The following is a 72,089-nucleotide window of genomic DNA, read 5'->3' on the forward strand; positions in this document are numbered from 1 at the left end:
ATTTTTTTTGTTTTTGTTTTTGTTTGTTTGTTTGTTTTTGTTTTGTTTTGGAAGAACCTTGGAGATGCCCAAAGCAATTAGGACTGAGAATTTTTCATGGAGAAAGGGGGGGTTGAGTACCAAACCCAGTGATGGGAAAAGCCGAATCTAGTTTTTTTTTGCTTAGGATGTGATTCAAGCTAGTTATTTAGATCAGAGACTTCAGCAGGCCGTTTGGAAAGGAGAAATGTTGGATTGATAGAGACTTTTGAATTTGAAATCCCTTTATTTCTTAAAACATGCTTCCAGCTACGAAGGGAAGATTTTCTCTGCTCCGTATTTTCGGTGTTGACATCTGAACAGGATTCCATTTCAATATCCTCATAATTATCTCCAGGCTCTTCAATAGAATTTTCATAGTCTTAAAAACTTATCTTCAAATTGGGACAATTAGGATGTAGCATTGTAGAGTTTGAAAAAGATTCTTTGATAACCTTATAGGGAGATATCTTGGATTTATCCAAATCTTGAATCTGATCCTGAATAATAAATTTCGAATTCGAATTAAAAGCCAGCACTGAATCTGGAACAGCTATGTCCTTTTGAACATTTGAATCTTCCTGAGAAACAACAGAAAGAAGATTTTCCAGCGCTACAACAGCTGTAATGCTTCCTGGTGTAGCTGCCGGATGAGCTGGATTTCCAATCCCATCCACCATGGGAAGCTCCTTTGCTGGCCTTCCAATATGTTGAGACTCCTCAGGTTCCTCAGATACTGATAAAACATCCTCATCATCCACGTCTCGTGCCATTGAATGAGGGATACCAGCATCTTTTTTCCGTCCACCCCGTAGAGCCATAGAGCGTAGCCAAGGTCCATACTGAAAATCATCCTCATCAACGGCAAAACATCCTGTTTTCAACTGAGGACACTCACGATCTTGATGCCCAAGAAGACCACAGCGGTAGCGAAAAATAGGAAGTCTTTCGTATTTAAAAATAGCCCAATCTGCATCAAGGTTCTCAATCTGGATCATTTTTCCACGCATGAGAGGCTTAGTGATATCAATCCTTACTCTGATCCGCAGGAAGGGTCCCCAAGCAAGACCACTTTTGGGAGCATCCACCATAATAAGTTCACCCATCTCGTTAGCAATAGGAGCTCCTACATCCTTATTCATACTTTTAATTGGAATATTAAAAATACGAATCTAGAAGAGGGAATGGGTAAAGGTAACCTTAGCTGGACTAATATCACCATAAAAGCGTTTCATCAAAATAAGTCTTTTATCGAAAGACCATGGACTCTTATCAATGATCTCCTGCAAATGTTCTTCTGAACCAAAGATTGCCAAAAATAAATTCTGTCCTACCTCTTTTATGGTTACTCCCGGAGAGCTTCGCCAAAGACTTGTACAAGTGGATTTGAATGCCTCTTTATTGAAATACTAGTCGCATACCTGCGCGTTGCGCGCGGTAATTTTTTTAGGATGGTCTCATTAAATATTTTATTAATACTATAATTTTAGTTATTAACCATTTGATTTTCATTAGTTTTTAAGTTAACAAAAACCTTAAATAAACCTTTTTTTTTATTTTATTTTTTTTATTTTTTTACCTTTACACACACACACACACACACATAGTGAATCTTTACACATACCTTTAAAAAAACTCTATATATTTCACTTTTTTGGATGCGTAAAATTATAGACTACTACTCCATAATGATAGTGGCTAATTAATTTTTTTTTTTTTTTAGTGATCTCATTTGTAACGCTTCTTACCATTATCATATATTTACTAACTGATGATTTGCATAACAAAGACGATAAATGAGAGGTAGGATTGTTCATTAGATTTTCGAAAGTAATAGTGCATGAAAATTATATATATATATATATATATATATTATAAATAAGGTTAAATGAAATGTCAAAAAATGGATTTTTAAATTTTCTAACTTTATTTCTTATTCAATTTCTACTACTATCAGAGAACATCTCTTTTTTAGTTATAATTAATATGGTTTCCATAGTTAGAATTTGATTAGTTTTAAATTTAAATTTAGTACTATGATTGTATTTAATTATTGATTGTTGATTTAATTTTTTAAGTGAATTAAACGGTTTATGTTACTACACTGTAAAGTTTTTAATGTTCTCCACACGGTAATCTCTATTTTATTTTTTACTTCTCCTAACAACCTCTTTGTTTTCCAATCAACGATTACTAATTGACGTTTGGTTTTTTTTTTTTCTTTATCTACTCTTTATTACTTTGTATTGGTTTTGTTTTTTCTATACCATCTCTCTCTCTCTCTCTCTCTCTCTCTCTCCACTGGCAACCTATCGTTTTCCAAAATTTGATGATGATTCTATGACATTAAATATGCATTATTAATTTTTTTTTTTATTTAGTGTTTCTAACTTGATTTGTTTTGTATTTCATTCTTCCTTTGATGCATTGGGTGTGAGAATGAGTGTTTCCCTATCATTACTCCACTTAATGTGGACAATTTTATTTATTTAATTTAGGCAAAATATTATATTTAAAATTTTTAAAAATAAAAAAGGAGTGGAAATATAAATAATTTAATGATATATATGGGGGATGTGGTTGAATTTAAATGTTAAATAAAATGATATGAGAAAAAAAATAAAAATAAAATATATAACAATAAACACTAACTTATCCAAATAATTCTATGTAATATAATAATAGTACATTCTTATATACTATTTTTTAATTATTTATAATGAAATATGATAATATTTAACAATCAAAGACATAAAAAATAAATAAAAAAACTTAAAACACAAAGCTAAATCCCATAAACCAAAATAGAGCTCTAAAGAATACAAAACTTTATCAGGCTAAAATAGAGATGCAAGAAAAATAAAAATAAAAATCTACCAAAAAATTGAGGGAGAAAGAGTGGGAAATAACCACTTTTCTGTGAGATAAAATTATGTAAAGAATAGAAGAGTGAATGATAAATTTATATTAAGAGGATGATAATATAAAAAAAACAAAATAAAGGAAGATAAAGGGAAAGAGGAAGAGTGATATCAAGGTAGAATTTTTGGGGAGATGAAAAGGTAAAGAGAATGAGAAAGGTTGAAGAAAGTGTAAATGTTAAAAAAAAAAATGAGTACAATTTGATAAGCACAATTTTCTTTTATTTGAATTTAAGTAAAATATTACATTTTTTATTTTTTAAAACAAAAAGAGAGAGAAAATATAAATAATTTAATGATAAGGAGGATGTGGTTGAATTTCAATATTAAGTAAAATGGAAGAGAAGAAAAAAATAATAAAAATTAAAAGATATAACAATATACACTAAATTATCCAAATTATGCTATGTAATGGAATACTATTTTATTTTTATCTACTATCTTTAATTTTTTATAATGTAATCGGATAAAATTTAACAATCAAAGAGCAAAATAATAATAATAATAATAACTTAAAACACAAAACTAAATCGTATCAACATAAATTAGAGTTCTTAAAAATATAAAATTTTATCAACCTAAAGCGGAGATGCAATAAAAAATAAAAATCCACCAAAATGTTGAGAGCAAAGATCCACCAAAACATTGAGAGAGAGAGAGAGAGAGAGAGAGAGAGAGAGAGAGAGAACCTTTTTGTGAGAGAAAACTATGCAAAGAATGAAAAAGAATGACAAATTTATAGTAAGAAGGAAGGGATAAGAAGAGACAAATAAAGGAAGATGAAGAGAAGGATGAATAACAATATTAAAGTAGAGGGTAGTGGGGAGATGAAAAGGTGACGGAAGAAGAAAGGTTGAAGAAAATGTAAATATTTAAAAAAATAAGTGAATGTAAAAAAAAAATTATAGGAAAATTGGAAATAAAAAAGAAATATATATAGATGTTAAAATCGACAAAGATCAATATGTAAAGTTAATAATCTATTTATATATATATATATATATATATATATTTGTAAAAAAAAATAGGAATAAATATTAATTATATATAGATGTTAAAACCGACAAAGATGAATATGTAAAGTCAATAATTTATATATATATATATATATATATTTGTAAAAAAAATGGAATAAATATTAATTATGTGGCGAATGACGTGGTGATGAGGTAGCGCAACAGGAGCTCAGCAGCTATAAATGGCACGCTTCAGCTTTTAGTAATATATTAATTGATTTGGTAGTTTGCAACGTGAAAATGATGCTAAATTGAGCCTATTGTTTAGAGATAGTGACTTCATTGGATTCCACAGCCATAATACCTTTTTCCTCATCAGACAACTTGAAATGTTTCCAAAGTTCCTTCATGGCAGCATCCATATTAACAACAACAGAAAATAGAAAAGAAAGATGCAAAGTATTTAAAAGACAAAGAGAAAGAAGATTTAAGAGGAAAGAAATAGAAAAAGGGAAATAAAAACATGACCTCTACCACAATCTGAAAAGAACCAGATTTGAGAGGTTGAATCTCACAAGGAAAACTGTTAAGTGTGTAGCTTATACTGTCTAAGACTACAGAGAGTCTGAGAGAGAGAAGTTTGAAAAAAGAAGTGTATTAATCAGTAAAAAGAATTTTTATTAAAAAAGAAGAAGATAGGAAGACTTAAATTTTATTAATGCAAGTATTATCACTTCTAAGTTTAATTAATTTGAATGTACATGTTATTAATATAAGTTAATTTGATTTATTTAGTTAGATTTGTTAAATTTTATTACATAAGTAATGATTAAATTGGTCATTAGTTGAATGTATTTCATGCAAATTTATAATGAATATACTTTTTATATATGTATATTTATAATTATTTATAATTTTATTAGATGTTTGTATATTTTACGATTCGCAATTCGATACGATACATGATACAGAAAAGTAAAAAATCGATTCACGATTTAACAACTAATGGAAATAATATAAACACCCACTAAAATAATATAAAACATCGACCCATTAGTCTTCGAAGAGGGAGCGAGAGGTTGAGTTGAGAGAGAATAATAAATAACTAAAAGTAGCAACTTGCTACAACGTGAATGCTCTAAACACAACATGAATGCTAAAATCACAATGTGAATGTGAATGCTCTAAACACAATGAATTTGTTGATTTGAAATACTTTTTGGTATTTCTTGTGCTAAAAATAACTTTTTGACTATTTTAACACAACCAATGAGAATGTTCTAAACATTAGCTCCTAAAAGGACATTACGGGGGTAGATGTTGCAATTATTACACCAAATTCGATCTTCTACAATCTAATAGTGATGGTACCTTTCGATTTCCAACTATTAAGGTTGGATTATTTATTTCAAGTGAAATTTCTAATTTTAAGGGGAAAAATGTATAAAATAAGGGTTAGCATTGTATCATGTACCAGACATATTAAGAGGTGGACATGTCCAATTTTAAATGTATTTTCATATCTCAACATGTTTAATGCACTAAGAGCATTGACATTGGGCATGGTAAAAGTCCTCAACTGTAAATTTATAACGTCAAAACCATGAAAGTATGCATTACCCTGAATTGTAATTGTAAAAAAGTTTACAATTGTGCTCTAGGACCATCTTATAAATAAAATGGTAAAAGATGATATTTAAAAAATATATTTTATTGGGTTTTGAATTTTATTTGAGTACCGAGTTTCATTTGGTATTGGATTATATTATTTTATTGTGTAGATATATTATTTTAATGTGTTATATAGTAAAATAAAAATTGAGCTGTTAAATGAGTGTTTGGATTCGCATTTCAGCATCACATTTGCTTTTTTTTTTTTAGCGCATGAGCAGTAACATCACGTGGATTCATTGTATAAGAGACAAAATACACTGTTCACGCATTGTTCATGAATCTCACAACATTATTTACACATTTAAAAATTATTTTACTACAATATTTTTAATTTTCAATAAAAATAAATTATATCCAAATAGCTACTAACTTTCCACTTAAAATACCCCCAATTTCTATCACCCACCCGTTTGGCACACCTCACTCAACCTAACATCACTCAAATTTTTCAACATTATGTATGCCCATACCTGTAAATTGGTCCGAGCAAATCTGTTAGAAGTTTTCATCCCATCTTCAACCACTGCTCCTCCTCCTCCTCCTCCTCCTTCCCTCACAAACACGGCAAGCTATGTCACACTGCCAAGATAATCTACCAAAAAGATAAGTGTAAAACCCAACTCCACCTCCTACCACCACGGCCTTGGCCAAAGATGCCACTCCGTCTCCTACCAACACCGATAACCACTGCAACCCAAAAAAAGCCACAAACCCAACGATCCCAACCCTTAAAAACCCAACTCACAGCACCCAACCACCGCAAAACAATACAACCCTCGTCCCACCGATCTCACCATCAGAACCCACAAACCCATGATGTTGAAACATCCACAACCGCACACGATGGTTCACCTGGGTCAAGAGAGAGAGATTAGAGACCCAAAAATCCAACCACCATCTCTCCCTCCTCTGCATAAGCCCAAACAAAACCCACTGATACATAAACAAATAAACCCATAAAAAGTACAGAAAAACCCACAAACAAAAATCCACAAAAGCATCAGTGTGAAGAGATGAAAAAAAGTAGAGAAAGAAAGAAAGAAGAAGCAATAGATGTGAAGAAAAAAAAAAGACAGAAAAAAAAAAGAAAGAAGCACTGAACCTGCAACAGGTAGAGAGAAAGGAGGAGCAAATGTGAAAAAGTAAGAAGGAGAAATGAAAAAGCTTTGGTGTTTGATGTGACAATGCAAAGTATTAGGTCCAACAATTTCACTTAATTATCAAATTGCCACTGAGTTAATAAATTCAAAACTTGAAAATATTTTTTTGGCTGTTTTCGAAATTGGTAGCTCATATCTCACAAAATTTAGGATGTGTTTGGATTGAATTTATTGTTGCTGAAACTGAAAACTGAAAACACTGTAGTAAAATAATTTTTAAATGTGTAAATAGTACCGTGGGACCTATTTTTAATATTTTTTAATGAATAAAGTGGCTGTGGGTCCCATAAACAGTACTACTACAGTACCACTACAGTGTAGCTATAGTGTCGTTTGTCCCTCGGTTCAGCAAAACGCGTGAAATGTAAAAGAAAAAAGAAGAAGAGTGAAACGCAGCAACGAAAACGCAGTAGAGAAAATGCCCTATCCAAACGAGCACTTAGTTTTGTTAACTAAGTTAACTGACCCAAAAACTTGCCAAACAAATATTATACATGTGGGGCCTACGGTTTTTGGATTATGAGCTAGCAAAACTCAGTTTTGTTAACTGAGTTTGGCAAAATCCAAACAACACCTAATACTCTAATAAGACATATCCTTCAAACACAATATAGAATATTGACATTTCTCATTGTGTCGTCATGTAGGCCAATCCTACTCTCAACAAGTACTCTACGGTACGTCGGTACCTGGAGATGGAATCTAAAAATAGTATTGTCACATCTTTCCACGGTAGATGGAATCTAAAAAATAAAAATGTAATTAAAATATTTCAAACGCGTAATTACCCAACAGTCATTTCACTTAACTAGAGAAGAAAATGAATGGACAAAAATGCACCTAGACTAGTAGAAAGCTCCTGGTATCAGCATCCTTGATCAAACCGAAGAAACTTCTTTGAAGAAATGTGCCTGGCCCCAGTTTTCACTCATAAGGCTTTTCATTGGAGGTTTTTATTTTTGGAGGCTTTTCATTGGAGGCTTTACGCATATTTCTATAGCCCCAAGTCTCCAACCACCTTTTGACATAGGCTACGTTTGGATAAGGCGTTTGCCTCTGTTTGTTTGTTTGTTTGTTTTTTTTTTTTTTTTTTTTTTTTTTTTTTTTTTTTTTTTTTTTTTTTTTTTTATGCGTTTTTGAGCTTTTTGAGTGCTATGATTACTGTTTATGTACTGTTTAATAAACAGTAACCGCACATTGTGTACTGTTTACGGATCCACAAATTTTATTTTTCAACAACTTTTTCATTAAAAATGGGTCCCACGATACTATTTACACATTTAAAAATTATTTTGTTACAGTATTTTTCAGTTTTCAGCTATATCCAAACGGACCCATAGTCTTGGCCCAAAGAAACTTCCTTGAAGAAATGTGCCTGGCCTCAGTTTTCACTCACGAGGCTTTAAGCATATTTAATTCTATAGCCCCAAGTCTCCAACCACCTTTCGGCAAAGTCTTTGGCCCCTTTTTTTTTTTTTTTTTTTTTTTTTTTTTTTTGGGGCAAAGTCTTGGTCTTTTAATCAGCCAAAAATTAAAAAAAAAAAAAAAAAAAATTAGAGCAAGTCTTGGTCAATAATTTTTTTAACCCAATATTCACGTTATAATCTGCATAAAAGCTAAAGGGTATTTGTATTTTGCAGTATAAACAAGCTACTTCCTTGCTTCAAGCTCTAACTTAAGAAAAAGCAAGAAGAATGGCTAGTTTAAAGGTTGGAGAAAACAAAGAAATCAATACAGACCTAATCCAAAAGGCTTGCTCTCTTGCAGTGAAAGCTCACAGCAAATCTTCACAAAAGTCATATATTCTTGAGAAGACTGGTGGTTCATCATATGTGATCTTTAGCTTTCCTGGATATTGGTCTGAAAATGACTGGTATGATGGAGAACCTTTTGGAGAAACCAAGATCAATCTTGATTTGTTTCCTTCTCTTAGAAGTATAGGCATTGATGAACATGCCAAGGTCAACAAAGCCTTTCAGCAGAGATTTGTTGACAAAATCTCGAGGAACCAAGATTTCATAAAGGAGGTACATTTTGCTCTTTCTCTCTCTTTATAATTTATTTAAATAATTTGCTTACATTGTTTACACCATATATGTATTTGTAATGTATAAAGTTGGGCGGAAATATAACATATGAAATGTTTAGAAATTAAAAAAATAATAGTTATTATCTACTTTGTCTGGAAAAATGGTTGCATGTTAGCAGTAACAGAACTAGGATTTTAGTCTCGGACAAAGATTAAGATAAAAGGCTGAAGCCAGATTAATTTAAAAAATATTAATTAATATATGTAAAAATGATTGACATAAAAAAAACATAATTTGAATATAAGTGAGAATTTATTTTTTCGTGCTTGGTGTCAATTTAATTTTGTGTCTAATGTTAGAGTTGAAATATAATATAATCATTATTATGTTTAAGGTATTTCGCAATTTAAGACTAGACTCATCACATGTGCAAAGCGTGTGCAATAATACTTTTTTTATTTATTTGTTTTTTTGGTACAGTGTTATAATGTTTAAAAGTGATATATAATAACTGTTTGTATTTTTTTTTTTTAAGAAAGAGGTAAAGTAATGTGGAATAATGTTTAAAAATGAGATAGAGATAGTGTCCTAAGATTTAGGCTGAGTGGAGAAGATAAAGGAAAAAGTCTAAAACTTAGGAACAGTAGATTACTCTTTTAACTAATTTGTATTTTTTTTTTTTATGTCACCAATTTGTATTTTTTAATTTAAAATTATTTAGCTAAAAGATAAGGGTATTTTAGAGCTTTTAAAAATTTGTATAAAGGTATTTTAATACGCAAAATGTTGAAAGCCGAACATAAAATCTTATTATTAATAGTATAGAAGTATATATGACGGAAAATTATTGTGTACTCCTAGAGTACTATAAATGCGTACTCTCTTCTCTCACATAAATAATGAGTCCCACTAATTAAATTTATGGTGAGACCCACCATTCTTGTGAGAGGAGGGACTACGTATTTATGATACTCCGGGAATACTTAATAATTTTCCATAAATAACTAAAAGTAAAGTATATTTTAAATAAATGGTAAAGATAAATAAAAATAATTAATATGTAGTCCTTAATAGATGAAGTTAAAAGAGTAATTTTTAGATATTCAAACAAGATATTTTAATGACTTAAAAAGTAAAATAAAAAATAAATTAATAAGAAGTATTAAAATTATAAGAATATACTCAAAAATTTTAAATTGTTCTATACAAGCCTTGATTTTTATTAAATAAATTATATAAAATTATTTTAAATTAACTCAAAAGCACTAAATGTTTATTCTTTCTATATTACTTATTATTTCAAACAAACAGAAGGAGGGTTTATTGCCCAAAAAAAATAAAAAGTATTTTTTATTACTGGCACATTGGTTAAGGAATATTGTTGTGATATTTTACCATTTTGTAATATTGGAAGGCTTCATAAAGAGTTTGTTTTTTTTTTTTTTTTTTTTTTTTTTTTTTTTTTTTTTTTTTTTTCAAGGAGTATGTGTATGTGTTTATGTTTTTTTAAAAGTGATGATTGTACGGTAAAAGGAGAGGGGAAAAAAAAGAGAGAAAGAGTGAAGGAAGGCAGACTCGCGGGAAGAAAAAAAAAAAAAAAGTAGAGAGAGTTTGGTTTTGTTGATGGGCTTATGATTTTCAACTTATTTACAAAAAGAACATTTAGCAACATTACTTTTTTTTTTTTTTTTTTGAGAATTATATATATTTTTAACACACATACAGGGATAAAGGAGATGGTTTTAAAGAAACTTACATGAATGAGTTTGGTTTTAGCAACATTACTTGAAAAACTAAAAAACTAGTATGAATGAGTTTTCAAAATACATGTTTTAAATACCCTAATTTGAGAATTGTAGCTCAAATAGCCAAAATAAAACATCACTACCAAAAATTTTTTTTTTTTGGCTCTTAGTTTTTAGTGTTTAAACATTTAAAACTGTTGTTTGAACATTACTACCAAACAAGCCCTTAATCTCTCATCACTCGTTTGTATTTGATTTGATTGAGTAATTGCATCACTTGTTTGTATTTGATTTGATTGAGTAATTGCTTGGATTTCCATCAAGATTACTCAGTGTTTTTTGTATTTTTCATGCAAGTGCTTAACTTCTACTTATATTTATTGACCTAGATTTGCATGTTCTTTATTGTTATTGTATTATCGAAGTACCTGTTTTTTTTGTTTGTTCTAACTGACAAAACACATATCATTATAGAGAAAGAACAAAAATCATGAACAAAAGCCATTTTAATGGCATTGAAAGTTTATTCATTACAACAGCTATAAAAGTTTAATAATAAATAAAACCCAATTGAACAAAAATTCAGTTCCAACGGAGTTAGAGGCCAGGTCTTTATATAATATCCTCATTTATTGTCGCTGAATCAAAGTCTTCTTAATTGAGACAATACCAAACCCATTCGAGAATACCAATGTGACCCAATTTTTTTAAGGAAAAAAAACTTGTGTAGCCTTCTATTTTTATTGATTTGCCAATCACATCTTGCCATTACAGTAAAACCCTTCTTTGATTGTCTTTTTAATAGCTCTAAGCCTCTAAATATGTTAGGATTCAGCTTGATTTGGCTAGGAACACGGATAGTTTCAAAAGGCTTTTTTTTTTTTTTTTAGTCTAGTGTGATAATTTTCTTTTTCTTTTTTTAAATTTTAGATAAGTTTATTTTGAAAACATGGATTAGTTGGAGAGTGTCTTATTTTGTAGGCATTTTAAATAGACTTGGAGATATATTTTTATCCGGTTATTCTTAAGTTTTTTCCCTGTTAAACCTAAAATTTCGGAGTATTTTTGAACCATAAAGAAGTCCAATCCAAAAATGGAAATCATCTTTAGAGGTAGTATAGATTAAAAAAAAAAAAATTGATGTGATTGAATATGATTATATCATTCAGGTGGAAAAGGCTAAGAATGAGCGGAAGCAAATCGTGTTCACAGGACACTCCACGGGTGGTTCAATTGCCATCCTTGCAACAATTTGGTTCTTGGAAAAATACTGGAGATCAGATGCCTCAGCAACCTCACCTCTCTGTCTGACTTTTGGATGTCCTCTAACCGGTAACCATATATTTTCCCATGCTCTTAGGCGTGAGAAATGGGCTCCATACTTCATTCATTTTGTCATGAGATATGACATTGTCCCACGGATCTTGCTTGCTCCTATCTCATCAATTAAACAAGAATTTCAGCCAATTCTCCAGTTTCTTAATCCAAAATCCTCCCGTGCATCCACTAACACCCCCCCGGAGGCTTTGAATTTCTATATGAATGTAATGAAGAATGCATCATCTGTGGCAAGCCATGCTGCTTGCAAACTCATGGGGAACACAAACCTGCTATTGGAAACCATGGCAAACTTCACAGCATTAAGCCCTTACAAGCCCTTTGGAACATTTGTCTTCTGCACTGGGAATAGAAAACTGGTTATCTTGAGTAATCCAGATGCTGTTTTGCAACTGCTGTTTTACTCCTCTCAGTTGGACAATGAAGCAGAATGTCCAGATGTTGCCCAAAGAAGTCTTCAACAACATTTCAGCTATGGGAATGAATTGAAAGACTGCTTCACTAAGCTAGATGCGGACCATGCGGTTTTGTTGGAGTCATTGGAAAAACTTCCATTATCTGCAGACTCTACAACTACAAGTAGTGATATTACAACAATTAATGCAGCCTTGAAGGACCTCGGCTTGGTAAGTTCTATTTCCTTTGCTTGTTTCAACAAATTCCGAAATCTTGAAATCAATCTCTTTTTAAAAAGTAATTAAACATGACTTGCAATAGACTATACAAAGAGAATTAAAAAAAAGAAAAGAAAAAGAATTTCAATGTTAGAAAATATGTTGAATTTAGAGCACAACTCACCAAAGAATCTTCTTGGTCTTTTCTTTGTGCTTATTTCCTGTGTGAGGTGTTCTAGAGCACAAGAGCTAGGTTGTGTCTTTGTGCTGCTGGAGAGTTAGAGAAGCGGAAGATTGGAAATAAGAACAGCATCGATCTCAAGAAGGCAGATACAGCAATGAAATACCTACAAGAATACCAATTGAGTTGTAAGCATCAAGGCCTAGGTTGCTATGATGCCTTCAAGATTCATAAATCCGACAAGGATTTCGAGGCTAATGTGAATAGACTTGAGTTAGCAGGTATATGGGATGAAATTATTGAAATGTTAAAAAATTATGACCTCCCGGATGCATTTGAGGGTGAGAAGGAGTGGATAGATCTTGGAACAAAGTACCGCCACCTTGTTGAGCCCTTAGATATTGCCAACTACTATAGACACTTGAAGAACAATGACACCGAAGGTTATACGAAAAAGGGCAGGCCAAAACGTTACAGGTTCACACAAAGATGGCTTGAGCATGCTCAGAGGTTGCCTGCTGGATCTTGTGGAGAATCATGCTTTTGGGCCGACGTAGAGGAGCTGCGCATTAAAACCAGCAGCAAAGAAGGGTATGCACCATTCAAAGATGAGGTTTTGCAACTAGAAGAACAAGCAATGAAATGGATCAATGACGGAGTGTTGGATAAAGATGTGTTGATGGAGAATTCCACATTTATGGTGTGGTGGAAAAAACAACCTGATCCGTTAGCATCTTGCATTAACGATATAGAAGGATTCACGATCACGAGTGCCTAGCATGTTGATTTCTTAATTGGCTACTATCAACAGCTTTCTGTTATCTTCTGTAGTTTTATGTTAAAGTTTGCAATTGCTCAGCTGGGTGTATGTATGAGTTTTTTTTTTTTTTTTTAATCTAAGAGTTTGTGTGGTTGTTTGAAACATATTTCTTGTTTCAATAAAATTTAATCGTTCCCTAAAGAGAAATGCTGTTTTGTGTATGCTCATCCTAATAATGAGTATCACTTCATGCACATTAAATTGGGAAAAAACTTATTCAACAGAACCACCATCCAATTCCAACCTCAAAATGGCATCACTATTTGATTGATTGGTAATACTTTAGTGTTCTTGTGATTCTTCCTACATATTGAAAAGTGCCACGTGTTTCTTATATTCACTGAAAATTTCGTGGACCATGCTACTATATTTTATCCAAGAAATTGAGAATGCTAACAAACTTCAGGCACCCCTCTCTAACAAAGTTATATGCCATATTAAAATGTGAATAAAACTCGTATTTGAGCATAAATTAATTCAGTCCGATAAATACATAATAAGATTACAACATAAAAATATACGAACATGAAGTCATTATTTCCAGAAGATAAAAATTGTTATTTGGTCGTATATAACATGCATGAAACCAAAATCCACCCTACTTAATCCCAATTTCGATTGTCGCACCTCCACACTTAGCAAAAGGAGGACAACTATCCTCTAATAATTCACAATTTATACTACCATATTTTCCTTTCCACTTCTTGACTCTCCGAGCACTTTGTGCATGGAAAAGTGTCAATTAAGCAACAAAACTTTTAGCTTAGACTAATTAATATTCAATGAGATGGAAAGGAAGTGATTGCATGAAAACTCGTATTCAATGAGATGGAAACTTGCATTAAATTAATTCCAACGTCACAAACTTTGACTTGATAGTTAATGTAATTGCTATGCTATCCCAAACACTCTTGAGCACTAGCATCAGTTTTTATGCCAAATGCCAATTCAACACAACAAAACCTAGTTTTTCTATTTTAACATTGCATTTAACATTACACCCTACATCACATCTTCTATTCTTCCATACACCACATTAAAAAAATATAAACAACTACTAAAAAATCAATTTAATTTCTCCAAAAACTCCTCTCTCTCTCTCTCTAAACCAGAAGTCATCCACCATCTCTCTTCTCTCTACTCTTTGAATCTAGCACCCATCCACCGTTGTGACCACCACCCATAACCACCACCGCCATGGTTCTACAAAAATACAAAAAATAAAAATAAAAACCCAAATGCAAAAACCTAGTCAACAACATCCAAACCCACCTCCAAATTAGATCCCACAAATTCGAACCCATTACCACAATTGGAACCACCAAGACCACTAAAATCAGCCACTGCACCCCAAACAAATCGACCCATAACCACCACACACAAAAAAAAAGAAAAAAAAAGAAACAAAAACACACACACACACAAACACAAACAAACCTGAATTAAAACCCACCAAAATTAGCCACAACAACAACCCAAAAAACAAACAAACCCAAAATTAAAACCTATTTCTCGTCGATCAAGAGAGAGAGATCTGGCAATAGGGCACTATAGAGAAGTAATGTGGGATGGTGGCAAACTTGGGGAGGTTGAGAGTGTGAGTGAGGGAGAAAGAGAGGAGAGGTAGGGTGAGAGTAAGAGAGCAAGAATGAGGGGTTGGGAGAAAGTGAGGGGAAGAGAGGCCGAGAGTGATGAGAGAAATCAAAAAGGAAAATGAGAGAGAGAGAGAGAGAATAAAAAAAAACAATAAAATTTTTACAATTTATGCTCATATAGTTCTAAAATTGAAATTGTACTATTCATCAATGCTAAAATTTTTAACATTTAGAACATTTGATGTGTGGAAGGCTTTTTAGTGTTTGGTGTGCCAATGCTCTAAGACTAATTCAATAATAATATTTATGCTAAAGATAACACATATAAATTCTAAGACTCTATAAGTTTTAGAAAAATAAATAAATCTTATAATCTTGATCCGTTTTTTCTTGGATATATTTTGTTTACCATTCTTCCTTTTTTTTAACCATCCAATTCTTGCATTTGAATTTCATAGAAAAACTGATTGATTTTATCTTCTTCCATGAATGATAAAGCCCCACGTGTTTTTTTTTTTTTTAAATCTTTTTGAATATAAACAATGCCTGCAATTTTATTTCTGTTTTCATTGGTAGGAAAATATTGGTAAGGCCGTTATGGAAAACTTTCTTTTGCCGAACTCTAATGCTGTGAAGGTTTTAAAATTAAAATAAAAAATAAAAAATAAAAAATGAAGAGCGAATGACACAAATCTTTTGAATGCAAATAATATTACATGAGAGAGAGTGCCTGTAATTTTTATCCCTTTTATTCTCCATTTAGGTTCTATTAAGACATTGGCTAAGTGGGTGGGTGTTGCTATTATTACACGGAAATTGATCTTCTACTTCCTCAACAAAAAAAAGAAGAAAAAAAAGAAGAAAAAAAAGAAAGAAATCGATCTTCTACAGCCTAATAGTGTGATAGGTGCCCTGTCCATTTCCTACCGTTAAGCTTGGATAATATTATTTTCAGTGAAATTTTGGGGATTTAGTGATTTACAAATGCAATTCCACTAGACATTTTCTCAACGTGTCATGTAGGCCAATCCTACTTTTTCCAAGTTCACAGTAAGAACAATAGTATTGCTACATTTAAAGCGGAAAAGAGCATTCACATAGAATTCTTATCGATGTTAGCATGAAAATTTATTTTTATTATCATACAATCATTTTTCAAAGACACTCATGTTAGACTATTCTAAAAATATTTCAATAAAACATTCATTCCTTATTCACTTAACCACTTTTTTTAAACATCCACATTACTCAAACACACGCAATTGTGAATTGAGAAATGTATAAAATGTCTTTACACATGAACTTTAGCTGTGTAAATTTACTTAAGTATTGTAGATGCAGATAAGATATGCATAACTGTGAACAAATTGACGTGGGTAATTTTTTGGGTCGTTTGGCCAAAATGTTACATTTATGCCATTTTACATTTACAGATACAAATGGTTTGAGTCAGTAAGTTATTAAACTCAGACGGAACTAGCCAGTTGGACTAAAAACCTGGTGACTTGACACCTAGATTGGTTCGAGTGTTTAAATGGATTGTTTCTGCATATGACCCAATCAAGCCTAGTCAAACTCGGGGGGTTTATGGCAACCAGGGTAACCCAAATGGGTTTATATAACCTAGTTCGGTTTGTGAAATTTATAAAAGTACATGTATAGGTTCACTTTATTGACTTCTTTACCGATTAATATGTTATAATGTGTTAGTTTAAAGAAGAGAAAACCTAAAATTTTTTTATAAAAAAAATGCACTTTTCAGCCTATATACCTACCTCCAAAACTCTCATGCTATCAAAATACTACTTTGTTATTGTGAAATCTTGATTTTAAATTATAATTTCTAGTTTAATTTAGATACATTTTTTTTTTAAAATTTATGTATTTATATATATTCACATAAAAAATATTTATTTTTTAAAATTTTCTATTTTCTCTTGTGGTTTGACCCGTAACTGACTAGTGAATTAGTAACCCAGTGATCTAACTCAAAGATCGAATTAATATCCTTGCCAAGTTTAATAACTATGGGTTTGACATCTTTTAAGTATTCCAAATGCATAGTTACCAAAGTCACTTCACTTACACTAAAAATAAATAAAAGAAAAAAAAAAAAGAAAAAAAGAAGAAGAAGAAGAACATCAAATAGGAAGTTGTGAGAGCAACATCCTTAATCACATCAAGAAACTTCCATGAAGAAATGTGTCCGGCCCCAGTTTTCACTTATGAGGCTTTTCATTGGAGGCTTAAGAATATTTCTATAGCCCCAGTCTCCAATCACCTTCCAGCAAGTCTTGGTCAATGACATTGTTCATTCAACCAAAGACAAAAATAAAATTAAAGGAAGTCTTGGCCGTCAACGATTGTTTAACCCAGTCTTGGCCAAAGACAAAAATAAAAATTAAAGGAAGTCTTCAAGCTCCAACTCAAGAAGTACAAATAAATAAATGGACTGACCACTTGCTTGTCCCTACTATTGATTCTTCTATTTTTTTTTTTTTTTTTTTTTTTTCCTGCTGAATGATTCTTCTATGATTTACTAACATTGTTTACGCCATAATAAATATATTAAGAATGTAAACCATATTATATGTATTTGTAATGTGTAAGGTTTGGTGGAAATATAATATATGAAATGTTTAGAAATTAAAAAATTAGTAGAATACTAGTTTTTGTCTGGAGAAGTGGTTACATGGTAGCAGTAACAGAACTACGATTTTAGTAGAGGACAAAGATTAAAATAAAAGGTTAAAGCCAGATTAATTTCAAAATATTAATTAGTATATTTAAAAAGTAATTAATTAATTAAACATAATTTTTTTTTGAGAATGTAATTAAACATAAATTGATTGACATAAAAAACATAATGTAAATAAGTGAGAATTTATCTTCTCGTGCATGGTGTCTGTAAGGACGCGATTCGTGGCGGACCGTAACAGTGTCTGGTTCGCACGTGAAAAGGCCCCCAACAATATCATTTGTAGAGCGTGGGTTTGGAGGGCTAAGCCTTGATCGATAGGAGGTGGGTTTTTCGCGGTGTCCGTACAAGTTTAAGTTTTCCTACACCTCTGGAGTCTTTCTCCTGGAGGTGGGCTGGGAAGCTCTGGTTTCTGGCCATTTTTCCCAACCCTCCTAATGGTGCACCTTCCTTTTTATTATATAGTCCGTCTTGGCTGATCATGACCCTCCACTTGTAGGTCAGGCAGGAGCTTATTTCGGTATCCATCCCATCAACCGTCCCGTCTAACTTTCTATTAGTTGCATGGATCGACGTTTGCACCGCCCAAACGTCTTTTCTCATTAACCAGCTCTGGGTATTGGCAGGTGCATTTACTAAAGGGGGTGGGACGCGCTTTCCTTGGTCCGAGTTCACACCCTGCTTCCCTATGGGTCCCATTCCGTTCACATCCCCTGGAGGGGGCTATTTAGGGATTGCCTACACCAGAGTGTTGGTCTTCCCGTTGAAGCTATGGAATGTCGAGGACAGGGTAAGTTCTCAGCCGTTCCCCTTGCTACCTCGGCCACTGATCATTCGTCTTCGACAAGGTACCTCCTCGGCGCGGGCCCTGGGCCCAGATAGAGTTTGGGCCGGACTGCAGAACTCTCGGACCCACAGTGTCATTATTATTATTATTTTTGTATATAATGTTAGAGTTTTTTTTTTTTTTTTTGGTGTGTGTGTGTGTTAAAACTAATGTTAAAGTTGAAGTATACTAAAATCATTGTTATGTTTAAGGTACTTCATAATCTAAGATGACCAAAATTTTAAAATGTAAAAGTACTGATGTTTATTCTTTCTATATTACTAGAAATGCATTTGTTAGTGAACTATTTTAAGAAAGTTTTTATGGGAAAAGAAAAAAAAGATAATATTTTGACAACTTTTTCAATTTCTTATAAAAATGGTATAAATTTTTTTTCTAAACTTGTTTATTAATAATTGTCCTAAGGGTACCCGTTAACATGATCATATTACTTATCATTTTTTTTTTCTTTTTGATAAGATTACTTATCATTTCAAACTAACAAAAGTTGGGTTTATTATGATTATTTCATTTAGGTGGAAAAGGCTGTGAATGAGAAGAAGCAATTAGTGTTCACAGGACACTCCACTGGTGGTTCAATTGCCATCCTTGCAACAATTTGGTTCCTAGAAAAAATACTTGAGACCAGATACCTCAAGAGCCTCACCTGGCTGTTTGACTTTTGGATGTCCTTTAACCGGTAACCATATATTTTCCCATGCTCTTAGGCGTGAGAAATGGACTCCCTACTTCATACATTTTGTCATGAGATATGACATTGTCCTCGGATCTTGCTGGCTCCTTTGTCATCCATTAAACAAGAACTAGTATGTAGCCCCGTGCTACCGCACGGGAATGGATATATTATTAATCATGAGTTTATTCATATTTAAAAGGTTCAGTTAAGTCTAAATTCATATTATTAACCAGAAAATTTCATTAACAAAACATAGCAGTATATATATATTTTACACAGAAAGATGAATCTTGGTGACAATGTTTATCCAAAAGATCTATTCACGCTTTTGAATCTTCAATCTCTATTGGTGATTGAAATTTTCGCAGTAAAAAATTTTAAATTAAAAAAAAAAAAAAACAACCCTCAGAGTTGTACTCATTTTGTAGTTTTATGATGGGTCATTTTGTAACATGATGGGCATTTGTGTGAAGAAAAAACCTCTGAAGTTCCATGACTGATAAAAGAAATTCTCTCCAATCTCTTTTTATAGAGAGAGGGGTTTGTGCGTATTTTTATACATCCTTTATAGTTGTATTATCACGAAGCAGGTCCAATGGATTTAGATTGGTACTACCGATTCCCAAAGCATAAGTGTTTAATGTATTATTAATTTCATCTCATTGGCTTCTGCACATGACAGCAAAATTAAAAATAATTAGATTGTACATGTGTATAGTAAAATTGGACTCCAATTTCAGATTCTAATTGAACAATTGGAATGATAATATATGATAGTAACAACAATAGAAAAATTCAAATAAAATTTCGAATTAAATTGTAACAATCTGAATAAAAAATTCCAGTACAAAGACAGGGTGGAGTGATCCACTCCAAGAAGGCGACCAAACTTGCGTAAATATAGAATAATAAATCTCTCTCCGAAAAATTTACACTGTTCATAACATTTACTTTCACTGAACATTTTAAAAACATAATGACTCACATCTGCCATCCAAACATCTACAGCCGGGTCCTCTCCAATTCGTGTGAGATTCCATTGATCACTAAGTTCCTTTGATCACTAAGTTCCTTTGCAGCCTGCAAAAAGTATCATCCATCAGTCTACAGCAGTGCTTTCTTCATTGTTATAGGTGCCAAACCTGAACAAAAAGCCAAATATAAGGATAGTGAATTTTAGGCATAATGTGCATCTAATCACATATTAGCAATTTATAACAAATGTAAAGATGCAAACTTTGTAAGTGAATAGTAAACAAAACTCAATGTCAAAACTAAGAAGAAAGCACTTTAATCCGAAACTCAGTGCAAATGTAAAGATGCAAACTTTGTAAGCAATTTATAACAAAGATGCAAACTTTGGCTTTGCTATCTTTCTGGAAATTATGCAATGTACCCAAACCAAGTTCTTATCACCGATATTAATCTCTTTGGTTTTCACGTTTGACTACAAAATCAAGAAAAAACTTAATTAGCACAGTAACTCACTTGACCCGATACATAGAAGTGGTTTTAATGAGAATGAGCCCACATATATTTAGCCACATGATGCAAAATTCAACTTCAATTTCAGATTTTAGACACATGGCACAAAATTAGAGTTCTAATTTGGAATTCAATTTCACACTCTCTCTGCTTCACCTATTATTTTATATATAGATTACAGCCAGTTCTCCAATTCCTTAATGCAAAAGCATCCACTAACACACCCTGGGAGGCTTCAAATTTTTATTCGAATGCAATGAGGAATGTGTTATCTGTGGCAAGCCATGTAGGAAAATAAGGCTAAATGAACAAGTTTGATTCAACAATACAAACCCTAAAAATTAGCAATGAAAAAAATAAATAGAAAGAGTTAGAAAGATCTCACAAACTATAGAATTACACAAAATGCGTTGTCTTTAAAGGTTGATTCGTGCCATCCGGAATAAAACTCGGTGTGAATGGTTCTCTTGACCGAACAACCTCCCAAAGATTAGACTATAGTGATTTCTTTAAGTTGATCACACACTCAAGCAAGAAGAACTAAGAACAACCTTAATTTGCCTTTCCTTAAAACTAAAAATTGATGCTGAAATTTTTGGTGGAGATGAGCAAAAAAAAAAAAACCCAGAGCAAACAGAAGGAAGAGGCGGTTGTGTAGCAAAAAAAAAAAAAAAAAAAAAAAAAAAAAAAAAAAAAAAAAAAAAAAAAAAAACCTTAAGAAAATAAAGAGGGGAAATGAGGGTTTTATAAACCAACTAGTGTGAGGGCTGAGAGCTACATGCAACGGTCACTATGCAAGCCAACGGGCAGCACATTAAATGCCCTAACGGGTTGCTTGTTTAATAGCCAACAGGTAAAACCAAAATGGGCTAAAAGGAAAAGAAATAGAAAAGGAATGAGGAACAAGAGAGATAGAGACAAGCCTAAACCCGAGACAAGCCTAAACCCAACCCAAGCCCAACTCTAACCCTTAGCCCATTATCTTTAAAGCTAACACTTAAGTGGTGCTATAGTTTATAAACATATATGAAAACTCATCTCTAACCAATGTGGGACACAAGCATAGTTTAAGTATTTGAAACACACATACTCCAACAATCCCTCACATGTTACAAACACTAAACTAGGAAAGACAATAAACTCAAGAAGGCATGCTTCAATATGGTACCCTAAGGTTTTAACCATACTTAGGGTAAAGAAGTAGGAACTACTAGACAATGGTAGAGTTAGACTCTTTTAACCAAGCTATTAGATAACCAAACTTACCATCCACATACCTTTCTTTACCAAGGTTGTTCCATAAGCGGGTTGGCGCCTTATACAACCCATGCACCATTGGGTTTCATGAGAGTTCTAGAGACCTACCCAAGTTTCATAGGAAGCGGCACAACTTGCACTCCCACATAGGTGGCATCCATCAAGAGTGTGTGCAATACACCCCATCCCAATAGGTAGGGACTATGAATCCATTAAGAGCTAGAGCTCAACCTCCAACAATCTGCAACTTAGCACTGTCTCACACCATAGGGATGGACTCATCACTAATCTCCTCAATGAGATAATAAAATACATAATAACTGACAGTGCCTATATGGACCACAAATGACCTTTACCCATTTAACCCCTTGCGTGGAATCACCCATCATAGAGGTTGGACATTGGCCATAGTGTCACAATTTGCTTATCAGTCCTATTCCCTTCAATGTCTCACTCATCAGCCTTCTTGCTAGTGACTTGGTCAAAGGATCGACCAAATTCCTTTCTGACCTCACAAGTCCAAGGACATTACACCATTATCAATGAGCTACCTCACAATATTGTGCCTCCATCGGATATATCGACTTTTCCCATTATAGATTTTGTTCTTAGCACGTGCTATGGCAGCTTGGCAATCACAATGCATGCAAATAGAGGCAATAGAGTTAGTATACAATGGTATATCAATTAACAAACTCCTAACCCACTCAGCTTCGGACCCAGCCTTTTCTAAGGCTACTAACTCTGATTCCATGGTGGATCTCACCATGCAAGTTTGCTTAGATGATTTCCAAGAGACAGCCCTCTAGCTAGTGTAAACATATATCTACTAGTGGGCTTTACCTCATCTGTATTAGAGATTCAATTAGCATTACAATATCCTTCTAATATAGTAAAATAACCACAATATGACAAACCATAATCAAAAGTATCCTTTAAATATCTCAACAATCTAGATATTGCATCCCAATGTTCAATACTAGGATTATGAGTATATCTACTCAATCTACCAATAGTATATGCAATATCAGGGCCAATATAGTTTGTCAAAAACATCAAACTACCAATGATTTGTGCATATTTATCTTGTGAAACACTATTACCACGATTTTTAAACAAGTGCACCTTTGAGTCAAAAGGAGTTGACATAGGTGACATATCAAAGTGTTCAAATTTCTTAAGAATTTTCTCTACATATTGAGATTGTGATAGTGTAATGCAATCATTATCCCTAAGGATCTTGATGCCCAAGATTATATTTGCCTCACCCAAATCTTTCATATCAAAATTAGAGGCAAGAAAGTGTTTAGCATCATGCACAACATCAAGGTTAGTTCCAAATATAAGTAAGTCATCAATATATAAACATATAATAACACCTTCATTATTAATAAACTTGCTATATATATATATTTATCGACACCATTGATCACATACCCATGTGTAAGCATAAAATTATCAAATTTTTCATGCCATTGTTTAGGTGCTTGTTTTAAACCATATAAAGATTTAACCAACTTACAAATTTTATGTTCTTGTCCAAGAACTACATAACCCTCGGGTTGCTCCATATAAATTTCTTCTTCTAAATCACCATTTAGAAAAGTAGTTTTAACATATATTTGATGTACTACAAGTTTGTAAATAGAAGTAATGACAAATAAAATTCTAATAGATGCAATTCTAATAACCGGAGAATAAGTATCAAAATAATTCACATTATGTTTTTGCTTATAGCCCTTGGCTACTAAGTGAGTTTTAAACTTATCAATTATACCATCCGATTTTAATTTCATTTTAAACACCCATTTGGAACTAATAGGTTTAACTTTGGGTGGAAGCTCAACTAATTTCCAAGTATGATTAGACATAATAGATTCTAATTCATTATTAATTACTTCCAACCAAAAAGGTGTATCTACGGATTTAATTATATCATAGTAACTTACAGGTTCATCTTCAACAACATAGGCAAGGAAATCGTTACCATAATCCTTTTTCTTCCTAGCTCACTTGCTTCTTATTTCTTGCACATCATCAACAAAGTCATTAGAAATTTCAATAGAATCATGTTATACTTTTTCCTTATTTTTCAAAAGAAACACATGCTCAAAGAATATGGTATTTTCGGATTTAATAATAGTGTATGATTCTAATATATCATTTTTATGACAAGAAATTTATATCATGAACTATTCCAAGCATAACCAATAAACACACAATCACATGTTCTAGAATTAAGCTTTCTCCTTTTAGGCTTGGGTAGCATGACCTTAGCCAAGTAACCTCACACTTTAAGGTATTTCAAGTTAGGCTTACACCCTTCCTAAAGTTCATAAGGAGTTTTACCGGTTTTCTTATGAGGTACCTTATTTTGAATATGACAAGCCGAAAGAATGGCCTCCCCCCACATGTTGGAAGATAGCCCAGAACTAACAAGCATAGCATTCATCATCTCTTTAAGAGTTCTATTTTTCCTTTCGGCTATTCTATTAGATTCCGGTGAATAAGGTTGAGTTACCTCATGTATTATGTCATTTTGTTCACAAAATTCCTTAAAAGGATTAGACTCATATTCACCACCTCTATCGGTTCTAAGTCTTTTAATCCTTTTATTCTTTTGGTTCTCAATTTCACTTTTATACTTTATAAACATTTCCAAAGTTTCATCTTTGGTTCTTAGTAAATAAAGTTTAGTGAATCTAGAGTGGTCATCAACAAAGATCACATAAAATCTTTTACCACCTTTAGCCATGGTGTGTTTTAAATCACTCAACTCACTATGTACCAATCCAAGAAGCTCAGTTTCTCTTATTATGGATTTACAAGGTTTCTTGGTGATTTTAGTTTCGGCACAAATTTCACATTTGTCCATATTAGCTTCACTTAGTGAGTTAATAGTTCCACATTCTTTCATTTTCTTTATATAGCCAAGATTAACATGTCCAAGTCTACCATGCCGAACATCAATGGAATCAACTAAGTAAGCACAAGAAGATGAACCTTTTTCATTAATAACTTGATCAACATTTAGTACAAAGAGACCTTCATCATCATAGCCCTTACCAATAAAAACTTCATTCTTGGTTAAAATAACTATGCCACCATCAAATAAAACTTTAATACTGGCCTTACCAAGCAAATGTACCAAAATGAGATTGTGTCGAAAGTGAGGTACATGAAGGACATTATTGAGTGAAAGAGTTTTACTGGAAGTTAGCTTCAAGAGTAGATTCCCTTTACCACTCACTGACACGGACCTATTGTCCCCAACATAGACACATTCGGTGCCTTCCGCCATAAGAGTGTAGGAACTAAACTCCTCTTTGAATTCACCAATGTGTTTTGTTCAAGCCGAGTTAACTACCTATTCCTTCACTTTTGTCACCAAGTGTGCCTCACACACCACCGCTGCAATGATCTCTTCGGTTTGCACCACATTTGCCTTAGTTGATGTAGAGCCTTTGTTGTTGTTCTTATTGTTGTTGAGGTTGCCTCTTGCCCTACACGTTGCCGCATAATGACCTACTTTGCCACAAATAAAACAATTATCCTTTTTCTTTTGGATTTGAGGATTTGAGCCATTTTTATTATGAAATTTTCATTTTCCCCTGAAATCATGTTTCTTATTATGTTGTGGAGGTCTAGAGGGTCCTCCCTCTACGACATTAGCCTTGGAAGTAAATTCCTTAGCTCTAGAAACCTTTTCCGACATCCTATTTGTTTCTTCAATTTGAATATCAACGATAGTTTGTTGAAGATTCAAATAGGTTCTATGGTGACTATACCGGTGTTTATACTCTTTCCAAGAGTCCGACAACTTAAACACAAGGCCATGAGCCACACACCTCTTGGGTAAAACATCACCCTCTTTAGTTAGGTCGGATACTAATTTTTGAAAATTTTCAATTTGGTTAGAAACACTTTTTTCCTCAACCAATTGAAAAGGCATAAATTTAGCCATAGCAAACTTTTTAGCACCCTCATCCTCAAACTCATAACAACCATTAAGTTCATCCCATAAATTTTTAACACAAGTAAAATGACAATAATTATCAAACAACTTGTTAGATAAACCACACTTAATAGTATGAACACATAATTTATTTGTTTTTCCCACTTTGTTATATTTTTAGGATCATCTTCGGGTTTAGGCTCATAAAGAACCCGGTCAATTTTGGTAAATTCCAAGATGGGCAAAACCCTTTCTTTCCAACGCTTAAAATTATTTCCATCAAAAGCCTTAAGCTTTGTAATTTCCGAAATGACCTTAAGAGAATCAACAACTTGTTTCTTCATTTTTAAAACACACTAATCAACCTTTAAAATTGTAGGAAAATAAGGATAAGGTTGCGTTTGGTTCGATGTAAATCGAATTGCGAGTGTAAAATGAATGCAGGGGAAAGTGAATTCTCTTAAGGAAAATGAAATCCAGGTGTTTGGTTCTGCAATGGAAAATAGTCCGGAAAACGATTTCTGGTGTTTGGTAACATTCTGAAAATGCTATTTTCCTACAAATTTTTCACATTTTCTCAGTCATTTTCTCAACTCCCAAACAAATTTTATAACAAAAAATTTCAAATTCTTCACTTAACACAACCAAAAATCAAAATAAAAACATTTTTTATTCATAAACTCAATGAGGGGAGGAAGAAAGAGTGAGAGATTGAGGAAAAGAGAGATAGATTGGGAAAGAGAGGATCAAATTGGATGGAGGACGGCGGCGGCCAGATCGGGTGGATTTGGGGGTGAAGTGGAGTGGGCTAGTGATCGATGGTGGCCAGATCGGCGATTGGTGGTGGCGGCTAGATTGGTTGTCAAGATCGGTATCGAGCTTAGGGCTTTGGGCAACGAGATCGATGGTTCAATCTAGAGGCGGCAGCGACAGCGGGGGTGGGTGGTGGGTTGTAGATCGGTGACATGCAGTTGAAGATTCGGCCATGGTTGGTCAGAGGAAAAGAGAGAGAACGAGGGAGGAAGAGAAGAGGGACGGTGGATGCAGCTTGCACAGCGGTCGGCAGATGATGGACGAAGCTTGCACGGCAGATGGCAGATGATGGATGGAGCTTGCACGGTGACCAAAGCTTGCATGGTGGTCCGATTCCTCTGGTGCTCTCTCTTTCTCTCTCTTTGGGTTGTTGAGTTCTGAGTGAGGCTGGAAATCAATTGAAGGTAAAATGAGTATGTAATTGGTTTTACAGAGTTGGGGTGTCTATTTTACGGTCAACTAAAATTGGTTTTCAATTTGACCGAATTTTCATGCGCATCCAAACACTCTTAAGGGTATAAAATATTTTCCGGATTTCCTTTACCATCGAAACAAACGCAGCCTAAATGAACAAGTTTGATTCAACAATACAAACCCTAAAAAATTAGCAACGACAAAAATAAATAGATAGAGTTAGAAATATCTCACAAACTATAGAATCACGCAAAATGCGTTGTCTTTAAAGGTTGATTCATGAATGGTTCTCTTGACCGAACAACCTCCCAAGATTAGACTATAGTGATTTCTTCAAGTTGATCACACACTCAAGCAAAAAGAACTAAGAGCAACCTTAATTTGTCTTTCCTTAAAACTAAAAATTGATGCTGAAATTTTTAGTGGAGATGAGGAAAAAAAAAAAACCAAAGCAAACAGAGGGAAGAGGCGGTTGTGTAGCTGAAAATAAATAAATAAATAAAGAGGGGAAATGAGGGTTTTATAAACCAACTAGTGTAAGGGCTGAGGGCTACATGCAACGGTCACTGTGCAAGCCAATGGGCTGCTTGTTTAATGGCCAACAGGTAGAACCAAAATGGGCTAAAAAGGAAAAGAAATAGAAAAGGAATTAGGAACAAGAGAGACAGAAACAAACCTAAACCCAACCCAAGCCCAACTCTAACCCTCAGCCCATTATCTTTCAAGCTAACACTTAAGTGGTGCTATGGTTTATAAACATATATGAAAACTCATCCCTAACCAATGTGGGATACAAGCATAATTTAAGTGTTTGAAACACACATACTCCAACAAGCCATGCTGCTTGCAACCTCATGGGAAATACAAAACTGCTATTGGAAACTGTAACCAATTTTATTGCTTAAGCCCTTACAAGCCCTTTGGAACTTATGTCTTCTGCACTGGGAATGGAAAACTGGCTATCTTGAGGAACCCAGATGCTGTTTTGCAACTACTGTTTTACTCCTCTCAGTTGTGCAGTGAAATAGAACGTATAGATGTTGCCCAAAGAAGCCTTCAACAACATTTCAGCTATGAGAATGAATCGAAAGAGAGCTTCAATATGCTAGATGTTGTTTTGTTGGAGTCATTGGAACAACTTCCATTATATGTAGACTCCACAAGTGGTGATTCTACAACAATGAACACAACCTTGAAGGACCTTGGCTTGGTCAGTTCTATTTCCTTTGCTTGTTATTGCCAAAATATTTTTTATTGGTGTTTCAACAAATTCCAAAATCTTGAAATCAATAATCTCTTCTTAAAAGATAATAGTTTTCAAAACTTGACTTGCAAAAGACTTTACCAAGAGAATAGGAAAAAGTATGTTAATGCTGGAAAATGTGTTAAATTTAGCGCACTGCTGCCAAAGAATTTTCTTAGTCATTTCTTTATATGCTTATTTTGTGTTTGGGGAGTTCTAGAGCACAAGAGCTAGATTGTGTCTTCGCGTCGCTGGAGAGCTAAGAATCGAAAGGATGGCAACCAGAATCGCATTGATGCCAAGAAGACAGATATTGAAAAGGCAATGAATTACCTACAAGAAGACTACCGATTGCATTGTGGGCATAGTGTTAGTAGCCTAGGCTGTTATGATGCATTCAAGCTTCAAGAAACCTCCAAGGATTTTGATGCTCATGTGAAGGGGTTTGAGTTAGCAGGTATATGGGATGAAATCATCAAAATGTTAAGAAGGTATGAACTCCCAGATGCATTTGAGGGCGAGAAAAAATGGGTAGAACTTGGAACAAGGTACCGCCGCGTTAGTGAGCCCCTAAGCATCGCCAACTACTATCGACACTTGAAGAACAAAGACACAGGGGCTTATATGGATAGGGGCAGGCCAAAACGTTACAGGTTCACTCAAAGATGGCTTGAGCATGCTCAAAGGATGCCTACTGGATCTTGTGGAGAATCATGCTTTTGGGCCAACGTAGAGGAGCTGCGCATTGAAACTAGCGGCCTAGGAGGCTTTGCATCAGTCAAGGAAAAGGTTTTGCGACTAGAAGAACAAGTAAAGAAATGGATCGATGGCAACGAGTTGGGTAAAGATGCGTTGTTCAAGAAATCCACCTTTATGAAGTGGTGGGAAACATTGCCAGATGAGCATAAGTTGAATTCTTGCATTAAAGATAGAGAAGGATTCATGAGCGTCTAGCAGCATTTTGATTCCTTAGTTGGCTACTATCAACAGCTTTCTGTTATCTTCAATGGTTTTATGCTTTTTGCAATTGCTCAGTTGGCTGTTTGTGTGGGTCTTTTTTTTTTTTTTTTAATCAAGAGTTTCTGTGTTTGTACTATATATTGTTTCAATAAAATATAAACATTTACTAAAGAGGGAAAAAAAAAAAAACCCACAAAAAATTAAGTTTTCTGTATGCTTATCCTTGTAATCAGTATCGCCTCATGCACATTAAATTGGGGAAAAACCTTACTCAAAATCAACAGAGAAGAAGGAAAAATAAAAGCTCTACATGCTTAAATATTTAGATTTGTACACACAGCTACACAGAACATGTTCATGTCATTTGATTCACACAAGCATGCATTTTGAACATAAAAGCTTATACCTTTATGTTATTTTTGCCCATACATTACCCAATGGGTATGGATGGCCATACCCATTGGGTAATGGATATCCAACCCTACCCGATCCAAATATTTCGGGTAATACCCGGTTCTTAATGGGTAGAGCTTAATCGGGTAGGGTATGGATATTACCCGAATTTTTCGGGTAGGGTATGGATATTATCCATACCCGACCCGTAAAAAAAAAAAAAAAAATCCCTAAACCTCTCTCAGTGCTCTCACTGTCACTCAATCTCACACTCTCTTTGCCAAAATTTGTGTAAAAAGGTCACTCAGTCCTCACCGTCACTCTCTCTCTCTCTCAGAGCTCTCCAGTCTCCGCCTTTCCTCGCCGTCGTTTCCGCCCCTACCTTCCTCCAAATCGTCAATCGCGTTTACAACCTCCTCCACGGTAGAGTTAGAATGATATGCTAAGTAGAGAGAGGTGTAATTGTAAGATTTTCATGAAATGATTTGTGTTTGTGTATGTGAATATGAAACTATTTCACTGTTTACTCTTGATTTCTGCATATGGGTTCAAAATTTCCCATCTTTTCCTTTGGGTTTCTGGGTTCTTTGATTATTGTTGCTTTTTGGGTTTTGGCTAGCATCTGGGTGCTTTTGAATTTGATTTTCATGGAGCAGATGGGTGTGCACCTGGGTATTTTGAGTTTATGCCTTTTATTAAAAAAAAAAAAAAAAAATCTAGCTTAGGGATACTGGTTTTCTACTTTTATGTTCTTAGACCCTGAGTGGCTGATATGCATATAAAAGACAACATTTTTTTTATATAAAATTTTGTTATTCTTTAGATTATTAATGTGTAGCTTTGCATTTATAAAACTATCTTTTTGTTTGTTAAATATGAAAGGTTGTAAGAAACCTGTTAGAGTATATATTCAACTTTTATGCTTGTTTTTGCAGTTTAATTTAGTAGCAACTGAGTTTTGGAATCACTATCCATGTATTGGCTTTTGCAGTTGTAGTTTAGATTTTAAAGAAATGACGTGGACCCATATATATTGAAGTAAGTACGATCTAAGTCTGTCATTTGGGATATGAGTTTTACTGAAGCTCATTTCCACTAGTCCTCTGATTCATTATTGAATCACAGCCCAACTAAATAACCAACCACTTAAAAGGGATGCATTCTTAAATAAATAAGTTGCGAGTTGAGCAAGATAAAACTTTAGTTAGTCTTCTTAATGCTTGTATTCTTTATCGGAAATGGAGACTTTGGTTATTTGGGAAGATTATTGTTTGTTCATGTTTGAAGATAAACAGTATTATGAGTTACCAAAGACATAACACTAGTAATTTCTCAACAAAAAAAGAAAGAAAGACATAACTCTAGTACTTTTTGCAAGTGAAATTGGATGCATGTAATGCTAACAGATGTTTTAGCATATCTTCACATTAAGCTAGCATCTGTTCTGTTGTGTAATTACAGAGTATTAGTTAAGGTATGGTTCGGATTGGAGCATTGAATTAATATATGTATCTTGTTCGGATGGTGTTAGACTACAAATGATACAGTCCATTTCAAGCACCTTAAGATGCTAATTAATTGTGTTGCTCCATTTCTTTTCTCGTTGTTGTCTTTGGATTGATTTATTTTTCAACCTATTTGCTCCATTCTCTCTCTGTTTATTTTAACAAAATCTTACTGAGATGGTTATGGAAGTGATCATATTTGGCTAGATTCTTATATGTTTTAAAAATGTGAGATGATGAGATTTCTTATATGGTGAAGGAGCTATTTGTCAATTCAAAGTTATAAACTTCTTATGCTTTCTTCTCTTATTTGCAATCTTTATGTTTTGAATACCAAAAAAAAAAAAAAATAAATAAATAAATAAATAAATGGGTTTCGGGTAGGGTATGGATATCCATGGATAATATATTTGGATAAGATTCGGGTATAGATATTAACGGGTATTGATAATCGGGTATCCACGAGTAAACTTTTCGGGTCGGATATGGGTATACCCGATCCATACCCTACCCATGGCCATCCCTACATGCTTGAACACGGTTTGTTTACACATGCTCAGATTCACATTCATGAACACAGCACACACATATCCAGTCATAGAAAATATCCAAAACAACATAACCAAGCAGAACGTTTTAAGACAAACCCAAACCAAGAATCCCTTCTTTTCAAACCCATAACCCCAAACCCCGAATCAAAAACACCCAGCAACACATATATCCAACCCAGAAATACCCATCTTGAAATCAACCAACATACCCAAATTCTCATCTCCTCCAAACCCCAACAAGCCAACCAAGATGCAATCAAGCTTAAAGTCGGGGAGCTTTTAGCCAAAAACAAAGCAAAGAGGAAAAAAACAAGAAAGAAATAGAGATAGAGATAGAGAGAGACCAGGTGGATTGGCAATACTTCATTTGGTGATTGGATTTCGTTAGGATAGACCTGGACCGGGTTAAACCAGTCCAACTCCAACCCATGTCTAGCCCATTCCTTATAACCCAAATCTGTCTCACGCCAGCCCACATTTAAACATAAAAGTTCATCCAGCCCAAAAATCAATCAGCTCTCTTAAACCCAGCAACAACAACTCAACCCAAACTTGAACCTAATAAGCTCTAGCCCACACCAAAATACAAAAGCCTAACATTCACTTTAGCCCAAGCCCAGTCCGGCCTCACTAAAGCCTGGGTCTGACATGCACCCAAGTCCAACTTTAAGAGCCACTCTCACTTATACCCCAAGCGTGGTCAGTGGTCACATAAAAAAAATAAATGGCGAGTTGTAGTACAAAGTTGTGCACAAGTGTGTGGCACCAGCATTTCTCTAAAACAAAACCCACAAATGTTTCAGCCCAATCCGAAACATACAAGGAGCCCAGAACACTTAGAGCAAACTGGTTAGCTCAGCCCACTCACAAAAAAAAGAAAAAACAAATCCAAACTCAACTTTGGCCCAACTGAAATTAAGCCCAATTAGAAATTACCTTTGGACCCTAAAACTTCACAAAATCACACTTCAACCCCAGAAATTCTCCAAATGACGTTTCAACACCTAAACAGCTAAACTTCATAAATTACATTATAACCCTCTAATCATAAAATTACATTCTTAACCCTCAAACGTTCCAAAATTAAACTTTTGCCCAAAACTCTTCCAAATTATATTTTGACCTTGAACTCGTTGAAATCACAAATTGACCTCTAACACTTCCAAAAATGCATTTTCAATCTCATTTTGTGCACAAATAAAATTTATTCCTTTAAAATCATAAATTTGTCAAATGACTTTGTTTTCACACTTTGAATTTACCATTTTTTTTGTTATTTCTTTGTGTCTTTTGCATGAGAAGATACTTTGGGAAGAGGAATTGCAAGATTGCACTTGGTATGTTGTATTATGGCTATGCAATGAGGTAAGCCTTATTCAATTTATTTTATTAACAAATGCCATGCTATCACATGCTTAGCAATGTTTTTTTTAATTTTGTTTTCAAAAATAAATTATTTACATGTCCATGCGCACATGCCTACATGCTCATGTCACCCTAAGGTAGAAAATATATGTTATGCATTCACATGTCATCCTAGGATAAATTATATGTAATTCTAAGATTGTTCGCATGTACATTTATACACATGTCACCTTAGGGTAGGTTGTACACGTCATACATCCACATGTCAACTTGGGATAGATGCATGACATTTCTCATATGCCATCTTAGGATAGATTATGCATGTTCTTTTTACATGTCATTTTAGGATAGATTACGTGTCACATAGGATAAGCTTAATCATTATTTCATTTCACATTAACATGCATATCTTATTCTTTTTAAAACTAAATGCCAAATATTTTAAGTTTTTCTTTAAATGGTAAAATTTAAGATTCAAAACAAGGTTCTATCTTTTAAGATAGGCATTGTGAGATGTTTAACACATTCCCCACACATAACCAAGCTTTCAAATTTGTCTTCTGGTTTAGGACATTCTTTTACTTTCTAGCTTAGTTTAGGAACCCTAGGGTTTTCTTTCTTACTTTTTAGGGGTCCCAACTTACCTTGTATGTCAAACAAAATTATCACATTTTTGTGATTTTTTCATGATACTTTCCATAAAAGAAATTTCAGAAAAATAATAGAAAAAATCTAGTATACTAAAAGCTAACCAAAAATATATATATATAAAAGGGTATATTATATGTCTGTGTCCATTAAAAAAAATCTTTTAAACACATTTTTGTTTTTGCACTGAACCGAAAGCTCCTTTCTTTCATTTGCACTCAAACGTCCGGTACATACCGAAGTAGTAGCAACAGAATTCCTTTAACTAAATATTTTTTTTGCCACACTGAAGTTTATGTATTTGCAATAAAAATTCATCAATTATATGAGAAAAAAAAGATTAATTATAACATAACTTAAAAAAAAAAACCAAGATTATAAAGCAATTTGAACCTTGGACGACTCTATTGGACACAACAAAATGTGTCAACTAAACTACAAGACTCTAAACAAATGAAGTCAAAATTGATTGTCCATCTTTTACTATCTAGTGTTAATTATTCAGTGTAAGTTGGGAAAAAAAAAAGGCAAATGCCCCTTTCAAAAAAAAAAAAATCCAATATTTTGCCCCCTTTTCCAAACTAATTAGGGAAATGCTTATCTTTTGAAACTTGATTATCTCAAAATCGAGTTATAAAAAAAAAAAAAAAAAAAAAATTTCTAGAACCCTATAGTGGCGTTTTAAGGAGTCTATAGTGGCGTTTTAAGGACTTATAGTAGCGTTTTGTAACTCGATCTCCATGAAGTCAAGTTACATGCAATTTTTTTTCTTTTTTACCTATAACTCGAGTTTCAAAACGCCACTGTATGTCCCTAAAACGTCACTATAGGCTCTTTAAAAACGCCACTGCTTAACTCGATTTTGAGAAAATCAAGTTTCAAAAGAGGAGTATTTTCCTAATTAGTTTGGGAAAGGGGAACAAAATGCTAGATTGTTTTTTTTAAAAAGGGCAAAGGCCAATTTTTTCCATGTAAGTTGGTATGACTATAATGCGTACGAGTTCAATTAATTGGCTAACTCCCACATTCCTTGCTGGAACTTAGTGAGATACAGTTGAAAGACAAAAACTCTCTACAATTGGAATACACATAAAATTAAAACATAAACCTAAGAAGTCAATACGGTTGCAATTTAATTTATATTACTTTTATCATGTACCTGAAATTTTGTATGCAAGTTTTTGTAAAAGTTCATCAAAGTTTGGAGTAAAATAATATACTTGTGACAAGAAAACATTGAATGACATAAGAAGTTTGCGGTGTTCCATAAGTAGCACTGCAAACTTCTTATGACATTCAATATTTTTCTTGCCGCATAGATTTTATTTCACTCCAAACTTATAGATGAACTCAATGTTTACAAAAACTTGAATGTAGAAGTTCAGTAATGAAAGTAATATAAATTAAATTGCAACAATCACTACAAGAAAAACGGGCTATTGCGGCGGGCCAGAACCGCTGCTAAAGCCCAAAAAAACGCCGCTAAAGATACATTCAACTTATAGCGGCGGGAGCTATTGCGGCGGGCCGTCCTGTCAGTGTTGCAGTGACGCTATAGGTAAATTGCGGCAGTCGCAAAAAGCACTGCTATAGATATACCTTTTAGCGGCGGGTGAAGGTTTATTGCGGCGGGCATAAAACCGCCGCCATACGTGTTCAGAATTCGTGGCATTGACTTTTAGCGGCGGGGTCATACCTGCCACTATTGGTGTCTACCTTTAGCGGCGGGTAGATGGCGCCGCTATAGGCAATCAATCAAAACATACTAATTGAACTTGTAGCAGCAGGTAGAAACGCCACTATATGTTTCAACCTTTAGCGGCGGGCGATAAGTGCCGCTATAGGGAATCATTTAAAATATAAAATGTACACCTTTAGTGGCGGTTTTTGCCCGCCGCTATAGGTCTTTTTTTCATAATGAGTTTTAAAACCACATTTCTATTACAAATAATCCTATAATAATTTTAGCTCTACTAAGATAATACCACAAATTTAACCAAATAACACCACAATTGTCTCAAAACTAACATTATATTAACATAGAAATATATTATTTAATACATAACATTGTCTATAACCATCATCATCATAAAATTAACAAAAGAAAAGATGTGGTCATTTGTACGCCATCACACATTGCGTGATACAAGGAGTGCCTTCAATCCACAAGGTAGGCGGATTCAATAAAATCATAATTTAAAAAAAGATCCTCATTTTATTCCTTAAACATTGTCATGGACATCCACACAACCAAGAGTAATATTTTGATAAATATCATTAAGCAACCAACACATATTTAAGTGTTTGCCAATGATACATGGCACTCAATGCTTGTTATAAAACCACATTAACAACTATGTTGAACTTATGATACCTCATCAACACCGCACAACAATTCTTGCAGCAAATTAATATTCACATTAAATTGAAGAAACCAGTTATTCTAAACTCACATTTTGCATATAGGCAGTCCATCATTCCCTTCTCCAAGTCCAGCTACACAACAATGAAAGAAATTGCATAAGTTAGAATTATAATGCAAAGTTACCAAGTCAAAATACATAAAGTTATTATTTTTATCCATGCTTCCAGAACATATCCTTCAATGCATTAATGGGAAGAGAACAAGCTCTAGAATTGAATAAGGATTTCCATCTCATTCTTAGATTTTTTTTCCTTCTCAATTGGTAATTACACACATTCAGTAAGTCATGAACAATTAAAATTTCTCTCAAACTATGCATTTTTTTGAACCAAACCCATTTAAAATAAAATGGAATAAAACTACTAATCACTCACTTTATTCTGGATAGAGAAATTGATGAAGTTAGTATCTACCAAAACCCGATATGGCAGTCCCATCGAGGTGTTGTAATTGAAGAAAAGTGCCGATGAAACCTTCGGCCTACTTCGCACAAAATTAAACACGTTACAACACAATATAAACCCTTACAAATTCCAAAGCTCCTATACCCAAAATTTAACACCAAAAATCTATTGATGCGAATTGAAAACAGATCTATGAATACCTTAGATTTCGATTCAAAAATTGAAAAAAAAAAAAAAAAGTGCATAAAATTTTTACCATAGATCTGATCAGTATAGGAAATGATCAAACGGAGGAACTATCACATCCACAATCACCGACACTACCAGATTCGCTTATACACATATATGTATAGGTGCATATAGAGAGAGAAAGATTCGCTTATACACATAGTTTTTTTTTTTTTTTTTTTTTTTAAATAGACAAAATTAATGTATAGTTATTTCTAATACCCTTGTATTCACAAATTACTATGATGTATTTAGAATATTCTCAATACATCACAGTAATTTTCATACCCTTTATGCAACATCACATGAATGTGCAGTCACAAACAATGCAAATATCATAAAAGGATGAAACCAATCACAAACTTCAATGAGATACATTAACCCAAGGAACTTCCCTAAAATCCAACCAACAAGTATATTATCAACATAAGGCTCAATTTATTTTCTAGATGAGTTGGGAGTTGGTGCTAATGGTCCATGAAGAATATATCTCTCCTAAAGTAGCATCAAAATTTCCATTATACATAGGCATTTAAAAAACTTGATTCTCATTAAATCATATATAAATTATAATACACAATATCACATGAACGCAGAGTGTAAAAATCACTTATGGGGAAAAAACTCACAATCCCATAAAATCCGTAGAAGATGCTAATGGTGCAAGAGGAATTACCTCTACTAACGGAGCATCAATATTTTCGGCCTATTTAGGCATTGCATACAGCTTGATTCTCATTAAATCATGTATATACAATAGATAGTGTGTATCTTCTCTGGCATATCTATGATCATAAGAAGACAATTAGATGATGATAGAAGTTAAAAAAAAACCTTTATCATTAGTAGAAAATAGCAAACAAGTAATCATGAGCATGCAACACCTTAAACTTTGAATTTAGACCACTCACAAAATATTAGCAAACTAAAAAAACAAAACATGATTTGTAATGAATGTAGAAATTCCTATTTTGTATATTACATACATTTCTAAGTAGTATCTTTTCTTAGAAAAGTACAAAAATATGTGCACCATCCTAGCACAAAGAAGTAGACAAGGGTAAATACAAAAATGACTAAATTTAACAACTTTTAAAAAAAATCCCACACATTTGAGAAAGAAAAATAGCTCATTGTTGCAATCCAAATGTATAGCATTATTTTGAGAAAAAAAAAAAAGAATTTCAAATCCAGAACTGAAATTCCATGTCCCTCAAAAGTAAGTCATTGTAAAATTACAAACCTATTTATATACTTAATTCAACTATGGTACCAACAGATGGATCTTAAATGCAAAGTGATGATAAAGTGGGCAAGTAAACAACTCTAATTACATATTACAGGAGGTGGATTCCTTCAAAACTACTAATTCACTTGGGTTAATGACTTATTAAATTTACTTTTAACTAATAACAATAATAACTAAAACAATCAATTTATAGACTTAAACAATTTGACAATACACCGTATATCCCTCCTTCATTTTGAAATACAACATATTAAAATAAATCAAATACCTACTTTTATATTATTTTTTTAGACCAACATGCACTATTCCAATATTTTCCAACAAGATAAATCAACCAATTCAATTCAGAATGCCCATCTTTAAACTTAAAAATAAATTAATTAATTAATTGACATGAAGAAACCTCAATCCAACCACAAAATTTACCTTAAGCACGATAAGTATGTCAAGGTTGGATAGGCAATTGTGAGATTACTACCTCTTTACGTAAAATTTCCCCACAAGCAAATAAAGCACAGAGTTTCAGGTTTACAAAATTTGATTGAACTTATATCCAAAGTTTAAAAACCACCGCCTGCAAGCGGCATGGCCACGTAAACCAAAATGATTGAAGAGATAAAGAGAAAGAATAATTAAGAGTCTTAGTGTGTTTAAATTAGGGTAAAAAAAGGAGAGAGTTTAGAGACAAAAAATTTAACATCTGATAATGAGATAAATTTGAATAATAGAAAAACAAGAAATAACTGACAAATCAGCACCTATGCTTGCTTTTAATCAACACCAAGCAAGAAAGCCCTATTTTTAATCAACAAAAATAAACACCAAATCACTGGGAAAATTTCCATGGAAATTTTATTAATGAAGCAAACTTCTATTATCTCCATTGGAGTACAACAGTGTGCTTATATTGACTACTATGACTTAACCCAATATTTAATTGACTTAAGAAAGCCCAATTATTGTATCACAAAAATAACCTCAACTCTAGAAAATTGAATAAAAAAAATACTAAAAACCTAATTAACTAATAAGACCTAAAATAAAATCAAGTGGAACAATAAAAAAAATATACAATTAACTTCTTAAACTATATAATATAAATTAAAATAAAATTGGCAGATGGACATGCTTAATATATAATATATAATCAAGTGGACAAAATACTGTGTACCTACAAAGTTTCCCAAAAGCAAAAAATCATTTTACAAATTTTTTTATTTATCATTTAATATCAGCCAGTAGATTCAACATTAAACCATCAAATTACGCAATTGCATAAATACCCAATTAACTATCCAGAATAATATATATTTAGTAAAAAAAAAAATTTAACTTTTTCCCCAAACTTACGTTTCTTTTCCGTTTAAGAGTTTCTTAAGGAACAACACTTCAAGCCATGTGAAGATAAAAACAAAAACAAAAAGTCCAAACGTATGCGTCAAAATCACATAAAAAAAATAAATAAATAATAAAATTCCCAACAATTTTCCAGTAAAATATTTTTCCAGCCAAAGTCTCCAAAACCGTATTAGAACATGCTTCAAAAACAAGATAATTTGCTATCTTTAGAAGGAAAGTGCCATTTCCACCCAAACTAATGATTCTCATTCAATAATTTACACAGGCATCAAATTCCCATTAAATACGCAAGTTGTGAAATTAACTGTTCTTATGGCCCCTAGCATAAGCAAGACAATAAACTAAAACCAAGTTGATGAAAAGATATTGAGTTTAAATCACTAAAAAATGGATTTGCTACAACAACAATAGAGTTCAATGCATCAAAAGTGCTTATTAGGAATGTGGGGATTTTGCAGATTTCAAATCTATCTGCTGTTATAAGACTATTTTAATTTTTAGGATAGATCAATTGTTCATATTGAGATCAATAGACGCAACACAATAACAAATGAGATGAGTATGACATTTCATTACCAAAAACATACAACAATTTCATGATCATGTCAATTTGTAAATGTAATTTGGATATAGACATGGACATACTAGTTGATGACAAATAACCAAGCCATTGAAGATTCCCATCCATTAGCGTACTCCTTAGGTTTATAATTTAACTAGGCGCTAACCTGTGCGATGCACGGGAAAATTCCAAAAGAGAGAACTCCAACACTTACGCTTACTTATTACACAATCTAGAAACTGTCATATAGGATATAGGTCCTACATATTTCACAAAAAGCATGAATTTGTTCTAACACATCCAAAATCTCCTTCAAGCATGGTTCCTACAATCCAATTGATGCCAGCAACTAAGTTGGCAAACTTCGCAATCAAATCCCCGATCCACAGTTCATGACAGGAGTGTAACACTCAATAGAGCATGGCAGCCATCCACAATGGGCTTCCTTGGCAATGAATTAATTATGGACTATAATAGGAGAACCATGACTATCTCTAAATATAATGCCCAAACCTGCATAATAGATGGCTTTGAAAAAGGACCAGTGCCATGTCTAGTTTTGAGATGAGGAGAAACAGGAGCTGCAATTGTTGGGCTCACTTAATATTTTAGCTTATGTTTTTTAGCACAGTTAGTTTAAAGATATTTTGGGCTGGTAAGCAAATAAAGTTATTTTGGTATACGTGGGATAAGAATAAGTTGTCAACGGGAAAAAAAGAGTATTAGTATTGTATTTATCCTTATTTGTGAGTATTAAATATTTATCCTTATCAATTCCTTTTGAATGGTTCAACAATCTTGTCTTACTCAAGGCTACATTTCGTCTTTCCTTGACTGGCTCTTCATTCACCTCCTTAAAGAGAAGTTCTAATTTCATACAACATTGGAAATTTCAAGTAGAAAAATAGCAAGCATATCTTTGGAAGTCTATATTCAATATCTAAAAAGGCTAGCGTTCATTGATCTTTAAAATAGAATTACAAAACCTTATATGAAAAACATATTAGTCCAACAACAAATGACAATGCACACTTCAATGCAATGTTCATTTCTTGTATGGCCAAAATAAAATAAACAAACAGGCAACAGCTACTCAAAAACAAAGCAGGATTGCAACAACATATTTGGTACACTTTTTTTTTTTTTTTTTTTTTTTTTTTGCACAAAGCCATAATTGAGACATGTTGTTTTTGTTTGGATAAAATTGCCCACCTATAATTTAAATACATACAATATCATAAGCTCTCTGTTTGTTCTTTGTATAGTACTTTAATTATTAAAATAAATACATAATTTTTCATTGGGATAAGTTAAAAATTAAATCTATAAAATTCAGGAATTATCTCCTACAATTGGTGAATATATGCAATACCTACAACGTAACAACTGTTTCAATAACAAAGTGTGAAATATTTAAAAAAAAAAAATACACACACAAGCTCCAACTAACAACTAACTTGTCAAACTCTAAAAACATTTATGACCCTTTTTCTAAAAACATTCATGCATTTATCGTCAACAACCAAACAGCTCCAACTCTCAATAATCATGACCAACCACAGCCTACCAAATTTGGAAAAAAGAAACCATTTTCCCATATACTTTTTTCATGAGAAACAAATAAAAGAAGTTGTAATCTCTCTCCATAATTTGCTCTTCGATTTGTTATACCAATGACATATATTCAAGCAAAGACAATGTCTTGAGGGATCAAATAGGATTTGTGACACCAAGTGGGTAGAGATTATTTATGACATTGTCATTTATAGACATAGTTTTGAAATCTGGACCGTTTAAAGAACCGTAAAAGGGAGAGATTTAAGGTTTTTAAAGTCAAACTGAGGTCAAACCATAATGACATCATAATTAATTTAATAATTATTTAATAAATAAATAAATATACTAAATTAGTAAAAATATAAAAATTGACTAAAATAATTCAAATAAATATAAATATCTATATTTCAATTTTTTTATATATATATATATATATATCATAACTTTCATAAGACAAATAAGTAATATTAAATCAAAAGCAAACATAAATAAATATTGAGTATCTCAATCAATGGATATATATATATATATATATATATAATTAATATACTTAAACTTTTTGTTAGAGTTTAATATTCCACTACTTTTTATGCAAGTCTTTATTTAAATTATCTTACATCATGTCTAGCCCATTTAATTACCTAATATTGTTTTATTATGCCCAACCCCATTAATCACTTATGAAATTTAATAAAAAATACAAAAACTGAAGAGAGGCGGACATTGGTTTTTCCGCCCATTAAAAAACCAATTAAGTAAAAACACAGCCCAAGGCAATTTACAAAAGAAATAAGTGGCTGAATGGGTCAAGCACTACCAGTCCATCTTCTGCAACAGCCGAAACCTTCACCATGACAGTCAAGCAAAGAAGACCTGTAGAAATGGAAAAAATGCAGCGAGAGCGAGAGAGACAGAGACAATCTCATGGTTTGATAGCATCTCATGGCGGTTGAAGCTTCAACAATGGTTGTAAGTACACAAAATAATATATATATATATATATATATATCTGATCTGAACTTGTGAGAACCGAATTACAGATTGTTCAAGCACTTCTTTAACGTTGACAATATTTTAGTTTGGCGGTTGAAGGGCTTTGATTCTAAAAGCTTTTGGGGTTTTTTTTTTTTTTTTTTTTTTTTTTTTTTTGTTTGTTTGCTGAGAACCCCACAACAAATATCCATGGCTTTAAATATGATAATTTCGTGGGTGCTTATTAGTGGGAAGGTTTGGATTCTGCATTGGTATAGGTTAGGCTGATAGGCTCTTTATCTATGGAGGCAAAGAGATTGCAAATATATGTATAGAAAAATAAAGCAGTAGGTGTTCTATTTCCAATAAGCAACAATTGAACGTATTGAAAAACCTCTTGATCGGGAATAGGAAGAATCACCATTAATCAAGAGACAAATTTGAAGAAGGTCTGAATTAATGCTCAATTAGTTGAAAGAATAGCAAAATGTTAAATGTTAATTAAAAAAGGAAGAGATAAATGCGTACCTAGGAGATGAACAAGTATGAAGAAGTGATTTTTTTAGCAAAGTGGCAATTGAACAGGTACGAAGAAGTGATTTAGAGGAGATGAAGAGACCAAGGAGGGAAGAGAGAGAGTTTGGCGTTAGAAAGGTGAAATTCTGAGGTTTAGAAAGTGTGAAAGACAAGAAGAGCAAAAGGAGGAGGGGAGATAGAGGGGTTAGCATTAAAGACAACAGTAAAGTAAGATTGGGCTTATGGTGCAGAGTTGGAAATCATTTCTTTTTAATAGTATTTTAAAATTATGAGAAATATTTAGAAAAAGTATTTTTAAATTATGGGAAAATTTTAGAAAAAATTAGGAAAATGACATGGCTACTAATGTGGCTCAACTAGAGCGTAACAACATTAAATGCTACGCTTCAGCTTTTAGTAATATATAGATTTTATGTGTATTTCAATTGTAGAGAGCTTTTTCCTTTCAGGTGTATTAAGTTCCAGCAGGGAAAAATGAGAGTTAGCCAATTAATTGGATTGGTGCGTATTATAAATTCAGTGTCTTCATCATTTTCGTGTCTATTATTATCTTTTGAATGTTTATTACAAACATAAAAGGAACAATGGAATCCTTACATATGATTATAGTCATACCAACTAACACAAAATACCAACACCCAAGGGTAAAAAATGGGCAATCAAAAAATCTTACTTTGTTTGCAGTTTTATAGTTTAATTGACACATTTTGGTGTGTTCAATAAAGATATACATGATTTAAATTGCCTTAAAATCTAGTCTCTCTCTCTCTCTCTCTCTCTTTTTTTTTTTTTTTTTTTTAAGTTATGATAAATAATCAATCATTTTTTTCTCTTATAATTGATGAATTTTTATTCAAAATCCCTAAATTATAAGAATTTTTATTCAAAATTCCTAAACTTCTATGACACAAAGAAAATAAAAAGATTTAGTTACAGAATTCTGTCGCTACCACTTTGGTATGTATAGGATGTTTTAGTACAAGTGAGTAGGTCTTGCTTTCAATTTAGAGTAAAAACAAAAATGTGATTAAAAGAGTTTTTTTTTTTTTTTTTTTAAACGGATACAGACGTATACCTTTTATATTGTTTCTTTGTGTTAACTTTTAGAATACAGGATCCTTTCCTATTATTTCTTTGTAATTTCTTTTATGAAAAGTATTATTCTGGGAAGGAAAAATCACAAAAAGAAAGGGAATGTGTTTTTCCTTTCATAATTCAATTATTATAAAAAGTTGGGTAAATTGGGAATTGAACTCTAGCTCTACTCTAGAACTGCTCATATTTAGATGTTTCTGGAGGAAGGGGGAAAAGGTTAGGGAAATTGGAGCTCTCATTTTTAATTTGATAGGTACTCCTTAATCAAACACAACTTTTCCTAACAAATTGATCATATTAATAAATTAGCACCACTATCAAAAAACAAACAAAAAAAAAAAACTCACCGGGACAAGGTCAAAGCACAGAGGCGTCGTTTCTCGATCTCTTAGGCAATTTGTCTTATCCCAAGTCACAATTAGGTCTAAGGGTCATTTTTTATTTTTCATTTTATTTAATTTTTTAGGGTCATTCTACGTACCCTTTATATTTTTAGTGGATATGGTACCTACTTGCATCTTAACCGTGTATTTCACTTCGTTTTAATCCTAACCGTTATTTTAATTTTAATGAGACACCAATTACCGGTCAAGTAGGTAACACATAATAGCAAAAAAAACCTAGAGAAAAAAGGATAGAAAGAAATAGAAGGCGCTTCTTCTCTCTCTTGTTCTTTGATATCTCTCTCAAACTAGAGACTACTTCTTCTCTCTCATGTTCTGTGTTCAGTGAATTTTCTTTTCGCATCCCGTTGCTTTAGTCACCGGTGAAGGTTTCTGAGAATCACCTTTTTATGATTGAAGGTAAGAATCAAAAAGAAAAATTGTAATTTCACTGCAAATTGTTAAATCTCTTAATTAATGATTACCATGTTTGTTTTGTTTCCATTTTTCTTTGTTAGTATTTCAGATGTTAAAAATTATAGGGATTAAGTTGTAAATTTAAGCTGGGGTTTTGTGCTAATAAGTGAAAATGGTTTTGTGCTAATAAGAGATATATATTAGACATATTAGCCCAATATAATAGGCCCAAGCCCATTCCTACTTGTACTAGTAGTCTAGGGTTTAGTCGTCTATATATACTCATGTTAGGGTTCATTGTAACACAAGGAGGTTATTGTACTACACTCTTATACACAATAAAGATGTAGCCCTTAAGGGATTCCTCCGTGGATGTAGGCCGTTAAGGCTGAACCACGTAACTTTCATGTTCTCAGTGTTCCTATTCTATGCTTCCCTCTTCCGCATCCACTCTAACATACATAACATGGTATAACATATCACGTTGCTAATATTCATAATATTCTAATTATATTTAACATGGTATCAGAGCCAAACTTCGTTCTTGGCATCAAACAAACATCTCTACACAGCAAAGAAGATTCACACGTGCATACCACCATCTGAAGTCACACATATTTCTCTGTTGAATCTAGACTCCACAGCATCTCGCAGCCACCATGGCTCTGTGCGGTGTCAAAATCCAACAAACTCAAGCAAACCCATGACATCAATCTCAAATCTATGCAACTCCAAGCTTCGCCTGATGAAACCAACACCACAGACGTGCTCCAAGATCTCTCGCGATCAAAACCCAGAAATCCGGTCACTCGAAGCCTTGACATGCGCCTCCACATGCCTCCGTAGCCTCTGGAAAATCTCTCACGCGCCGCCATAGATTCCTGATTTCTAGATCGTCTTCTACGCGCACGTGCTGCCCTGCCAGCCTCCTCGTCCGCCGATCTACGAAACTTGCGATTCCGACCCGCATTCGAGATTACACGCACTCTCACATGCTTCCAGGATTTCTGGCTTCTCCTCCACGCGCTTCCCTAGTTTCTGGCTTCTCCTCCACGCGCCAGTCATGCGCCTGCCATGCGTCGAAGACTTCTGCTGATGTCATCTGACGTCACCGGATGACGTCATCAATCCACGTCAGCAGCCATGCAAGCACCTCCACATCAGCCTTAGTCCACGTCAGCGACACGTCATCAGCCACATCAGTAGTGTCGTCTCGTCAGCACCACGTCACCTAGCTGACTGTTGACCCGGACTGACCCGACCCAGACCACCCGGATTTGACCCGTGAGCACTTTGACGGTTGACTTTGACTCTGGACCAGTTGACTTTGACTTTTTGCGTGAACCTTTGACAAAAAAATTTCCAAAAGGGCTTATCTTGCTCAGTTTTTTGCGTAGATTTCGATTTTGGGCTCCGTTTCTACATTTAAGACTTCAAAATTAGTCAATTGGCACATTCTTCATTATGGTTTCTTCAAAGGCATTCTTCAAGGCATCTCCAAGTGATCTTCTCATGCTTATCCAACCTCAAGCCTTCATCGAGCTTCCGCCTTGAGTTTGAGGGAGGGTGTTAGAGATATATATTAGACATATTAGCCCAATGTAATAGGCCCAAGCCCATTCCTACTTGTACTAGTAGTCTAGGGTTTAGTTGCCTATATATACTCAAGTTAGGGTTCATTGTAACACAAGGAGGTTATTGTACTACACTCTTATACACAATAAAGATGTAGCTCTTAAGGAATTCCTCCGTGGATGTAGGCCGTCAAGGCTGAACCACGTAACTTTCGTGTTCTCAGTGTTCCTATTCTATGCTTTCCTCTTCCGCATCCACTCTAGCATGCATAACATGGTATAACATATCACGTTGCTAATATTCATAATATTCTAATTATATTTAACATGTATATATTAATTTAAAGTTAGGGACTACCTCAATAGGTTTTTAGGTTCAATTTTATTTAGAAAAAACAAAAAGAAAAACTAAACAAAATGAAGGTTATACACATTGTTCACCGTCATGACCGTAGAGTACTTATCTTTCATACTCTCAAATTTTGACATGTTGGTACGCCAACATTTTTATGTTCTTGATTTTGACTATCTAGATAGAGATGCACAATAAGCTGAAGGAGAAGAAATGTAACTTTGCGGGCATCCTGAAACAGTTTGTGTATTATTCAACAAGCAGACTTTGGCTCCTATTGAGATTAAAATCTAATCGTCCTGTGTACAACATATGTTTCTGGCAACCTTATGATAATGTGTTCCTAGTGTCGTATAATTTTGCTCGTAAAGAAGTAGTAAATTCAATGGCGCGAGTGAGTTTGTAGTGAACAAGTATTGGTTGTCGGGATTTCTGGTCCAGCCATAAGGTCAACCAATACCTGTTCACTACAAACTCTCACTAGCGTCATTGACTTTACTACTTTTTTATGAGCAAAATTATACGACACTTAAGACCACATTATCATAGGGTTGCCAGAAGCATATGTTGTACACAGGACGATCAGTTTTTAATCTTAATAGGAGCCAAAGTCTGCCTATTGTATGATACACAAACTGTTTCAGGATGCCTGTAAAGTTACATTTCTTTCTTCTTCAGCTTATTGTGCATCTCTGTCTAGAGATTCATAAAATCAAAATCATAAAAACGTTAGTATACCAACATGTCAAAAAATGAGAATATGAAAGAAAAGTACTCTATGATCATGATGGTGAACAATGTGTATAGACTACATTTTTAAAAAAATAAAATTGAACCTAAAACCTATTGAGGTAGTACCTAACTTTAAATTAATACACATCTATTTTCACTTATTAGCACGAAATTCCAGCTTAAAGTTAGGTATTCCATTCGGAATCCATAAATAAAACAAATGAATAGCGAAGAGACTCACCAATTGCAAACTATTATCTGTAGCAAAAAGTATTCCTCGAGGACAATCACTACAAGATATAGGGGTGACTTGTGTCGGGGGTTGATTTGAGATAAAAGTATATGAGCGGTTATGTGCTTGCAAAAAACGAAGTTCGTCACCAAGAACAATTAAATCTGATTTTAAGGAATCCTCCGGTGAAACAAGCATCACAGGTTTGTCGCCAAAGGACTACTGGTCAATCACTTGAAGTGGTAGATGCTGGAATCCTAGAATTTCTGATGAAAGCATGTTGTAGGCATTAGGCCACTTAAATTGGAGCACAATTCCACTCCTTAAACTTGATATTACAAAAAGTGGTTCACCCAATGATGATGTCAAAAATCATCAGTGAGCTATGTAGTCCTCATGTGCTCCCGATAAAACCTACGAAACAAAAATAAAGAAGACCTTACAGAGAGTACCGGTGTGGTACTGGCCAAATACCCTCTGAAGGTTAAGTTAGAGAGAATTTCTACAACTCTAGAGTGCCAAAGCTGGGAAAAATTACGCATACCTTAATTTGTGAGGGGTTTGGGGGTTTTTATAGTAGTGTAGAGCCGATATTCGTTTCTTGGTGGAGGTCTTTCCTTGTAGAGAAGATCCTCATTAATACACGTATTTTGCATGGTCCTTTCCTTGTAGAGATTCCTTTGATTAGGGTTAATCGTGGGGTACAAGATATTTCCATTTTGGGTTTCTTGGAGACCACTTAGGCTACGTAGGTGCCACGTGGCTTTGCTACCCGTCTCCCTTGCATCCATCCGTCTCATTGGAATTCATCCGCTACAAAGAGTCTGTCCGTCTTGCTTGAGTTCGTCCACTTCAAAGTGTCCCTACGTCTCCTTGCCTTTCTGTCTGAGATACGATTCCCTCTACCAGTTCTTTAACTGTTAGGCCATTTAGGCCATCTCTTTTGGCAACATTGTCGCTTATGACTAACTTTTTTGATTGGATCCATCTCCCTTGGGATTTATCCCTATTAGTTGCCCCCTCACTCTATGGGTCTATCGCCTGGTATCCCAGACAGGCACGTGGAGTGACAGTCTTACCTAGTTCTAGGGAGTCGTGTTTTGGTTGACAGGGTAGTTAAGAGTCATAAATGCTAAGGGGACACATGGCACAATTTCATTGGCTGGTTACATGGATCGAAGCATCTCTTCGTCTTTCGTGCCATTTCCTTTATATATATGTTGCTTCCCCCCTTCATTTCTACTTTTCACAACCATTTTCCAGTGTTAGAGTGCCACCGTCATCTACAAGAATCTGTCACTTTGTCTACTTAGTGCGTCCGTTCACCACACTGTTTGTCTCTTTTCTGCATTGCACACCTGTAAGTGCTCTCCGTCCTTTACACATTTTTTATTTTCTTATTTTCTTTAAGTATTGTATGTTCGTTGCATATGCAAACCTGTAGAGTCTTAGGAGTTTATCCATTACGTGTAGGTGTAATAGATGTCTAGTGAAGTGTCGAGTGAACAATTGTGTGTCTACGAAGGAGCAGGCTACGATGAGGTGTATCCGTCAGGTTAAGATGACCTTGGTGCCTCTTATTCTAAAAGGGTTCCGTCTGCTAACTCACCTTCCGAGGATGAGGATGAGGATGAGGACGTGGACGGGTCAGAGAGTGGTACAAATGGAGACACAGACGACGAGGAGAACGTTGAATCTCCTATTAGATCTGTCATTGGCCCTGTTAGCCTTAGGAATTTTGTTCTTCCCTTAATGTGGATGGTCAACGATTTTAACTTGACTATTAAAAGAAAACACTTTGACACCTTACGGGAGAGATAACAAATTCCTGCCAACATCCCCATCCGTCTACCTTTCAAGTTTGAAAAGTGCTATTACCGTGGTGCTGATGACATTGGGGTGTATAAGTAGATGTTCAAGGTAGGATTTAGACTGCCTTTGAGTGCTCTCCACCATCACTTACTCCAATACCTAAGACTAGCCGTCACCTAGATTGCTCTGAATGCTTGGAGAATCTTCCTTGGTGTGAAGGTGTTGTACGAGGTTCTAACTAAAGGGAAGCGTCAACTAACCATGGAGGAGTTCTTCCATTGCTACTGTCCTTTTGAAATAGTCAAGTCTAAGGGAATTTACAGTTTCCTGCCAAGGAAATCGTCGCTCAGGCTAGTGTACGAGACCCCTGATTCCAACTGGAACTAGAAGAATTGGTACTTCTTCATCTAGGGAGACAACTGGATGTGTCACCTTGATGAACGGGAGAACATGCCCCTTGTTGATAGAACTTGGGGTATAAGGCCTTCGTCTAGTAGGTGTCCGTTTGCTTAAATTTGCTCGTTTATTTGTTTTATTCATTTTACTTGTTAGTCTAACCATCTTTTGTTGCAACTCAGGATCGTCCAGAGATTAACCTTGAACAGTGGAGCTTCTTAGAGAAGATCTTCAAAATTTCGCTAAAGGAGAGGACGTGGAAGAAGCTCGTCACCTTGGACACTCTACACTGGTATTGTGAGGGTCCCGAGCCTACAGATACTACCCGTCGATATGATGCAATTGCACGCCAACGTGAGTCCATTTCTTGTTTCTTACTTATTTAATTCTTTAGAAATTTTCTACCTAACTCTTTCTTCTCGTCCCTTTTGGCACAGAAATGGACGACAGCAAGAGGAGGGCTTTCATCAACCAATAAACCACCGTGCAGGCGAATATACAATAGGAGGAGGGCGTGCCCCTTATCGAAGGGATGGGTCCAATCAAGCCGTTCATTAAGCGTAAAACGACAAACAAGGTCAACCGTCCTCCAAAGAAGCCAAAGGAGGTGATTACTCCAACCATTGGGGAGACCTCTCCGTCTACCAAGCTGCCTCCTTCACCCCGTCATGGGACTGGGAAAGGTTTGATGATGGTCAAAGGTCCTATCGTTGAACAACGCCCCCTCCTTTGCGAGGACTTGTGATATGACATTGGGCAACTCTCGTCCATCATCAAGGACAATGATTATGAGGACTTGGGCAACCATGCAACTGAGGCCATGAGGGAGACGGGTCTTTTTAGAATGGCTCAGGTGTGTAACCGTCCTTTTTCCCTTATATTTCTTAGTCACCCTTATGTCTAACCTTGTGTTGATTCTTACAGGGGGTACTGATGATGAAGGGCTTGATGGACCATTGCATGGCCCGAGAGAAGCTAGTTGACCGTTTGAAAGAGAGGGCTGAGTCTGCGGAGACAGGGTTGAACGAGCTCAAGACTTGGAGGGAGGTGCAAATTAAGAAGCTAGATGTGACGAAGAAGGCCTTGGAGGATTCGGAGAGTCATGCCGAGGCTCTAAAGAATGTGCTGACGGACAAGGAGGCGGAGGTCTTCTTGTTGAGGAAGCAAGTCCTTCAAGCTAAGGAGGACGGGAAAAAGGAGTTCCATAACTCTGACGGGTTCCTTTACGAGCTTAGTGACTGCTATGCGAACGGCTTTAATGAGTGCCTCCGTTAGGTCAAGGCTCTCTTCCCTAACCTGGACATTTCTCAGATCTCCATTGACACTGTGGCCTAGACCCCAACCAGGTCTGTTAAGCCTGAAGGTACCGACGAGCTATTTAAGGCCAACCCTACGCCCGACGCTGAAGGTGATAGAGAGGCCGCTCTACAAGAAGAACAAGTTAAATCCGTCGAGGATGAGAACTGTCCACTTGAGGAGGCCAAGAATGCAGATCATGAGAAGGTTGAGGATGAAGAGGCCCTTGTTCACCAACCTTAGATTTTGTAAATTTTATTTTTATTGAAATCATGTAGAAAACAATGGTTGTATAGCTTTAACATTTTTAGGCTTTTGATTCTAAGTTTATTTACCTCTGTTCCATCTAGAAGATTTCAATTTTCTGCCCGTTGGCTTCTTTTTCACTTAGATTTATATACGTCTACTAATAGATCCAGTGCATCCATCCACTAATGGACTTTAATGAATCCCAATGTACCTTTTGAGATGTATCCATCTACTTATGGGACTTGTATAGATTTTCATGCATCCTTTGGGATGTGTCCATCCACTAATGGACTTTAATAAATTTTAATGAATCCCTAGGACGCATTCGTCCACTACGTGGGACTTATATACATTTTGATGCATCTCTTGGATGTATTTGTCCACTTTATGGGACTTATAAATTTTGATGCATCTCTTGGACGTATCTGTCCACTTCATGGGATTGTAAAAATTTCAGTGCATCTCTTGGATGTGTCCATCCATTAATGGACTTTAATAAATTTTAATGAATCCCTAGGATGCATTCGTCCACTTATGGGACTTATAAGAATTTCAATGTATCCCGTGGGATGTATCCGTCCATCAATAGATGTGTCCGTCCATTCTTAGGACTTGTATTTTTCTAGGCACCCCTTGGGATGTGTCCATCCCCTTAAGGACATATCAAGGCATCCCTTCAGGATGCATCCATCCATTTGTGGACTTAGTTGTGGTTTTGTAGAAACGTGCATGATATAACTGAATAACTCCTCTTACTATGATAAATACGAGCATAAGCCAATAATTGTTTTGAAAAAATAAAAAGTTGTTATTTGGGCTAAAAAGTACTGTAGATAATAAAAATGAACTAAAAAGAAATAAATTGGAAATGAGGAGTGGTGTTTTGCATGCCGTCGCCTACTGGTAGTATTTCTTTAGGTGCTCAGTGTTCCATGGATGATGCAACTTCTATCCGTCTAGCGTCTCGAGGTGGTAAGTGCCTTTTCTCTGCCATGAAGTGATTTTGTAGAGTCCTTCCCAATTAGGTCTTAACTTTCCCTGAGATGGATCTCTTGTGGCACCTGTCACCTTTCTCAGGACAAGATCTCCAACTTGGAAATCTCTGTGTCTGACTCTGGAGTTGTAATGCTTGGCCATGAGGTCCTGGTATCGTGCTAACCTTTATGCAGCTGTTGCTCTAACCTTGTATATTAGGTTAAGTTGTAGGCGCATGGCTTTGTCGTTCCTATTCTCATCATGGTTCTTCACTCTATAGCTTGTGAGTCCGACTTTAGTGGGGATAACGACTTCGCTTCTGTAAGCCGGTTGAAATGGTGTCTCTCCTATAAGTGTTCTGGTCGTCATCCTGTACACCCATAGTACACTTGGCAACTCGTCTGACCATATACTCTTTACCTCCTTGAGCAAAGTTTTGATGATTTTGAGCAAGGATCGATTCGTAACCTCAATTTATCCGTTAGCCTGAGGGTGGGAGGGTGAGGAGTAGTGATTCTTGATCCCCAGCTATGAGCAAAAATCCTTGAATGGCTCATTGTCGAACTGTTTTCCGTTGTCCAAGACCAATACTCTAGGGATCTCGTACCTGTAGACGATGTTTCTCCAGACGAAACTTCGTACATTTTTCTCGGTGATGGTGGCTAGTGCTTCAGCTTCCACCCATTTGGTAAAGTAATTTATATCGACCACTAGGAACTTCAGCTATCTTGCCGCTGTCGGGAATAGGCCCATGATGTCTAACTCCCATTGAGCAAAATGCCACAAAGTTTTCATCACGATGAGCTCTTCTGTTGACTGTCTGATGATGTTGTTGAACCTCTGACATTTGTCGTAGGTTTTGACATAGGCTTGGGCATCCTTCTACATGGTAAGCCAATAGTATCAAACCTGAATCAGCTTGTGCACTAGTGACCGTGACCTCGAATGGCTCCTGCAGATCCCTTCATGAACTTCCCTCATGACGTAATTCGCTTCCTCGAGGCTGAGGCATCTTAGGTACGGTTGGGAGAAGCTTCTTTTGTACAAGACATCTTTTATTAGGTTGAATCGTGCCACCTAAACCTTCAACTTCCTTATGGCCTCCTTACCGTCAAGTAATGTGCCATCTCTTAAATACAAGATTATTGGTGCGGTCCAGTTGTCTTGTGAGCCTATTTCCTACACATCCATACCATTTATTAGGGGCAAAAGCTGAACGAAAGAAAGTACCTTACTTGGGAATGAGCATGTGTTCTGTTGATGTAGCCTTGGCAATACGGCTAGTTTGCTCATTGTGAGGTGGTGGGCTGTGCTAGTGGTGTTGGACTACTTCCTGCAGCACTAAGCCTAAGTTTTCTAGATAAGGGAGTTGGGACCAGTCCAGCTACAACTTAAGTTGGTCCGGCTTATGCGCAAACTAGGCCAAGTCTGTTAGGAACGTGCTTACGGCAGGCAGAACTGTTTCGGGCAAGTTGTGGCAGACAAACATAATAATAAAAAAATAAACAAAAACATCTGGCCACTTAGTGGGAAATGACCAAACAACCCTTGAACTTAATTACAGCAGCAATATTAATCGTTTTTACGGAAGGGAAAGAACAAAATAGAAGTTAACAAATATTAATATGTATGGGTTAGTCAGAATGCTAGGAAAATCAACTAAAATCCGGTCCGCAAGAGCAAAGCTAGAGAGGAAAGAACGTTCCTTCTCAACGCAATTAATCTCTCAGGAAAAAGTCTTGCCATGGAGATTAACTGCCCAGAGGGAAATAGACTTGAGTGGTTTTTCTGCACAAAGGCTCCTTGAGGTTTTCACAGAGAGCAGGATTTCATGAGGGAGAGAGGGAACCAATCTACCGGTGCATGCCTACCGTTCTAATTCTCACTTTGTCTTTCTTTCTGGTTGTTTTCTTTCTTTCTTTTCTCACTCGTTTCTTTGCTATTTCTCTGTTTCTCTTTTTAAGTTCCTATTTCTTAGTCGAAGTTCCCGTCACTGTTCCGTCTGTGTGTCACCCTCCCATCACCAGACAAGGAAGAGTATTTTGTTTGCTTGTCTGCCGTGACACCCTTTCCTGCTACGGTCTGGGTTCTTTCTCTCTCCCTATCCCTTATGGCATACATCTAGTGGTTCCAACTCAGCTTGCCTCTTTTGGGTAGTAAGCCATCCCAGCAGGACACCTCCCCGAAAGAGCCTAAGCTAGAACCTTCAAAATAGAATTTTTCCCTCTCCCCACCACCAAACTATACCCTCTGAATCTTTGACCCCCGACCTCACCATACTCTGTATTGGCTGGGTACAGGCTGGTGGTGCCTGGGCCTTGCGCGTGCCTTCTTTCCATATGTGTCCAAAATCTGCCTGCTGCCCATTCGTCTGTCGTGGCCTGGAGGCTTGCCTGCATTGCCTGCCATCTGTTTTCTTTGACCTTTTATGTGGCTGCTTTTTGATTTCCCGCTCCTCTCAGGAGCTGGGCTTTATTTGATGATGGGCCTTATATTTCTTTGGCCCACCTCATTTCCTGCCATATTTGTTCTGTTATTCCTGCTGTAATGATTTAATCCAGTTGGGCCTCTTTAGGCTAGCCGTTTATTCTTTCTCCTAGTGGCTTGGTATGGCCACTAGTTTCTTTTCTTACTTTGGACTCCTGTATCCCTTTTGTTTTTCTCTTGGGCGTCCTTGACCCATTTGCTTTCTTTGGGCTTCCTTGACCCTTTTGCTAATTCTGCATTCCCATGGGCTTTTACTAACTTCATTGGGCTTCCCTAGCCCAATAACTTTATTCTCATCCTTGGGGTTCATGGGCTTGGCATAAACCCCTTACTTTCTTAGTTTACATTACTTTGGGCCTGCGGCAGCCTTTTCTCACTTTTTACATCATACACTGCCCATGGGATGCTATTTCTCTCTTTTTGGGCTTCTTTAAGCCTACTTGCCTCTTCAAGGCCCATTTGTTTATTTCTTGGGCCTATGATCCATTATTCCTACCACTTGGGCCTGATGGTTTTGCTGTCTGCTTCGCTAATTCTTTGCTGTCCTTGTTATTGGGCTTTCCTTCTTTCCATCTGGATTCTCACAAATGGCCCTCAATACTCATTCTCTTCCTTTGGGATTTGAACAAATTTGGTTTGAAGGTCATCTACCCATTTCCTTACTTGTTCCAAGTATTTCTTCATCCGTTCACCTTTATAACAACCATACTTGAGGCCCCTATTGCTTTGGCGAGATCTAGTTTAGCTACTAATGTTTCGTACTCTACCTCATTGTTGGTCGTAGGGAAGTCGAGATAAACCATGCACTCGATCTCGCCCCTTTCTAGAAAGTGGAGTACTATACCTACCCCACCAACCTGCTTGTTGGACAATCCATCCATGTGGATACTCCATTGAGGATGCTCTTTTACCCCCTGGCCTTCTATATTGGAGAATTCTACAATAAAGTCAGCGACTATCAGTCCCTTCATGGTAGTGCGCGGGCGGTATTGCACGTTGAATTTGCTTAACTTAATAGCCCATAGGGCCATCCATCTAGCGGTTTCAGGATTACTCATTGCTCTTCGTAGAGGCTTGTTTGTCAGAATGACTATAGTGTGGGCTTGGAAATATGGCTTGAACTTACGAGTTGCAGTCACTAAGGCGAAGGATAGTTTCTCTATCGAGGGGTACTTTTCCTCCGTGCCTCGGAGTGCTTGGCTAGTGTAGTATATGAGCTTCTGCACCCTGTCTTGTTCTCTGACTAAGGCTGCATTGACAGTGGCCGAGGAGACGATGTAGAGAAATAGCTCCTCCCCTGGTTTGGAAGGACTTAGCAATGGTGGGGAAGAGAGGTATACTTTTAGGTCCTCAAATGCTTGTTGACACTCAGCCGTCCACTTGAAGGACTTCTTCAACGTGCGAAAGAAAGGCAGGCATTTGTCTGTTGCCCTTAAGACGAACCTGTTCAGCGCCACTGCCTTGCCATTGAGGCTTTGTACTTCTTTTATGTTCCTAGGTGGTGCCATCTCCATTATGGCTCAGATCTTGTTTGGGTTAAATTTAATGCCTAGGAATTTTTCAGTCGTTACCCCAAATGCACATTTGCTTGGATTGAGTTTCATGTTATAGGAGCAGGGGGTATCGAAGTTCTCCTTGAGGTCATCCAAATGGTTGTCTTCCCGTCGACTTTTCACTAGCATGTCATCTACGTAGACTTGGACATTCCTCCTAATCTGATGTGCAAACATTTTGTTCATGAGCCTTTGATACGTTACACCCACGTTATTGAGACCGAACGACATTACTTTCTAACAGAAAATGCCTTGGCTGGTGACAAATGAAGTTTTCTCCTGATCAGTCTCGTTTAACTTGATTTGATTATAACCAGAAAAAGCATCCACAAAGCTTAGCAACTGGTGTCTTGCTGTTGAGTCTACTAGGACGTTGATTCGTAGGAGTGGGTAGCTATCTCTGGGGCACGCCTTATTTAAGTCTGTGAAGTCTACACACATCCTCTATTTTCCGTTGGCTTTCTTGACCATCACTATATTGGCTAGCCAGTCAGGGTAGTATACTTCTCTTATGAATTCTGCCTCTTACAACTTGCGAACTTCTTCCGCTATAACCTTGTCTTGCTCCTGGGAAAACACTCTCTTCTTCTGCCGAATAGGGGGGAACGAGGGTGATATGTTCAACCTGTGAACCATGATCGAAGGGTCGATCCCGGACATGTCTTCGTGGCTCTAGGTAAAGACATCTTGGTTCTCTTTTAGGAATGTCGTGAGTGCTTGAAGGACTAGAGGACTAGCGAGGGTGCCGATCCTGGTCGTTCGCTCAAGTCTTGAGTTATCGAGAAGTATCTCCTCCAATCCTTCAATGGGCTCTACAACCGTCTGTTGTTCTTCTATGCTTATGGTCTGTAAATGGTCGTCCATCTCCTACTCCGTACTTGATGGGGAACTTGATCATCAGGTGATAGGTCATAGTCACAGCCTTTCACGAATTGAGGGTAGGCCGGCCCACTATGGCATTGTATGTAGATGAACAATCAATCACAAGGAATGTAACATTCTTAGTAATTTGTTGAAGGTAATTGCTGACTTTCACAGGTAGTATAACTGCTCCGAGGGGGTATACTTTCATCCTTCCGAACCCGACAAATGGTGCATTGGTTGGTACAAGCTATTCTCTCTCGATTCTCAACTGCTGGAACGTCGAGTAATATAGGATGTCAGCAGAGCTTCTGTTATCAACTAGGACCTAGTAGGTGTTGTAGTCTCCTACCCGTATGCTAACAACAAGAGCATCGTCGTGGGGGTGGTGGAGACGTTAAGCATCTTCCTCCGAGAACCCAATTATGAGTTTGTCCACCCGTGTCATTTTTGGAACGAAACTCGTTAGCTGGACGTTCTGAACCATTCTAAGGTAGGTTTTACGTGCCTTCCTAGATGAGCCAGACGTTGTGGTGCCCCCTACAACCATCCTTATGTCTCCTAAAGGTGGCTTGGGGTGTTCGCCACCCCTTCTACCAGCATGTTCCTGCGGTGGGTTTGTCTTTTCTTTGCTGACGAATCGTTGTAGCTTCTCCTACCTGATGAAGGCCTTGATCTGTTGTTTCAAGTCATAGCATTCAGATGTGTCGTGATCGTGATCCTGATGAAAACAGAAATACTTGTCTCTAGACCTCTTATTGGGATCTCCCTTTAACTTGCCAAGCCACATCAAGGTCGTATCGTCCTTGATTTGAATCAGGACTTGATCAATCGGGGCAATTAGCGGGGTGGAATTCGCAAACCTTCCAGTGGGTGGTTTGGAGCGCTTGTCCTCCCATAGGTCTCCTGTTCTAGTTGTCTTCTGTTTCTTGTCTTGTCGTGCATCTTCTTGCCTTTCCCTCTTCTTGGGTTTTTCCTCTCGAGCCAGTAGTGCATCTTCTACATTCATGTACTTAATGGCTCGATAAAGCACATTTGACATAGTCTATAGGTCGTTCTTGTATAAGGAGAACAAAAACTTCCCCTTTCGCAGACCATTGGTGAATGCAGTAACAAGTATCTTGTCATCAGCTTTATCTATCGAAAGGGTTTCTTTGTTGAAACGTGCTATATAGGACCTCAGTATCTTGTCTTCTCATTGTTAACCGAAGAAACTTCCTTGAAAGAAATGTGCCTGGCCCATTTTTCACTAATCATTGGAGGCTTTAAGCATATTTCTATAGCCCCAAGTCTCCGATCACCTTTTGGCAAAGTCTTGGCCTTTTTGTATTTTGGTACAAAGTCTTGGTCTATGACGTTGTTTAATCAGCCAAAAATAAAAAAATAAAAATTAAAGCAAGTCTTGGTCAATAATTTTTTTAATCCAATATTCACGTTATAATCTGCATAAAAGCTAAAGGGTATTTGCATTTTGCAGTATAAACAAACTACTTCCTTGCTTCAAGCTCTAACTTAAGAAAGAGCAAGAAGAATGGCTAGTTTAAAGGTTGGAGAAAACAAAGAAATCAATACAGACCTAATCCAAAAGGCTTGCTCTCTTGCAGTGAAAGCTCACAGCAAATCTTCACAAAAGTCATATATTCTTGAGAAGACTGGTGGTTCATCATATGTAATCTTTAGCTTTCCTGGATATTGGTCTGAAAATGACTGGTATGATGGAGAACCTTTTGGAGAAACCAAGATCAATCTTGATTTGTTTCCTTCTCTTAGAAGTATAGGCATTGATGAACATGCCAAGGTCAACAAAGCCTTTCTACAGAGATTTGTTGACAAAATCTCGAGGAACCGAGATTTCAGAAATGAGGTACATCTCTCTCTCTCTCTCTCTAATTTTTTTTTTTTTAATTTCAAAATTTCTTGACCACTTGCTTGTTTCTACTTTTTTTGATGAGTCTTTTGGCTGAATATTATAAAAACTGAAGTTTATTTGTGATATGGGTACTGTTCAAATTTATTTGGTGAAATGAGGAGAGAAGCGAATTTGGACAATACCATTGTCAAAATTCTAAGAAAAAGTAGGAGAGAGGAGACAGAAATGATGTGACCGATGTGAGAGAGAGAAAAATGAATTTCGGCAATGATATGGCCAAAAAAAAAATTGAATTGTGGCAATTGAATTACCGAAATTGGAGGATTAAAAAAAGAAAACTAAACTGTGGCAAGAGTAATACTACGGCCATCCACTATTTTACCATATTTTTTACAAACTGTTTTTATGGCCAATTTTTTACTGATTTTCATTAGGGCCCACTAATAATATCATTTTTTTTATTTACCAATAATTACTTATCATATCAACAGTTTATGAAAGTTTTTGTAAAAACATTTGTATCTCTAGCATTTTGCCAAAAGGGGAGGATATATATATATATATATATATATAAACTCAATTGTGGCAATTGAATTGCCAAAATTGGAGGAGTAAAAAAAAAAAGAAAAAGAAAAAAAATAAAGAAAAGGATTGTGGTAAGATTAATGCTACAACCACACTTTTGGATGACTAAAAGTGTGTATCTCTATAATTTTACTCCAAAAGTGTGGCTGTAGCTAGGCTTGTTCAGGATTTGACCGGCACCAATGAAACCGATTGGTGCCAAACCGATCTAATCGATTCAAAGCTCCACCGTAGATGCTCGGAGAGGTGGTCGGCAAAGATCTAAGCATACCAAAGGCAGCCGATGCGGCGATCGACGACCATTTTTCACTCTGATGAGAAACTACACCGCACCGGTGTGTGTGTATATATATATATATATTTTTTTTATATGTTGTATAATTTATATATGTAGTGTATATATATATATATATATATATATATTTATATGCTGTATAATTTATATATGTAGTTACTGTAGGTTTAAGACTTTCAGCAGAGAGAAGGTGAGACTTTGAGAGAGGTAAGGAAGGATGAGGAAGAAGGGGAAATGGCGCAAGAGAGAATGAGATAAGAAGTAGGGTTTTAAATTTTAACTCTACAATACCAAAACAATGCCGTTTGAGCCTGATATTAATTTTAATATTAGTTCCAAAACGACATCGTTTTGGTATTAGATTTAAAATTTAAAAAAAAATATATATATATATATATATATATATATATTGTAACGTTGTCATTTTATAAACCCTAAATATATTTTATCCCCATCCCAATCAGTTCACTGCCTCTCTATCTCTCTCTCTTCCCGTTAGTCTTTCTTACTCAAGCATCTCTACCTCTCCTCTCTCTCCCCTTCCTCTTCAGCCTCCACCACTTGCTGTCAGTCTATCACCATTCTCTACTACTTGATGCTTTGTTCTTGGAGTTTCACCCATGTCATTGTTCTTGGAGTTTCACCCTCTCCCCTCGCCCTTGTTCTATCAAGTTTGTTAATCTATTTGCCTTTGATAGTTTTGTTTCATCTTTTATGATTTAGGTTTAGGTTATTTATTTATTTATTTATTTATTTGAAATGGTATATTTTTTAGAGAGATTGTGAATTTGTGCATATTTTGTTTGTTTTCTTTCGTGTAATTTTTTTTTTTTTTTTTTGTGCAGAATATTTGGGTTATCTAATGATTATGTTATGGTTTGGGAGTGTTAAATGCCATGTCTGGATTTTAAGAAAATTGAGGAATTCACCGAACTAACCACACCGAACCGGTATCTTGCACCTCACCTTGTGCAAACCGGTTTTACTACTCCACTGGTGAGGTGAATTCAAGCACTTGGGGAAACCGCACCTTATAGGTGCAATGCTAAAAACACTCTCATAACCAGCTACACCGCATCGTGTACAAGCCTAGTTGTGGCATTAATCTTACCACAATCAAGGTTTTTTTTTTTTTTTTTTTTTTTTTTTTTTTTTTTTTTTTTTTTTAAATCATCCACTTTTGGCAAAATGCTAGAGATACAAACTTTATACAAAAACTTTCATAAATTGTTGATGTGATAAGTGATTATTCGTAAATAAAAGAGGTGATGTTATTGATGGGCCCTGATGAGAACCAGTAAGAAATTGGCCATAACAACAGTTTGTAAAAATATGGTAAAATAGAGAATTTATTTTTTTGTGCTTGGTGTCAATTTATTTTTGTGTCTAATGTTAGAGTTGAAGTATAATATAATCATTATTATGTTTAAGGTACTTCGTTATTTAAGACGACTCATCACACATGTAAAGTGCGTGCAATAATACTCTTTTTTATTTTAATTTTAATTTTTTTTTAGTGCTATAATGTTTAAAAGTGATATATAATACTTCTAACTATTTGTATATTTCTTTTTTTAAGAAAAAAGGTAATGTAACGTAGAATAATGTTAAAAATGAGATAGAGATAGTGTCTTAAGATTTAGGTTGAGTGAAGAAGATAAAGAAAAAAGCCTAAAACTTAGGAACAATAGATTACTCTTTTAACCAATTTGTATTTTTTAATTTAAAATTATTTAGCTAAAAGATAAGGGTATTTTAGAGATTTTAAAAATTTTTGTGAGTTTATTTTAGTACGTAAAATATTGAAAGTTGAAACTCAAACATGGAATCCTATTATTAATAGTATAGAAGTATAGATGACTAAAAGTAAAGTATACTTTAAATATATAGTAAAAGATATGAATAAAAATAATAAATATATAGTCATTAATAGATGAAGTTAAAAGAGTAATTTTAAGATATTCAAAAAAGTTATTTTGATGACTTAAAAAGTAAAATAAAAAATAAATTAATAAGAAGTATTAAAATTATAAGAATGTACTCTAAAATTTTAAATTTTTTTATACAAGCCTTGATTTTTATTAAATACATTATATAAATTTATTTTAAATTAACTCAAAAGTACTAAAAGTTTATTCTCTCTATATTACTTAATATTTCAAACTAACAGAAGGTGGGTTTATTGCACCAAAAAAAAAAAAAACATTTTTTAGTATTGTTTAAGGAATGTTGTGATAAGATACCATTTTGTAATATTGGAAGGCTTCATAAAGGGTTTTTCTCTCTCTTTCAAGGAGTATGTGTATGTGTTTTTTTAAAAGTGATGATTGTACAGTAAAAGAAAAGGGGGGGAAAAAGAAAAGAGAAGGACAAAGAGGCAGACCCGTGAAAAAAAAAAGTAGAAAGAGTTTGGTTTTGTCATGGCCATTATTATTTTCAACTTATTTTAAAAAAAGGCCATTTAGCAATTGTAAGGACTCAATTTGTAACGACCCCAAATTGGTGTATTGGGTTCGAACGTCAAAGGCCCAAACAATAAAATTTGTAGAGAATGGGCTAAAAGGCTAGGCCTTGGTGAACGGACAGTAGTTAGTCATGGTGTTCATGATGATCGTACGAAGTTGAACTGAGCGTATCCAAGAAGACTTTCTCCCCGGCATGGCCTGAGTGGCTCTGGTCATTGGACCTCATCCGAGGAGTTTAATGTTCTTATTATTCTTTTCTTGCTAGATTACCATGGTCCAAGAGACGATACATAATGCTCTTTCCCCCCCCTCCCCCTTTTCCCGTGGATGAATTCTTATATTATATAGCCTCCCTCAGTTGATCCTGACCTTCCATCTATTGATCAGGCAGGTAACTACTGGAGTGCTTATCCCGTCAACCGCCTTCCCCCACTTTCTGTTAGTTGCAATAACCGAAGCCACACTGTTCAGGGGTCTTCCCATTAATGTGGCCAAGACGTTTGTTAGCGCATTCAATGCGAAGGTGACAGCTTTTCCTTGAACCACTCCTACACTGTACTCGCCCTTTCTTCTAGGAGTGCTCTGGGGGTTGCCTTTGATGGCGTGCCATTACTTCCTTCTAGATTTTGGGATGCCGAGGACAGGGTCGTCCTCGGCTATATCTCTAGGCCATTTGGGCTTTTGTTGCATGTCCTCGGCAACACTTCTCCTCGGCGCGGGCCTTGGGCCCTAATGGAAAGTGGGTCGGGATCACAAATTCTCTGGCCCCATAATAGCCCCTCAAAATCCTACTGTCTGGCTCCTCAGACGGAGAGGAGGGTTTTGATGACATCAGGTCTCTGTCATGGCTTGTCAATCCTTGTCATCTATCAGTACCAGAGCCTCTTCGTCTGCCCGAGACACGTTCCTAGCGCCTTAGCATGTGAAGCGCGTCTTCATTAAATGCGAGCGGCTCTGTGCTCCCCACATTTAACGGTGCGATGGTAATCCAACGGTGGAGATTTCCCTACCTTTATAGGCGGGAAAATCCGCAAAGTTACTTTTAATAGGAGGTATAAATAATCTTTAGAAATGATTTGTCTCTTCACTTTCGCACTTAAGAGTTCTGGCGCACATATCCTGGGTTCAGTCAAACTTCCATCCAAACTCAAGCCTCTCTTCAGCATAAAAAGCCCATTCGAGGAACTTTTCCTCCTTTTTGTAAGTTTTCTGCTCTTACTAACTCGTGCTTTCTCTCTTTTGGGTTTATTTTTCTCCTGTTCCTCTCCTTCTCCCGTCATCCCTTGAGTCTATTTAGCAGTTTCTAAAGATTGTCAAATTAAGAGAGTTGGTTGAGACTGAAGAGGCGATGGAAAAGTTTATCGCCGACTATAGGATACTTCCCAATGTGGGTTTGAGGTACTGCAAGGAGGGGGAGTGGCATCTTAAGAGAAGAACGGGCGAGGTGGTAATTCCCCTCCTCGCCTTTATAGAAGGGGGTGTGAGAATCCCCATGGGGCCGGTAATGAAGAGTTACCTTAGGCATTTCTGATTAGCTCCCACCTAGTGCGCTACTAATGTGTTTAGGATCCTGGGTTGTATGGACGCCTTAAACGAAAAAATGGGGCTAAGATTAACCCATTATAACATAAACTGGTGCTACAACCTCCAACATTTGAGGGGCAAATCCTACTACATGAAGACGAAAGACGACAAAGTTCGGCTAATCCAGTGCCTCCCCGAGTTCAGCAAAGGATTGAACAAGGACTTTCTTATTGTATCTGGGGAGTGGCACGATGACCTTTCTTGCCCAATTGTGGAGGGGGAACCAGGTGGGGTGTAGAGAGTAGGAAGGGGCCAATCTTTTACGCCGTCTTAATTTTGTGTGATTCGATTACTAACTATGAACGTGCCTTCTTTTTGCAGATCCACACGCCTTTCACCGACACTTTCATCTGATCAACCGGGAGGATTTGGAGACCATTCTCAAGGCAGCGGTTTTTGTAAACGAAGAGGATGGTCAAGTCAGAGCCACTCACAAAATCTTAGGGTATGATCCCATCCAGAAGTCATTTGCCACCCTGAAGCACATGATTAGAGCTAACGATCCTTGGCTTCAGAAAATCACTATAGTCGAGCATGGGTTTTTTATCTCTGAAGGATCTCCTATCCCGAAGGGCATCCCGTTGGCAGGCTCTTCTCCGTCCAACCAAGCAGCGGAGGACGAGGGTGATTTAGGTCTGTCTGAAGAGGGGCTCGGTGTATTTGATCAGGCTGATCCATCCGAGGATCCTTCCGGTGACCTGGGTGACCCTGACTTGTCCGAGGCGAAACTGTTTTCAGTGGGAACATCTTCTCGGGCGGAGATGGGTGTCAAGAGGAAGCCCTCGACCAGCTTGTTCGACCTGCTTGAGGGCCAGCCGGGGAAGGGTGTACAAGGAAGGTCGCAATCCAGTGTTCCAACTCCCCCACCACAGCCCCAGCCTGTCTAGACTAGGTCTTCTCCTTCCTGGTCACAGTCACAATCTCCTTGACCCAAACTTCCTGCCTCTCTCCAATCCACTCTGCCTCCTCGGCCTGAGCCCACCGACCCAAAGAGGAAGAGGAGTTCCAAGGGTAAGGAGCCAATGGACGGGGGGAAATTCCACTCCTCTCGAGAGGAGGACGTAGCCCCGCGAGCTCAAAAACAGTTAAAGATTGGGCATCAAGGCCAGGGGAAAGGGGTCGATGCCCAATCCGCGCCTAATGCTTGGCTTCCTGTCCCAATGCTCCACGGGAAGCCTCTGATGGAAGATGCATCCATAAGGAGCTTCCAAGACTGCGAAGGCGCTTATGTGGCCGACGCGTTGGAGAGGACCCTGCTGCTCCCCACTGATATGACCGAGTTGAAAAATATGAGGATGCAAGAGGTTTTCCTCAGCATGAAAAGGTACTTGGACATGGTAAGGCTCCTAATATCTATGACTCCGTCGACCTTTGCTCCTAGATTTTCATTCATAATGCGTTTGTTTCGATTGGCAGGCCGTTCAGGCCACCTATAGGCTGGAGAATGAGGCTAAGGGGCAAAGTAAGTCCGCAGAACTTGAGCGTAATAAGCGTATAGAGGCTGCGCGAACCCTTAAAAATTCTGAGGCTGATCTTGCGAAGGCCAGGGAAGACTTGAAGGAGATGACCAAGGCCAGGGATAGTGCTGAGGCAGGCCTGGACGGTGCCCAAAAACAGGCCGAGGACCAGAGGAGGCGCCTGCTTGCCGTCGAGGAGCAATTGGAGATAGCCAAGGAGCAGATCGGTGATTAAAGAAGAAACTGACTGAGGCAGAGAGGGCTAAGGGCGTCGCTGAATGGGCCAGGGATGAAGCTGTGAGGGCTAAGACAGAGACTGAGTTTGCCAAGACGGAGGCCGAGACCTCCAAGGACAAGGTCGAGGAGGAGGCTTATGATGCAGGGGTGGTCGATACCCAGGCCACCCTTAAAGCTCAAATCCCTGGTGTATGCAGGCTATACTGCTCTCAGGTTTGGAATGAAGCCCTCAAACGAGCTAGGGTGGAGGCTTCGTCCGACCTGTGGAAGGCAAAGAAGGTGTACTATCCTCCAGCCATTCGTGAGACTGCCTCCACCAACTCCGAGGCTATGAGTGCTCCACAAGATACTGAGGCTACTCAACCGGAAGCTGCTCAGCTCGTTCTCACTCCTAACGAGTCGACTAAGGAAGGAGAGCTTCATGGGGCGACAAAAACACCTGGAGATCTGAATCTTGAGATGCCCCAAGAGGCTGCCAAGTCCACAGCCAGTGCTCAAATCTCTGATGCCGAGGAGTCGGCCCTCTTAGTTCAGCCCCTTCAGGCCATTCCCCTTGCTGATGTCTCCGAGGGCCTTGAGGCTAATCCTACTCGGCTTCCCCAGGAGAGGGATGCCTTTCAGGGTCCCGAGGCTAATCCTGCTTAGCCTCCCTAGGAAGTGGCCAAAACAAAATTGAAGAAATAGGGGCCCTGGCCAACTTTTGTATTTGTTTTTAGTTTAGCTGTTAATTAGTTTCCCTTTTGTTTTTGAGGACTTTGGAATTTGCTTGTAACTAAACTCTTTAACCAAATGTATGAAATTCCCTTTTCCTTTAAATTATATGTTCGTTGCCCTTGTCGACGTTTACTATTGCTGTGAATCTCATGGTCTTTGAATTAATTATCTTAACATGTATGAATGGTTGTGCATATGATATATTTGGAATTACATCCCAGAATTCTTACTTACCCGCGCCCATGGGGTGTTGAATTTGCGTCTAGACATACTTCTAAGGAGCTAAAGGCATCATCTGAGGTGCTAAGCATGTTCTTAGGCCATGTCTGGTACTTAGATTTTCTTGGAGTGTCTAGTTTCCCCATAGGTTTGAGTCCGAGGACCATGCAAGACCTTGGTTTTGTCCAAAACTTATATTTTCTCAGAGTAGTTGGTTTCCCCATAGGTTTAAGTCCGAGGACCATGCAAGACCTTGGTTCTGTCCAAAACTTATAGGAATTCGGTGAATCGGGCTACTGGACCCGTGAGGATTAGCCCCTTGACAAAGATGTGGGGCATAGACTTGATGTTAGAAGCCCCTAGAATTGCCCGTGCCACTGGCACTTCGAAGTGTGGCCCTGAGTGGAAGCTGTGTTAGGGCAACAACCGCGTGCTGCTGGAAATGATGGAGGGGCTTTCGCATAGCTTGCACCGCTACCAAAGCTACTTCTTTCGAGGGATCCTTGTTGACAGGGGCTTGATCCTACCATGACTAACCGCCACCTGCCCCAACGCACAAGCCTTCCCACAGACGACGCCAATTGTAAGGACTCAATTTGTAACGACCCCAAATTGGTGTATTGGGTTCGAACGTCAAAGGCCCAAATAATAAAATTTGTAGAGAATAGGCTAAAAGGTTAGGCCTTGGTAAACGGACAGTAGTTAGTCATAGTGTTCATGATAATCGCATGGAGGTAAACTGAGCGTATCCAAGAAGACTTTCTCCCCGACATAGCCTGAGTGGCTCCGGTCATTGGACCTCGTCCAAGGAGTTTAATGTTCTTATTATTCTTTTCTTGCTAGGTTACCATGGTCCAAGAGACGATACATAATGCTCTTTCCCCACCCCCCTTTTCCCGTGGATGAATTCTTACATTATATAGCCCCCCTCAGTTGATCCTGACCTTCCATCTGTTGATCAAGCAGATAACTACTCAAGTGCTTGTCCCATCAGCCGCCTTCCCCTATTTTCTATTAGTTGCAATAACCGAAACCACACTGTTCAGGGGTCTTTTCCCATTAATGTGGCCAAGACGTTTGTTGGCGCATTCAATGCGAAAGTGACAGCTTTTCCTTGAACCGCTCCTACACTGTACTCGCCCTTTCTTCTGGGAGCGCTCTAGGGGCTGCCTTTGATGGCGTGCCGTTCCTTCCTTCTAGATTTTGGGATGCCGAGGACAGGGTCGTCCTCGGCTATATCTCTAGGCCATTTGGGCTTTCGTTGCATGTCCTCGGCAATACCTCTCCTCGGCGTGGGCCTTGGGCCCTAATGGAAAGTGGGCCGGGATCACAAATTCTCTAGCCCCACAACAATATTACTTAAAAATTAAAAAAAAAAAAAAAACTAATATAAATGAGTTTTCAAAATACATGTTTTAAACACCTTGATTTGAGAATTGTAACTCAAACACCCAAAATAAAACATCACTACCAACCCCTTTTTTTTTTTTGGCCCATAGTGTTTAGTGTTTAAACACTTAAAATTGTTGTTTGAACATCACTATCAAACATGCCCTTAATCCCTCATCGCTCGTTTGTATTTGATTTGATTGAGTAATTGCTTGGATTTCCATCAAGATAACTCAGTGTTTTTTGTATTTTTCATGTAAGTGCTTAACTTCTATTTATATTTTTTTGACCTAGATTTGCATGTTCTTTATTGTTATTGTATTATCGAAGTACCTGTTGTTTTCTTTCTTCTAACTGACAAAACACATATCAGTATAGAGAAAGAACAAAAACCATGAACAAAAGCCATTTTAACGGCATTGAAAGTTTATTCATTACAAATTACAACACCTATAAAAGTTTTATAATAAATATAACCCAATTGAACAAAAATTCAGTTCCAACAGAGTAGAGGCCAGGTCTTTATATAATATCCTCATTTATTGTTGCTGAGTCAAAGTCTTCTTAATTGAGACAGTACCAAACTCATTCGAGAATACCAATGTGACTCAATTTTTCCAAGTCAAAAAATTCTTAAGAGTACGTTTGGATTCGGTTGAAACGTTTGCGTATGTGTTTTTCCATTTTTTTTTTCACGCGTTTTAGGGCTGTTACGACTACTGTTCATGTACTGTGCATGAACAGTAACCTCAAAGTTTGACTTTTTCAGCCAATCAGTGCACACCGTGCACTGTTCACAGACCCACAAATTTCACTTTTCAGCAACTTTTTCATTAAAATAGGTCCTACGGTACTATTCACACATTTAAAAATTATTTTGCTACAGTGTTTTTCAGTTTTCATTTTCAGTTTTCAACTGTATCCAAACGGACTCTTTGTGTTCCATATTTGGTCACGCATATGTATCCTACTATTTTTATTGATTTGCCAATTGCATCTTGCCTTTACAGTAAAACTCTTCTTTGATTGTCTTTTTAATAGCTCTAAAAGTTTATTTGGTAAAAATTATTTTTACCAATTTATTTTACTATTCAGCTTATTTTTGCTATTATTTATGGGCCCAACTGTACTTTTTAGTACTATTCATAAGTCCTACTATATTATTTCAGCTAACTTTTACCTTTATTTATAGTATTTTTAGCAAAAAAATTTCAATTTTAGCAAAATAAATAGATCCCAAACAGACTCTAAGTAATTATAGGATTCAGCTTTATTTGGCTAGGAACATGGATAGTTTCAAAAGGCTTTTTTTTTTTCTTTTTCTTTTTTTTTTAAAGTCTAGTGTTATAATTTTCCTTTTAAAAAAAAAATGGATAATTTTGTTTTTTTTGTTTGTTTTGGTTGGAGAGTGTACTATTTTGTAGGCATTTTAAAAGGAGTTAGAGATATATTTTTACCGAGTTGTCCTCAAGTTTTTTTTCTTGTTAAACCTAAAGTTTAGGGGTATTTTTAAACCACAAAAAAGTCCAATCTAAATATAGGAATCCTTTTTAGAGATAGTATAGATAAAATTTAAAAAAATTAAAAATTAAAAAAATAAAATAAAATAAAATAAAATAAAATAAAAAATAAAAAGCAAAAAATAAAAACTGATGTGACTGAATATGATTATATCATTCAGGTGGAAAAGGCTAAGAATGAGAAGAAGCAAATAGTGTTCACAGGACACTCCACTGGTGGTTCAGTTGCCACCCTCGCAACAATTTGGTTTCTGGAAAAATACCGGAGATCAGATGCCTTAGCAGCCTCACCTCTCTGTCTGACTTTTGGATGTCCTCTAACCGGTAACCATATATTTTCCCATGCTCTTAGGCGTGAGAAATGGGCTCCATACTTCATTCATTTTGTCATGAGATATGACATTGTCCCACGGATCTTGCTTGCTCCTATCTCATCAATTAAACAAGAATTTCAGCCAATTCTCCAGTTTCTTAATCCAAAATCCACCCGTGCATTCCCTAACACACCCCCGGAGGCTTCGAATTTCTATACGAATGTAATGAAGAATGCATCGTCTATGGCAAGCCATGCTGCTTGCAGCCTCATGGGGAACACAAACCTGCTATTGGAAACCATGACAAACTTCACAATATTAAGCCCTTACAAGCCCTTTGGAACATTTGTCTTCTGCACTAGGAATAGAAAACTGGTTATCTTGAGTAACCCAGATGCTATTTTGCAACTACTGTTTTACTCCTCTCTGTTGGACAATGAAGCAGAATGTCTGGATGTTGCCCAAAGAAGTCTTCAACAACATTTCGGCTATGGGAATGAATTGAAAGACTGCTTCAATAAGCTAGATGCGGTTTTGTTGGAGTCATTGGAAAAACTTCCATTATCTGCAGACTCTACAACTACAAGTAGTGATATTACAACAATTAATGCAGCCTTGAAGGACCTTGGCTTGGTAAGTTCTATTTCCTTTGCTTGTTTCAACAAATTCCGAAATCTTGAAATCAATCTCTTATCAAAAAGTAATTAAACATGACTTGCAATAGACTATACAAAGAGAATAAAAAAAGAATTTCAATGCTAGAAAATATGTTGAATTTAGAGTACAACTCACCAAAGAATTTTCTTAGTCTTTTCTTTGTGCTTATTTCCTGTGTGACGTGTTCTAGAGCACAAGAGCTAGATTGTGTCTTTGTGCTGCTGGAGAGTTAGAGAAGCGGAAAATTGGAAATAAGAACAGCATCGATCTCAAGAAGGCAGATATAGCAATGAAATACCTAGAAGACTACAAATTGAGTTGTGGGCGTCAAGGCCTAGGTTATTATGATGCCTTCAAGATTCAAAAATCCACCGAGGATTTCGAGGCTAATGTGAAGAGACTTGAGTTAGCAGGTATATGGGATGAAATTATTGAAATGTTAAGAAGGTATGACCTCCCGGATGCATTTGAGGGTGAGAAGGAGTGGATAGATCTTGGAACAAAGTACCGCCGCCTTGTTGAGCCCTTAGATATTGCCAACTTCTATAGACACTTGAAGTACGATGTTAGCGGACCTTATACGGAAAAGGGCAGGCCAACACGTTACAGGTGCACACAAAGATGGCTTGAGCATGCTCCAGAGGATGCCTGCTGGATCTTGTGGAGAATCATGCTTTTGGGCCGATGTAGAGGAGCTGCGCATTAAAACTAGCAGCAAAGAAGGGTTTGCACCATTCAAAGATAAGGTTTTGCAACTAGAAGAACAAGCAAAGAAATGGATCAATGACAAAGGGTTGGATAAAGATGTGTTGATGGAGAATTCCACCTTTGTGGTATGGTGGAAAAAACAACCTGAACCGCACAAGTTAGCATCTTGCATTAAAGATATAGAAGGATTCAAGATTACGAGTGTCTAGCATGTTGATTTCTTAATTGGCTACTATCAACGGCCTGCAATTGCTCAGCTGGTTGATTGTGTGTGAGTTTTTTTTTAATCAAGAGTTTGTGTGGTTGTTTGTAACATATTTCTTGTTTCAATAAAATTTAATCATTACCTAAAGAGAAATTCTGTCTTTTGTATATGCTCATCCTTGTAATGAATTCATGCACATTAAATTGGGAAAAAACTTATTCAACAGAACCACCATCCAATTCCAACCTCAAGGTGGCATCACTATTTGATTGATTGGTAACACTATAGTGTTCTTGTGATT

General features: G+C 36.0%; 1 protein-coding gene, 1 long non-coding RNA gene and 2 pseudogenes across 6 annotated transcripts; 3 read left to right on the forward strand and 1 right to left on the reverse strand.

Moving 5' to 3' along the window:
* Nucleotides 1-8,331: 8,331 nt before the first annotated feature.
* On the forward strand, nt 8,332-13,612 carry LOC115963416 (protein EDS1-like). Its single transcript, XM_031082410.1, has 3 exons — nt 8,332-8,756; nt 11,674-12,468; nt 12,696-13,612. Exons 1-3 carry the CDS (start codon nt 8,424-8,426, stop codon nt 13,413-13,415), a joined length of 1,848 nt encoding a protein of 615 aa, XP_030938270.1. The 5' UTR covers nt 8,332-8,423; the 3' UTR covers nt 13,416-13,612.
* Nucleotides 13,613-15,018: 1,406 nt separating this feature from the next.
* Nucleotides 15,019-29,394, forward strand: LOC115964371 (annotated as a pseudogene).
* A 6,592-nt stretch (nt 29,395-35,986) lies between these two features.
* Nucleotides 35,987-40,230, reverse strand: LOC115963418. 4 transcript variants are annotated; one of them, XR_004085822.1, is made up of 6 exons: nt 40,173-40,230; nt 38,595-38,742; nt 37,596-37,704; nt 36,662-36,767; nt 36,316-36,358; nt 35,987-36,018 (listed from the first exon to the last, which is right to left on the reverse strand). It is a non-coding gene; the product is annotated as an uncharacterized LOC115963418 (long non-coding RNA). The 4 variants fall into 4 exon arrangements; XR_004085823.1 differs by lacking the exon at nt 38,595-38,742; XR_004085824.1 differs by lacking the exons at nt 37,596-37,704; nt 38,595-38,742 and having other exon boundaries at nt 40,173-40,223.
* Nucleotides 40,231-59,058: 18,828 nt separating this feature from the next.
* On the forward strand, nt 59,059-71,977 carry LOC115963417 (annotated as a pseudogene). Its single transcript, XR_004085820.1, has 3 exons — nt 59,059-59,433; nt 70,066-70,851; nt 71,066-71,977. The product of XR_004085820.1 is annotated as a protein EDS1-like (transcript).
* Nucleotides 71,978-72,089: the final 112 nt, after the last annotated feature.

Source organism: Quercus lobata, chromosome 10 (genome assembly GCF_001633185.2).
Source record: "Quercus lobata isolate SW786 chromosome 10, ValleyOak3.0 Primary Assembly, whole genome shotgun sequence".
In the NCBI taxonomy this organism is placed as follows: domain Eukaryota; kingdom Viridiplantae; phylum Streptophyta; class Magnoliopsida; order Fagales; family Fagaceae; genus Quercus; species Quercus lobata.

Coding starts and splice junctions, on each gene's coding strand:
- LOC115963416 (XM_031082410.1), top strand. CDS start 8,424: ATGGCTAGTTTAAAGGTTGGAGAAAACAAAGAAATCAATACAGACCTA. Junction 8,757..11,673: donor ACCAAGATTTCATAAAGGAG/GTACATTTTGCT, acceptor TATATCATTCAG/GTGGAAAAGGCTAAGAATGA. Junction 12,469..12,695: donor CCTTGAAGGACCTCGGCTTG/GTAAGTTCTATT, acceptor GAGGTGTTCTAG/AGCACAAGAGCTAGGTTGTG.